At 52.3% G+C, this 71,646-nt stretch overlaps 1 protein-coding gene across 1 annotated transcript; it reads right to left on the bottom strand.

The window, feature by feature from the left end:
* Positions 1 to 29,950: 29,950 nt before the first annotated feature.
* LOC147119639 (uncharacterized) lies at positions 29,951 to 64,428 on the bottom strand. Its single transcript, XM_085985182.1, has 7 exons — positions 64,237 to 64,428; positions 61,091 to 61,154; positions 50,416 to 50,564; positions 48,235 to 48,386; positions 41,597 to 41,661; positions 36,123 to 36,376; positions 29,951 to 34,731 (listed from the first exon to the last, which is right to left on the bottom strand). The coding sequence occupies exons 1-7, from the start codon at positions 64,237 to 64,239 to the stop codon at positions 34,546 to 34,548; spliced, it is 873 nt and encodes a 290-aa protein (XP_085841308.1). The 5' UTR covers positions 64,240 to 64,428; the 3' UTR covers positions 29,951 to 34,545.
* Positions 64,429 to 71,646: the final 7,218 nt, after the last annotated feature.

Raw genomic sequence — 71,646 nt, 5'->3', positions numbered from 1 at the left:
GCACCCTCAGGAACTGCACCCCAGTGAGAGTCAGCACCTGCAGGAACTGTACCCCAGTGAGAGTCAGCACCTTCAGGAACAGTACCCCAGTGAGAGTCAGCACCTTCAGGAACTGTAACCCAGTGAGAGTCAGCACTGTCAGGAACTGTACACCATTGAGAGTCAGCACCCTCAGGAACTGTACCCCAGTGAGAGTCAGCACCATCAGGAACAGTACCCCAGTGAGAGTCAGCACCTTCAGAAACAGTACCCCAGTGAGAGTCAGCACCCTCAGGAACTGTACCCCAGTGAGAGTCAGCACCCTCAGGAATTGTACCCCAGTGAGAGTCAGCACCTTCAGGAACTGTACCCCACTGAGAGTCAGCACCTTCAGGAACTGTGCCCCAGTGAGAGTCAGCACCTTCAGGAACTGTACCCCAGTGAGAGTCAGCACCTTCAGGAACTGTACCCCAGTGAGAGTCAGCACCTTCAGGAACAGTACCCCAGTGAGAGTCAGCACCCTCAGGAACTGTACCCCAGTGAGAGTCAGCACCTTCAGGAACTGTACCCCAGTGAGAGTCAGCACCTTCAGGAACAGGACCCCAGTGAGAGTCAGCACCATCAGGAACTGTACCCCAGTGAGAGTCAGCACCCTCAGGAACTGTACCCCAGTGAGAGTCAGCACCCAAAGGAACTGTATCCCAGTGAGAGTCAGCACCCTCAGGAACTGTACCCCAGTGAGAGTCAGCACCGTCAGGAACTGTATCCCAGTGAGAGTCAGCACCTTCAGGAACTGTACCCCAGTGAGAGTCAGCACCTTCAGGAACTGTACCCCAGTGAGAGTCTGCACCTTCAGGAACTGTACCCCAGTGAGAGTCAGCACCCTCAGGAACTGTATCCCAGTGAGAGTCAGCAACTTCAGGAACTGTACCCCAGTGAGAGTCAGCACCTTCAGGAACTGTACCCCAGTGAGAGTCAGCACCCTCAGGAACAGTACCCCAGTGAGAGTCAGCACCCTCAGGAACTGTACCCCAGTGAGAGTCAGCACCCTCAGGAACTGTACCCCAGTGAGAGTCAGCACCCTCAGGAACTGTACCCCAGTGAGAGTCAGCACCCTCAGGAACAGTACCCCAGTGAGAGTCAGCACCCTCAGGAACTGTACCCCAGTGAGAGTCAGCATCCTCAGGAACTGTACCTCAGTGAGAGTCAGCACCTTCAGGAACTGTACCCCAGTGAGAGTCAGCACCTTCAGGAACTGTACCCCAGTGAGAGTCAGCACCTTCAGGAACTGTACCCCAGTGAGAGTCAGCACCTTCAGGAACTGTACCCCAGTGAGAGTCAGCACCTTCAGGAACTGTACCCCAGTGAGAGTCAGCACCCTCAGGAACTGTACCCCAGTGAGAGTCAGCACCTTCAGGAAATGTACCCCAGTGAGAGTCAGCACCTTCAGGAACTGTACCCCAGTGAGAGTCAGCACCTTCAGGAACAGTACCCCAGTGAGAGTCAGCACCGTCAGGAACTGTACCCCAGTGAGAGTCGGCACCCTCAGGAACTGTACCCCAGTGAGAGTCAGCACCCTCAGGAACTGTACCCCAGTGAGAGTCAGCACCCTCAGGAACTGTACCCCAGTGAGAGTCAGCACCTTCAGGAACTGTACCCCAGTGAGAGTCAGCACCTTCAGGAACTGTACCCCAGTGAGAGTCAGCACCTTCAGGAACTGTACCCCAGTGAGAGTCAGCATCTTCAGGAACTGTACCCCAGTGAGAGTCAGCACCTTCAGGAACTGTACGCCAGTGAGAGTCAGCACCTTCAGGAATTGTACCCCAGCGAGAGTCAGCACCTTCAGGAACTGTACCCCAGTGAGAGTCAGCACCTTCAGGAACTGTACCCCAGTGAGAGTCAGCACCGTCAGGAACTGTACCCCAGTGAGAGTCAGCACCCTCAGGAACTGTACCCCAGTGAGAGTTAGCAGCTTCAGGAACTGTACCCCAGCGAAAGTCAGCAACTTCAGGAACTGTACCCCAGTGAGAGTCAGCACTTTCAGGAACTGTACCCCAGTGAGAGTCAGCACCCTCAGGAACAGTACCCCAGTGAGAGTCAGCACCCTCAGGAACTGTACCCCAGTGAGAGTCAGCACCCTCAGGAACTGTACCCCAGTGAGAGTCAGCACCCTCAGGAACTGTACCCCAGTGAGAGTCAGCACCCTCAGGAACAGTACCCCAGTGAGAGTCAGCACCCTCAGGAACTGTACCCCAGTGAGAGTCAGCACCCTCAGGAACTGTACCTCAGTGAGAGTCAGCACCTTCAGGAACTGTACCCCAGTGAGAGTCAGCACCTTCAGGAACTGTACCCCAGTGAGAGTCAGCACCTTCAGGAACTGTACCCCAGTGAGAGTCAGCACCTTCAGGAACTGTACCCCAGTGAGAGTCAGCACCTTCAGGAACTGTACCCCAGTGAGAGTCAGCACCTTCAGGAACAGTACCCCAGTGAGAGTCAGCACCCTCAGGAACTGTACCCCAGTGAGAGTCAGCACCTTCAGGAACTGTACCCCAGTGAGAGTCAGCACCGTCAGGAACTGTACCCCAGTGAGAGTCAGCACCTTCAGGAACAGGTCCCCAGTGAGAGTCAGCACCTTCAGGAACTGTACCCCAGTGAGCGTCAGCACCGTCAGGAATTGTACCCCAGTGACAGTCAGCACCTTCAGGAACTGTACCCCAGTGAGAGTCAGCACCTTCAGGAACTGTACCCCAGTGAGAGTCAGCACCTTCAGGAACTGTACCCCAGTGAGAGTCAGCACCTTCAGGATATGTACCCCAGTGAGAGTCAGCACCTTCAGGATCTGTACCCCAGTGAGAGTCAGCACCCTCAGGAACTGTACCCCAGTGAGAGTCAGCACCCTCAGGAACTGTACCCCAGTGAGAGTCAGCACCTTCAGGAACTGTACCCCAGTGAGAGTCAGCACCTTCAGGAACTGTACCCCAGTGAGAGTCAGCACCTTCAGGAACTGTACCCCAGTGAGAGTCAGCACCTTCAGGAACTGTACCCTAGTGAGAGTCAGCACCTTCAGGAACTGTACCCCAGTGAGATTCAGCACCTTCAGGAACTGTACCCCAGTGAGAGTCAGCACCGTCAGGAACTGTACCCCAGTGAGAGTCAGCACCCTCAGGAACTGTACCCCAGTGAGAGTCAGCAGCTTCAGGAAATGTACCCCAGCGAGAGTCAGCAACTTCAGGAATAGTACCCCAGTGAGAGTCAGCACCCTCGGGAACTGTACCCCAGTGAGAGTCAGCACCTTCAGGAAATGTACCCCAGTGAGAGTCAGCACCCTCAGGAACTGCACCCCAGTGAGAGTCAGCACCTGCAGGAACTGTACCCCAGTGAGAGTCAGCACCTTCAGGAACAGTACCCCAGTGAGAGTCAGCACCTTCAGGAACTGTAACCCAGTGAGAGTCAGCACCGTCAGGAACTGTACACCATTGAGAGTCAGCACCCTCAGGAACTGTACCCCAGTGAGAGTCAGCACCATCAGGAACAGTACCCCAGTGAGAGTCAGCACCTTCAGAAACAGTACCCCAGTGAGAGTCAGCACCCTCAGGAACTGTACCCCAGTGAGAGTCAGCACCCTCAGGAATTGTACCCCAGTGAGAGTCAGCACCTTCAGGAACTGTACCCCACTGAGAGTCAGCACCTTCAGGAACTGTGCCCCAGTGAGAGTCAGCACCTTCAGGAACTGTACCCCAGTGAGAGTCAGCACCTTCAGGAACTGTACCCCAGTGAGAGTCAGCACCTTCAGGAACAGTACCCCAGTGAGAGTCAGCACCCTCAGGAACTGTACCCCAGTGAGAGTCAGCACCTTCAGGAACTGTACCCCAGTGAGAGTCAGCACCTTCAGGAACAGTACCCCAGTGAGAGTCAGCACCATCAGGAACTGTACCCCAGTGAGAGTCAGCACCCTAAGGAACTGTACCCCAGTGAGAGTCAGCACCCAAAGGAACTGTATCCCAGTGAGAGTCAGCACCCTCAGGAACTGTACCCCAGTGAGAGTCAGCACCGTCAGGAACTGTATCCCAGTGAGAGTCAGCACCTTCAGGAACTGTACCCCAGTGAGAGTCAGCACCTTCAGGAACTGTACCCCAGTGAGAGTCAGCACCTTCAGGAACAGTACCCCAGTGAGAGATAGCACCCTCAGGAACTGTACCCCAGTGAGAGTCAGCACCTTCAGGAACTATACCCCAGTGAGAGTCAGCACATTCAGGAAATGTACCTCAGTGAGAGTCAGCACCTTCAGGAACAGTACCCCAGTGAGAGTCAGCACCCTCAGGAACTGTACCTCAGTGAGAGTCAGCACCTTCAGGAACTGTACCACAGTGAGAGTCAGCACCTTCAGGAACTGTACCCCAGTGAGAGTCAACACCTTCAGGAACAGTACCCCAGTGAGAGTCAGCACCCTCAGGAACTGTACCCCAGTGAGAGTCAGCACCTTCAGGAACTATACCCCAGTGAGAGTCAGCACCCTCAGGAACTGTACCCCAGTGAGAGTCAGCACCTTCAGGAACAGTACCCCAGTGAGAGTCAGCACCCTCAGGAACTGTACCCCAGTGAGAGTCAGCACCGTCAGGAACTGTATCCCAGTGAGAGTCAGCACCTTCAGGAACTGTACCCCAGTGAGAGTCAGCACCTTCAGGAACTGTACCCCAGTGAGAGTCTGCACCTTCAGGAACTGTACCCCAGTGAGAGTCAGCACCCTCAGGAACTGTACCCCAGTGACAGTCAGCACCTTCAGGAACAGTACCCCAGTGAGAGTCAGCACCCTCAGGAACTGTACCCCAGTGAGAGTCAGCACCGTCAGGAACTGTATCCCAGTGAGAGTCAGCACCTTCAGGAACTGTACCCCAGTGAGAGTCAGCACCTTCAGGAACTGTACCCCAGTGAGAGTCTGCACCTTCAGGAACTGTACCCCAGTGAGAGTCAGCACCCTCAGGAACTGTATCCCAGTGAGAGTCAGCAACTTCAGGAACTGTACCCCAGTGAGAGTCAGAACCTTCAGGAACTGTACCCCAGTGAGAGTCAGCACCCTCAGGAACAGTACCCCAGTGAGAGTCAGCACCCTCAGGAACTGTACCTCAGTGAGAGTCAGCACCCTCAGGAACTGTACCCCAGTGAGAGTCAGCACCCTCAGGAACTGTACCCCAGTGAGAGTCAGCACCCTCAGGAACAGTACCCCAGTGAGAGTCAGCACCCTCAGGAACTGTACCCCAGTGAGAGTCAGCATCCTCAGGAACTGTACCTCAGTGAGAGTCAGCACCTTCAGGAACTGTACCCCAGTGAGAGTCAGCACCTTCAGGAACTGTACCCCAGTGAGAGTCAGCACCTTCAGGAACTGTACCCCAGTGAGAGTCAGCACCTTCAGGAACTGTACCCCAGTGAGAGTCAGCACCTTCAGGAACTGTACCCCAGTGAGAGTCAGCACCCTCAGGAACTGTACCCCAGTGAGAGTCAGCACCTTCAGGAAATGTACCCCAGTGAGAGTCAGCACCTTCAGGAACTGTACCCCAGTGAGAGTCAGCACCTTCAGGAACAGTACCCCAGTGAGAGTCAGCACCGTCAGGAACTGTACCCCAGTGAGAGTCGGCACCCTCAGGAACTGTACCCCAGTGAGAGTCAGCACCCTCAGGAACTGTACCCCAGTGAGAGTCAGCACCCTCAGGAACTGTACCCCAGTGAGAGTCAGCACCTTCAGGAACTGTACCCCAGTGAGAGTCAGCACCTTCAGGAACTGTACCCCAGTGAGAGTCAGCACCTTCAGGAACTGTACCCCAGTGAGAGTCAGCATCTTCAGGAACTGTACCCCAGTGAGAGTCAGCACCTTCAGGAACTGTACGCCAGTGAGAGTCAGCACCTTCAGGAATTGTACCCCAGCGAGAGTCAGCACCTTCAGGAACTGTACCCCAGTGAGAGTCAGCACCTCCAGGAACTGTACCCCAGTGAGAGTCAGCACCGTCAGGAACTGTACCCCAGTGAGAGTCAGCACCCTCAGGAACTGTACCCCAGTGAGAGTTAGCAGCTTCAGGAACTGTACCCCAGCGAAAGTCAGCAACTTCAGGAACTGTACCCCAGTGAGAGTCAGCACCTTCAGGAACTGTACCCCAGTGAGAGTCAGCACCCTCAGGAACAGTACCCCAGTGAGAGTCAGCACCCTCAGGAACTGTACCCCAGTGAGAGTCAGCACCCTCAGGAACTGTACCCCAGTGAGAGTCAGCACCCTCAGGAACTGTACCCCAGTGAGAGTCAGCACCCTCAGGAACAGTACCCCAATGAGAGTCAGCACCCTCAGGAACTGTACCCCAGTGAGAGTCAGCACCCTCAGGAACTGTACCTCAGTGAGAGTCAGCACCTTCAGGAACTGTACCCCAGTGAGAGTCAGCACCTTCAGGAACTGTACCCCAGTGAGAGTCAGCACCTTCAGGAACTGTACCCCAGTGAGAGTCAGCACCTTCAGGAACTGTACCCCAGTGAGAGTCAGCACCTTCAGGAACTGTACCCCAGTGAGAGTCAGCACCTTCAGGAACAGTACCCAAGTGAGAGTCAGCACCCTCAGGAACTGTACCCCAGTGAGAGTCAGCACCTTCAGGAAATGTACCCCAGTGAGAGTCAGCACCTTCAGGAACTGTACCCCAGTGAGAGTCAGCACCTTCAGGAACAGTACCCCAGTGAGAGTCAGCTCCGTCAGGAACTGTACCCCAGTGAGAGTCGGCACCCTCAGGAACTGTACCCCAGTGAGAGTCAGCACCCTCAGGAACTGTACCCCAGTGAGAGTCAGCACCCTCAGGAACTGTACCCCAGTGAGAGTCAGCACCTTCAGGAACTGTACCCCAGTGACAGTCAGCACTTTCAGGAACTGTACCCCAGTGAGAGTCAGCACCTTCAGGAACTGTACCCCAGTGAGAGTCAGCACCTTCAGGAACTGTACCCCAGTGAGAGTCAGCACCTTCAGGAACTGTACCCCAGTGAGAGTCAGCACCGTCAGGAACTGTACCCCAGTGAGAGTCAGCACCTTCAGGAACAGGTCCCCAGTGAGAGTCAGCACCTTCAAGAACTGTACCCCAGTGAGCGTCAGCACCGTCAGGAATTGTACCCCAGTGACAGTCAGCACCTTCAGGAACTGTACCCCAGTGAGAGTCAGCACCTTCAGGAACTGTACCCCAGTGAGAGTCAGCACCTTCAGGAACTGTACCACAGTGAGAATCAGCACCTTCAGGAACTGTACCCCAGTGAGAGTCAGCACCTTCAGGAACTGTACCCCAGTGAGAGTCAGCACCTTCAGGAACTGTACCCCAGTGAGAGTCAGCACCTTCAGGATATGTACCCCAGTGAGAGTCAGCACCTTCAGGATCTGTACCCCAGTGAGAGTCAGCACCCTCAGGAACTGTACCCCAGTGAGAGTCAGCACCCTCAGGAACTGTACCCCAGTGAGAGTCAGCACCTTCAGGAACTGTACCCCAGTGAGAGTCAGCACCTTCAGGAACTGTACCCCAGTGAGAGTCAGCACCTTCAGGAACTGTACCCCAGTGAGAGTCAGCACCTTCAGGAACTGTACCCGAGTGAGAGTCAGCACCTTCAGGAACTGTACCCCAATGAGATTCAGCACCTTCAGGAACTGTACCCCAGTGAGAGTCAGCACCGTCAGGAACTGTACCCCAGTGAGAGTCAGCACCCTCAGGAACTGTACCCCAGTGAGAGTCAGCAGCTTCAGGAAATGTACCCCAGCGAGAGTCAGCACCCTCGGGAACAGTACCCCAGTGAGAGTCAGCACCCTCAGGAACTGTACCCCAGTGAGAGTCAGCACCTTCAGGAAATGTACCCCAGTGAGAGTCAGCACCCTCAGGAACTGCACCCCAGTGAGAGTCAGCACCTGCAGGAACTGTACCCCAGTGAGAGTCAGCACCTTCAGGAACAGTACCCCAGTGAGAGTCAGCACCTTCAGGAACTGTAACCCAGTGAGAGTCAGCACTGTCAGGAACTGTACACCATTGAGAGTCAGCACCCTCAGGAACTGTACCCCAGTGAGAGTCAGCACCATCAGGAACAGTACCCCAGTGAGAGTCAGCACCTTCAGAAACAGTACCCCAGTGAGAGTCAGCACCCTCAGGAACTGTACCCCAGTGAGAGTCAGCACCCTCAGGAATTGTACCCCAGTGAGAGTCAGCACCTTCAGGAACTGTACCCCACTGAGAGTCAGCACCTTCAGGAACTGTGCCCCAGTGAGAGTCAGCACCTTCAGGAACTGTACCCCAGTGAGAGTCAGCACCTTCAGGAACTGTACCCCAGTGAGAGTCAGCACCTTCAGGAACAGTACCCCAGTGAGAGTCAGCACCCTCAGGAACTGTACCCCAGTGAGAGTCAGCACCTTCAGGAACTGTACCCCAGTGAGAGTCAGCACCTTCAGGAACAGTACCCCAGTGAGAGTCAGCACCATCAGGAACTGTACCCCAGTGAGAGTCAGCACCCTCAGGAACTGTACCCCAGTGAGAGTCAGCACCCAAAGGAACTGTATCCCAGTGAGAGTCAGCACCCTCAGGAACTGTACCCCAGTGAGAGTCAGCACCGTCAGGAACTGTATCCCAGTGAGAGTCAGCACCTTCAGGAACTGTACCCCAGTGAGAGTCAGCACCTTCAGGAACTGTACCCCAGTGAGAGTCTGCACCTTCAGGAACTGTACCCCAGTGAGAGTCAGCACCCTCAGGAACTGTACCCCTGTGAGAGTCAGCACCTTCAGGAACTGTACCCCAGTGAGAGTCAGCACCTTCAGGAACTGTACCCCAGTGAGAGTCAGCACCTTCAGGAACTGTACCCCAGTGAGAGTCAGCACCTTCAGGTACAGTACCCCAGTGAGAGATAGCACCCTCAGGAACTGTACCCCAGTGAGAGTCAGCACCTTCAGGAACTATACCCCAGTGAGAGTCAGCACATTCAGGAAATGTACCTCAGTGAGAGTCAGCACCTTCAGGAACAGTACCCCAGTGAGAGTCAGCACCCTCAGGTACTGTACCTCAGTGAGAGTCAGCACCTTCAGGAACTGTACCACAGTGAGAGTCAGCACCTTCAGGAACTGTACCCCAGTGAGAGTCAACACCTTCAGGAACAGTACCCCAGTGAGAGTCAGCACCCTCAGGAACTGTACCCCAGTGAGAGTCAGCACCTTCAGGAACTATACCCCAGTGAGAGTCAGCACCCTCAGGAACTGTACCCCAGTGAGAGTCAGCACCTTCAGGAACAGTACCCCAGTGAGAGTCAGCACCCTCAGGAACTGTACCCCAGTGAGAGTCAGCACCGTCAGGAACTGTATCCCAGTGAGAGTCAGCACCTTCAGGAACTGTACCCCAGTGAGAGTCAGCACCTTCAGGAACTGTACCCCAGTGAGAGTCTGCATCTTCAGGAACTGTACCCCAGTGAGAGTCAGCACCCTCAGGAACTGTACCCCAGTGAGAGTCAGCACCTTCAGGAACAGTACCCCAGTGAGAGTCAGCACCCTCAGGAACTGTACCCCAGTGAGAGTCAGCACCGTCAGGAACTGTATCCCAGTGAGAGTCAGCACCTTCAGGAACTGTACCCCAGTGAGAGTCAGCACCTTCAGGAACTGTACCCCAGTGAGAGTCTGCATCTTCAGGAACTGTACCCCAGTGAGAGTCAGCACCCTCAGGAACTGTATCCCAGTGAGAGTCAGCAACTTCAGGAACTGTACCCCAGTGAGAGTCAGCACCTTCAGGAACTGTACCCCAGTGAGAGTCAGCACCCTCAGGAACAGTACCCCAGTGAGAGTCAGCACCCTCAGGAACTGTACCCCAGTGAGAGTCAGCACCCTCAGGAACTGTACCCCAGTGAGAGTCAGCACCTTCAGGAACTGTACCCCAGTGAGAGTCAGCACCTTCAGGAACTGTACCCCAGTGAGAGTCAGCACCTTCAGGAACTGTACCCCAGTGAGAGTCAGCATCTTCAGGAACTGTACCCCAGTGAGAGTCAGCACCTTCAGGAACTGTACGCCAGTGAGAGTCAGCACCTTCAGGAATTGTACCCCAGCGAGAGTCAGCACCTTCAGGAACTGTACCCCAGTGAGAGTCAGCACCTTCAGGAACTGTACCCCAGTGAGAGTCAGCACCGTCAGGAACTGTACCCCAGTGAGAGTCAGCACTGTCAGGAACTGTACCCCAGTGAGAGTCAGCACCCTCAGGAACTGTACCCCACTGAGAGTCAGCACCTTCAGGAACTGTACCCCAGTGAGAGTTAGCAGCTTCAGGAACTGTACCCCAGCGAAAGTCAGCAACTTCAGGACTGTACCCCAGTGAGAGTCAGCACCTTCAGGAACTGTACCCCAGTGAGAGTTAGCACCCTCAGGAACAGTACCCCAGTGAGAGTCAGCACCCTCAGGAACTGTACCCCAGTGAGAGTCAGCACCCTCAGGAACTGTACCCCAGTGAGAGTCAGCACCCTCAGGAACTGTACCCCAGTGAGAGTCAGCACCCTCAGGAACAGTACCCCAGTGAGAGTCAGCACCCTCAGGAACTGTACCCCAGTGAGAGTCAGCACCCTCAGGAACTGTACCTCAGTGAGAGTCAGCACCTTCAGGAACTGTACCCCAGTGAGAGTCAGCACCTTCAGGAACTGTACCCCAGTGAGAGTCAGCACCTTCAGGAACTGTACCCCAGTGAGAGTCAGCACCTTCAGGAACTGTACCCCAGTGAGAGTCAGCACCTTCAGGAACTGTACCCCAGTGAGAGTCAGCACCTTCAGGAACAGTACCCCAGTGAGAGTCAGCACCCTCAGGAACTGTACCCCAGTGAGAGTCAGCACCTTCAGGAAATGTACCCCAGTGAGAGTCAGCACCTTCAGGAACTGTACCCCAGTGAGAGTCAGCACCTTCAGGAACAGTACCCCAGTGAGAGTCAGCTCCGTCAGGAACTGTACCCCAGTGAGAGTCGGCACCCTCAGGAACTGCACCCCAGTGAGAGTCAGCACCCTCAGGAACTGTACCCCAGTGAGAGTCAGCACCCTCAGGAACTGTACCCCAGTGAGAGTCAGCACCTTCAGGAACTGTACCCCAGTGACAGTCAGCACTTTCAGGAACTGTACCCCAGTGAGAGTCAGCACCTTCAGGAACTGTACCCCAGTGAGAGTCAGCACCTTCAGGAACTGTACCCCAGTGAGAGTCAGCACCTTCAGGAACTGTACCCCAGTGAGAGTCAGCACCGTCAGGAACTGTACCCCAGTGAGAGTCAGCACCTTCAGGAACAGGTCCCCAGTGAGAGTCAGCACCTTCAGGAACTGTACCCCAGTGAGCGTCAGCACCGTCAGGAATTGTACCCCAGTGACAGTCAGCACCTTCAGGAACTGTACCCCAGTGAGAGTCAGCACCTTCAGGAACTGTACCCCAGTGAGAGTCAGCACCTTCAGGAACTGTACCCCAGTGAGAGTCAGCACCTTCAGGAACTGTACCCCAGTGAGAGTCAGCACCTTCAGGATATGTACCCCAGTGAGAGTCAGCACCTTCAGGATCTGTACCCCAGTGAGAGTCAGCACCCTCAGGAACTGTACCCCAGTGAGAGTCAGCACCCTCAGGAACAGTACCCCAGTGAGAGTCAGCACCTTCAGGAACTGTACCCCAGTGAGAGTCAGCACCCTCAGGAACTGTACCCCAGTGAGAGTCAGCACCTTCAGCAACTGTACCCCAGTGAGAGTCAGCACCTTCAGGAACTGTACCCCAGTGAGAGTCAGCACCTTCAGGAACTGTACCCCAGTGAGAGTCAGCACCCTCAGGAACTGTACCCCAGTGAGAGTCAGCACCTTCAGGAACTGTACCCCAGTGAGAGTCAGCACCCTCAGGAACTGTACCCCAGTGAGAGTCAGCACCTTCAGGAACTGTACCCCAGTGAGAGTCAGCACCTTCAGGAACTGTACCCCAGTGAGAGTCAGCACCTTCAGGAACTGTACCCCAGTGAGAGTCAGCACCTTCAGGAACTGTACCCTAGCGAGAGTCAGCACCTTCAGGAACTGTACCCCAGTGAGATTCAGCACCTTCAGGAACTGTACCCCAGTGAGAGTCAGCACCGTCAGGAACTGTACCCCAGTGAGAGTCAGCACCCTCAGGAACTGTACCCCAGTGAGAGTCAGCAGCTTCAGGAAATGTACCCCAGCGAGAGTCAGCAACTTCAGGAACAGTACCCCAGTGAGAGTCAGCACCCTCGGGAACAGTACCCCAGTGAGAGTCAGCACCCTCAGGAACTGTACCCCAGTGAGAGTCAGCACCTTCAGGAAATGTACCCCAGTGAGAGTCAGCACCCTCAGGAACTGCACCCCAGTGAGAGTCAGCACCTGCAGGAACTGTACCCCAGTGAGAGTCAGCACCTTCCGGAACAGTACCCCAGTGAGAGTCAGCACCTTCAGGAACTGTAACCCAGTGAGAGTCAGCACTGTCAGGAACTGTACACCATTGAGAGTCAGCACCCTCAGGAACTGTACCCCAGTGAGAGTCAGCACCATCAGGAACAGTACCCCAGTGAGAGTCAGCACCTTCAGAAACAGTACCCCAGTGAGAGTCAGCACCCTCAGGAACTGTACCCCAGTGAGAGTCAGCACCCTCAGGAATTGTACCCCAGTGAGAGTCAGCACCTTCAGGAACTGTACCCCACTGAGAGTCAGCACCTTCAGGAACTGTGCCCCAGTGAGAGTCAGCACCTTCAGGAACTGTACCCCAGTGAGAGTCAGCACCTTCAGGAACTGTACCCCAGTGAGAGTCAGCACCTTCAGGAACAGTACCCCAGTGAGAGTCAGCACCCTCAGGAACTGTACCCCAGTGAGAGTCAGCACCTTCAGGAACTGTACCCCAGTGAGAGTCAGCACCTTCAGGAACAGTACCCCAGTGAGAGTCAGCACCATCAGGAACTGTACCCCAGTGAGAGTCAGCACCCTCAGGAACTGTACCCCAGTGAGAGTCAGCACCCAAAGGAACTGTATCCCAGTGAGAGTCAGCACCCTCAGGAACTGTACCCCAGTGAGAGTCAGCACCGTCAGGAACTGTATCCCAGTGAGAGTCAGCACCTTCAGGAACTGTACCCCAGTGAGAGTCAGCACCTTCAGGAACTGTACCCCAGTGAGAGTCTGCACCTTCAGGAACTGTACCCCAGTGAGAGTCAGCACCCTCAGGAACTGTACCCCAGTGAGAGTCAGCACCTTCAGGAACTGTACCCCAGTGAGAGTCAGCACCTTCAGGAACTGTACCCCAGTGAGAGTCAGCACCTTCAGGAACTGTACCCCAGTGAGAGTCAGCACCTTCAGGAACAGTACCCCAGTGAGAGATAGCACCCTCAGGAACTGTACCCCAGTGAGAGTCAGCGCCTTCAGGAACTATACCCCAGTGAGAGTCAGCACATTCAGGAAATGTACCTCAGTGAGAGTCAGCACCTTCAGGAACAGTACCCCAGTGAGAGTCAGCACCCTCAGGAACTGTACCTCAGTGAGAATCAGCACCTTCAGGAACTGTACCACAGTGAGAGTCAGCACCTTCAGGAACTGTACCCCAGTGAGAGTCAACACCTTCAGGAACAGTACCCCAGTGAGAGTCAGCACCCTCAGGAACTGTACCCCAGTGAGAGTCAGCACCTTCAGGAACTATACCCCAGTGAGAGTCAGCACCCTCAGGAACTGTACCCCAGTGAGAGTCAGCACCTTCAGGAACAGTACCCCAGTGAGAGTCAGCACCCTCAGGAACTGTACCCCAGTGAGAGTCAGCACCGTCAGGAACTGTATCCCAGTGAGAGTCAGCACCTTCAGGAACTGTACCCCAGTGAGAGTCAGCACCTTCAGGAACTGTACCCCAGTGAGAGTCTGCACCTTCAGGAACTGTACCCCAGTGAGAGTCAGCACCCTCAGGAACTGTACCCCAGTGAGAGTCAGCACCTTCAGGAACAGTACCCCAGTGAGAGTCAGCACCCTCAGGAACTGTACCCCAGTGAGAGTCAGCACCGTCAGGAACTGTATCCCAGTGAGAGTCAGCACCTTCAGGAACTGTACCCCAGTGAGAGTCAGCACCTTCAGGAACTGTACCCCAGTGAGAGTCTGCACCTTCAGGAACTGTACCCCAGTGAGAGTCAGCACCCTCAGGAACTGTATCCCAGTGAGAGTCAGCAACTTCAGGAACTGTACCCCAGTGAGAGTCAGCACCTTCAGGAACTGTACCCCAGTGAGAGTCAGCACCTTCAGGAACTGTACCCCAGTGAGAGTCAGCACCTTCAGGATATGTACCCCAGTGAGAGTCAGCACCTTCAGGATCTGTACCCCAGTGAGAGTCAGCACCCTCAGGAACTGTACCCCAGTGAGAGTCAGCACCTTCAGGAACTGTACCCCAGTGAGAGTCAGCACCCTCAGGATCTGTACCCCAGTGAGAGTCAGCACCCTCAGGAACTGTACCCCAGTGAGAGTCAGCACCTTCAGGAACTGTACCCCAGTGAGAGTCAGCACCTTCAGGAACTGTACCCCAGTGAGAGTCAGCACCTTCAGGAACTGTACCCCAGTGAGAGTCAGCACCTTCAGGAACTGTACCCTAGTGAGAGTCAGCACCTTCAGGAACTGTACCCCAGTGAGATTCAGCACCTTCAGGAACTGTACCCCAGTGAGAGTCAGCACCGTCAGGAACTGTACCCCAGTGAGAGTCAGCACCCTCAGGAACTGTACCCCAGTGAGAGTCAGCAGCTTCAGGAAATGTACCCCAGCGAGAGTCAGCAACTTCAGGAACAGTACCCCAGTGAGAGTCAGCACCCTCGGGAACAGTACCCCAGTGAGAGTCAGCACCCTCAGGAACTGTACCCCAGTGAGAGTCAGCACCTTCAGGAAATGTACCCCAGTGAGAGTCAGCACCCTCAGGAACTGTACCCCAGTGAGAGTCAGCACCCTCAGGAACTGTAACCCAGTGAGAGTCAGCACTGTCAGGAATTGTACACCATTGAGAGTCAGCACCCTCAGGAACTGTACCCCAGTGAGAGTCAGCACCATCAGGAACAGTACCCCAGTGAGAGTCAGCACCTTCAGGAACTGTAACCCAGTGAGAGTCAGCACTGTCAGGAACTGTACACCATTGAGAGTCAGCACCCTCAGGAACTGTACCCCAGTGAGAGTCAGCACCATCAGGAACAGTACCCCAGTGAGAGTCAGCACCTTCAGAAACAGTACCCCAGTGAGAGTCAGCACCCTCAGGAACTGTACCCCAGTGAGAGTCAGCACCCTCAGGAATTGTACCCCAGTGAGAGTCAGCACCTTCAGGAACTGTAACCCAGTGAGAGTCAGCACCTTCAGGAACTGTGCCCCAGTGAGAGTCAGCACCTTCAGGAACTGTACCCCAGTGAGAGTCAGCACCTTCAGGAACTGTGCCCCAGTGAGAGTCAGCACCCTCAGGAACTGTACCCCAGTGAGAGTCAGCACCCTCAGGAATTGTACCCCAGTGAGAGTCAGCACCTTCAGGAACTGTAACCCAGTGAGAGTCAGCACCTTCAGGAACTGTGCCCCAGTGAGAGTCAGCACCCTCAGGAATTGTACCCCAGTGAGAGTCAGCACCTTCAGGAACTGTACCCCACTGAGAGTCAGCACCTTCAGGAACTGTGCCCCAGTGAGAGTCAGCACCTTCAGGAACTGTACCCCAGTGAGAGTCAGCACCTTCAGGAACTGTACCCCAGTGAGAGTCAGCACCTTCAGGAACAGTACCCCAGTGAGAGTCAGCACCCTCAGGAACTGTACGCCAGTGAGAGTCAGCACCTTCAGGAACTGTACCCCAGTGAGAGTCAGCACCTTCAGGAACAGTACCCCAGTGAGAGTCAGCACCATCAGGAACTGTACCCCAGTGAGAGTCAGCACCCTCAGGAACTGTACCCCAGTGAGAGTCAGCACCCAAAGGAACTGTATCCCAGTGAGAGTCAGCACCCTCAGGAACTGTACCCCAGTGAGAGTCAGCACCGTCAGGAACTGTATCCCAGTGAGAGTCAGCACCTTCAGGAACTGTACCCCAGTGAGAGTCAGCACCTTCAGGAACTGTACCCCAGTGAGAGTCTGCACCTTCAGGAACTGTACCCCAGTGAGAGTCAGCACCCTCAGGAACTGTACCCCAGTGAGAGTCAGCACCTTCAGGAACTGTACCCCAGTGAGAGTCAGCACCTTCAGGAACTGTACCCCAGTGAGAGTCAGCACCTTCAGGAACTGTACCCCAGTGAGAGTCAGCACCTTCAGGAACAGTACCCCAGTGAGAGATAGCACCCTCAGGAACAGTACCCCAGTGAGAGTCAGCACCCTCAGGAACTGTACCTCAGTGAGAGTCAGCACCTTCAGGAACTGTACCACAGTGAGAGTCAGCACCTTCAGGAACTGTACCCCAGTGAGAGTCAACACCTTCAGGAACAGTACCCCAGTGAGAGTCAGCACCCTCAGGAACTGTACCCCAGTGAGAGTCAGCACCTTCAGGAACTATACCCCAGTGAGAGTCAGCACCCTCAGGAACTGTACCCCAGTGAGAGTCAGCACCTTCAGGAACAGTACCCCAGTGAGAGTCAGCACCCTCAGGAACTGTACCCCAGTGAGAGTCAGCACCGTCAGGAACTGTATCCCAGTGAGAGTCAGCACCTTCAGGAACTGTACCCCAGTGAGAGTCAGCACCTTCAGGAACTGTACCCCAGTGAGAGTCTGCACCTTCAGGAACTGTACCCCAGTGAGAGTCAGCACCCTCAGGAACTGTACCCCAGTGAGAGTCAGCACCTTCAGGAACAGTACCCCAGTGAGAGTCAGCACCCTCAGGAACTGTACCCCAGTGAGAGTCAGCACCGTCAGGAACTGTATCCCAGTGAGAGTCAGCACCTTCAGGAACTGTACCCCAGTGAGAGTCAGCACCTTCAGGAACTGTACCCCAGTGAGAGTCTGCACCTTCAGGAACTGTACCCCAGTGAGAGTCAGCACCCTCAGGAACTGTATCCCAGTGAGAGTCAGCAACTTCAGGAACTGTACCCCAGTGAGAGTCAGCACCTTCAGGAACTGTACCCCAGTGAGAGTCAGCACCCTCAGGAACAGTACCCCAGTGAGAGTCAGCACCCTCAGGAACTGTACCCCAGTGAGAGTCAGCACCCTCAGGAACTGTACCCCAGTGAGAGTCAGCACCCTCAGGAACTGTACCCCAGTGAGAGTCAGCACCCTCAGGAACAGTACCCCAGTGAGAGTCAGCACCCTCAGGAACTGTACCCCAGTGAGAGTCAGCATCCTCAGGAACTGTACCTCAGTGAGAGTCAGCACCTTCAGGAACTGTACCCCAGTGAGAGTCAGCACCTTCAGGAACTGTACCCCAGTGAGAGTCAGCACCTTCAGGAACTGTACCCCAGTGAGAGTCAGCACCTTCAGGAACTGTACCCCAGTGAGAGTCAGCACCTTCAGGAACTGTACCCCAGTGAGAGTCAGCACCCTCAGGAACTGTACCCCAGTGAGAGTCAGCACCTTCAGGAAATGTACCCCAGTGAGAGTCAGCACCTTCAGGAACTGTACCCCAGTGAGAGTCAGCACCTTCAGGAACAGTACCCCAGTGAGAGTCAGCACCGTCAGGAACTGTACCCCAGTGAGAGTCGGCACCCTCAGGAACTGTACCCCAGTGAGAGTCAGCACCCTCAGGAACTGTACCCCAGTGAGAGTCAGCACCCTCAGGAACTGTACCCCAGTGAGAGTCAGCACCTTCAGGAACTGTACCCCAGTGACAGTCAGCACTTTCAGGAACTGTACCCCAGTGAGAGTCAGCACCTTCAGGAACTGTACCCCAGTGAGAGTCAGCACCTTCAGGAACTGTACCCCAGTGAGAGTCAGCACCTTCAGGAACTGTACCCCAGTGAGAGTCAGCACCGTCAGGAACTGTACCCCAGTGAGAGTCACCACCTTCAGGAACAGGTCCCCAGTTAGAGTCAGCACCTTCAGGAACTGTACCCCAGTGAGCGTCAGTACCATCAGGAATTGTACCCCAGTGACAGTCAGCACCGTCAGGAACTGTACCCCAGTGAGAGTCAGCACCTTCAGGAACAGGTCCCCAGTGAGAGTCAGCACCTTCAGGAACTGTACCCCAGTGAGCGTCAGCACCGTCAGGAATTGTACCCCAGTGACAGTCAGCACCTTCAGGAACTGTACCCCAGTGAGAGTCAGCACCTTCAGGAACTGTACCCCAGTGAGAGTCAGCACCTTCAGGAACTGTACCACAGTGAGAGTCAGCACCTTCAGGAACTGTACCCCAGTGAGAGTCAGCACCTTCAGGAACTGTACCCCAGTGAGAGTCAGCACCTTCAGGAACTGTACCCCAGTGAGAGTCAGCACCTTCAGGATATGTACCCCAGTGAGAGTCAGCACCTTCAGGATCTGTACCCCAGTGAGAGTCAGCACCCTCAGGAACTGTACCCCAGTGAGAGTCAGCACCCTCAGGAACTGTACCCCAGTGAGAGTCAGCACCTTCAGGAACTGTACCCCAGTGAGAGTCAGCACCTTCAGGAACTGTACCCCAGTGAGAGTCAGCACCTTCAGGAACTGTACCCCAGTGAGAGTCAGCACCTTCAGGAACTGTACCCTAGTGAGAGTCAGCACCTTCAGGAACTGTACCCCAGTGAGATTCAGCACCTTCAGGAACTGTACCCCAGTGAGAGTCAGCACCGTCAGGAACTGTACCCCAGTGAGAGTCAGCACCCTCAGGAACTGTACCCCAGTGAGAGTCAGCAGCTTCAGGAAATGTACCCCAGCGAGAGTCAACAACTTCAGGAACAGTACCCCAGTGAGAGTCAGCACCCTCGGGAACAGTACCCCAGTGAGAGTCAGCACCCTCAGGAACTGTACCCCAGTGAGAGTCAGCACCTTCAGGAAATGTATCCCAGTGAGAGTCAGCACCCTCAGGAACTGCACCCCAGTGAGAGTCAGCACCTGCAGGAACTGTACCCCAGTGAGAGTCAGCACCTTCAGGAACAGTACCCCAGTGAGAGTCAGCACCTTCAGGAACTGTAACCCAGTGAGAGTCAGCACTGTCAGGAACTGTACACCATTGAGAGTCAGCACCCTCAGGAACTGTACCCCAGTGAGAGTCAGCACCATCAGGAACAGTACCCCAGTGAGAGTCAGCACCTTCAGAAACAGTACCCCAGTGAGAGTCAGCACCCTCAGGAACTGTACCCCAGTGAGAGTCAGCACCCTCAGGAATTGTACCCCAGTGAGAGTCAGCACCTTCAGGAACTGTACCCCACTGAGAGTCAGCACCTTCAGGAACTGTGCCCCAGTGAGAGTCAGCACCTTCAGGAACTGTACCCCAGTGAGAGTCAGCACCTTCAGGAACTGTACCCCAGTGAGAGTCAGCACCTTCAGGAACAGTACCCCAGTGAGAGTCAGCACCTTCAGGAACTGTACCCCAGTGAGAGTCTGCACCTTCAGGAACTGTACCCCAGTGAGAGTCAGCACCTTCAGGAACTGTACCCCAGTGAGAGTCAGCACCCTCAGGAACAGTACCCCAGTGAGAGTCAGCACCATCAGGAACTGTACCCCAGTGAGAGTCAGCACCCTCAGGAACTGTACCCCAGTGAGAGTCAGCACCCAAAGGAACTGTATCCCAGTGAGAGTCAGCACCCTCAGGAACTGTACCCCAGTGAGAGTCAGCACCGTCAGGAACTGTATCCCAGTGAGAGTTAGCACCTTCAGGAACTGTACCCCAGTGAGAGTCAGCACCTTCAGGAACTGTACCCCAGTGAGAGTCTGCACCTTCAGGAACTGTACCCCAGTGAGAGTCAGCACCCTCAGGAACTGTACCCCAGTGAGAGTCAGCACCTTCAGGAACTGTACCCCAGTGAGAGTCAGCACCTTCAGGAACTGTACCCCAGTGAGAGTCAGCACCTTCAGGAACTGTACCCCAGTGAGAGTCAGCACCTTCAGGAACAGTACCCCAGTGAGAGATAGCACCCTCAGGAACTGTACCCCAGTGAGAGTCAGCACCTTCAGGAACTATACCCCAGTGAGAGTCAGCACATTCAGGAAATGTACCTCAGTGAGAGTCAGCACCTTCAGGAACAGTACCCCAGTGAGAGTCAGCACCCTCAGGAACTGTACCTCAGTGAGAGTCAGCACCCTCAGGAACTGTACCCCAGTGAGAGTCAGCACCCTCAGGAACTGTACCCCAGTGAGAGTCAGCACCGTCAGGAATTGTACCCCAGTGAGAGTCAGCACCTTCAGGAACTGTACCCCAGTGAGAGTCAGCACCTTCAGGAACTGTACCCCAGTGAGAGTCAGCACCTTCAGGAACTGTACCACAGTGAGAGTCAGCACCGTCAGGAACTGTACCCCAGTGAGAGTCACCACCTTCAGGAACAGGTCCCCAGTGAGAGTCAGCACCTTCAGGAACTGTACCCCAGTGAGCGTCAGTACCATCAGGAATTGTACCCCAGTGACAGTCAGCACCGTCAGGAACTGTACCCCAGTGAGAGTCAGCACCTTCAGGAACAGGTCCCCAGTGAGAGTCAGCACCTTCAGGAACTGTACCCCAGTGAGCGTCAGCACCGTCAGGAATTGTACCCCAGTGACAGTCAGCACCTTCAGGAACTGTACCCCAGTGAGAGTCAGCACCTTCAGGAACTGTACCCCAGTGAGAGTCAGCACCTTCAGGAACTGTACCACAGTGAGAGTCAGCACCTTCAGGAACTGTACCCCAGTGAGAGTCAGCACCTTCAGCAACTGTACCCCAGTGAGAGTCAGCACCTTCAGGAACTGTACCCCAGTGAGAGTCAGCACCTTCAGGATATGTACCCCAGTGAGAGTCAGCACCCTCAGGAACTGTACCCCAGTGAGAGTCAGCACCTTCAGGAACTGTACCCCAGTGAGAGTCAGCACCTTCAGGAACTGTACCCCAGTGAGAGTCAGCACCTTCAGGAACTGTACCCCAGTGAGAGTCAGCACCTTCAGGAACTGTACCCTAGTGAGAGTCAGCACCTTCAGGAACTGTACCCCAGTGAGATTCAGCACCTTCAGGAACTGTACCCCAGTGAGAGTCAGCACCGTCAGGAACTGTACCCCAGTGAGAGTCAGCACCCTCAGGAACTGTACCCCAGTGAGAGTCAGCAGCTTCAGGAAATGTACCCCAGCGAGAGTCAACAACTTCAGGAACAGTACCCCAGTGAGAGTCAGCACCCTCGGGAACAGTACCCCAGTGAGAGTCAGCACCCTCAGGAACTGTACCCCAGTGAGAGTCAGCACCTTCAGGAAATGTATCCCAGTGAGAGTCAGCACCCTCAGGAACTGCACCCCAGTGAGAGTCAGCACCTGCAGGAACTGTACCCCAGTGAGAGTCAGCACCTTCAGGAACAGTACCCCAGTGAGAGTCAGCACCTTCAGGAACTGTAACCCAGTGAGAGTCAGCACTGTCAGGAACTGTACACCATTGAGAGTCAGCACCCTCAGGAACTGTACCCCAGTGAGAGTCAGCACCATCAGGAACAGTACCCCAGTGAGAGTCAGCACCTTCAGAAACAGTACCCCAGTGAGAGTCAGCACCCTCAGGAACTGTACCCCAGTGAGAGTCAGCACCCTCAGGAATTGTACCCCAGTGAGAGTCAGCACCTTCAGGAACTGTACCCCACTGAGAGTCAGCACCTTCAGGAACTGTGCCCCAGTGAGAGTCAGCACCTTCAGGAACTGTACCCCAGTGAGAGTCAGCACCTTCAGGAACTGTACCCCAGTGAGAGTCAGCACCCTCAGGAACTGTACCCCAGTGAGAGTCAGCACCTTCAGGAAATGTACCCCAGTGAGAGTCAGCACCTTCAGGAACTGTACCCCAGTGAGAGTCAGCACCTTCAGGAACAGTACCCCAGTGAGAGTCAGCACCGTCAGGAACTGTACCCCAGTGAGAGTCGGCACCCTCAGGAACTGTACCCCAGTGAGAGTCAGCACCCTCAGGAACTGTACCCCAGTGAGAGTCAGCACCCTCAGGAACTGTACCCCAGTGAGAGTCAGCACCTTCAGGAACTGTACCCCAGTGACAGTCAGCACTTTCAGGAACTGTACCCCAGTGAGAGTCAGCACCTTCAGGAACTGTACCCCAGTGAGAGTCAGCACCTTCAGGAACTGTACCCCAGTGAGAGTCAGCACCTTCAGGAACTGTACCCCAGTGAGAGTCAGCACCGTCAGGAACTGTACCCCAGTGAGAGTCACCACCTTCAGGAACAGGTCCCCAGTTAGAGTCAGCACCTTCAGGAACTGTACCCCAGTGAGCGTCAGTACCATCAGGAATTGTACCCCAGTGACAGTCAGCACCGTCAGGAACTGTACCCCAGTGAGAGTCAGCACCTTCAGGAACAGGTCCCCAGTGAGAGTCAGCACCTTCAGGAACTGTACCCCAGTGAGCGTCAGCACCGTCAGGAATTGTACCCCAGTGACAGTCAGCACCTTCAGGAACTGTACCCCAGTGAGAGTCAGCACCTTCAGGAACTGTACCCCAGTGAGAGTCAGCACCTTCAGGAACTGTACCACAGTGAGAGTCAGCACCTTCAGGAACTGTACCCCAGTGAGAGTCAGCACCTTCAGGAACTGTACCCCAGTGAGAGTCAGCACCTTCAGGAACTGTACCCCAGTGAGAGTCAGCACCTTCAGGATATGTACCCCAGTGAGAGTCAGCACCTTCAGGATCTGTACCCCAGTGAGAGTCAGCACCCTCAGGAACTGTACCCCAGTGAGAGTCAGCACCCTCAGGAACTGTACCCCAGTGAGAGTCAGCACCTTCAGGAACTGTACCCCAGTGAGAGTCAGCACCTTCAGGAACTGTACCCCAGTGAGAGTCAGCACCTTCAGGAACTGTACCCCAGTGAGAGTCAGCACCTTCAGGAACTGTACCCTAGTGAGAGTCAGCACCTTCAGGAACTGTACCCCAGTGAGATTCAGCACCTTCAGGAACTGTACCCCAGTGAGAGTCAGCACCGTCAGGAACTGTACCCCAGTGAGAGTCAGCACCCTCAGGAACTGTACCCCAGTGAGAGTCAGCAGCTTCAGGAAATGTACCCCAGCGAGAGTCAACAACTTCAGGAACAGTACCCCAGTGAGAGTCAGCACCCTCGGGAACAGTACCCCAGTGAGAGTCAGCACCCTCAGGAACTGTACCCCAGTGAGAGTCAGCACCTTCAGGAAATGTATCCCAGTGAGAGTCAGCACCCTCAGGAACTGCACCCCAGTGAGAGTCAGCACCTGCAGGAACTGTACCCCAGTGAGAGTCAGCACCTTCAGGAACAGTACCCCAGTGAGAGTCAGCACCTTCAGGAACTGTAACCCAGTGAGAGTCAGCACTGTCAGGAACTGTACACCATTGAGAGTCAGCACCCTCAGGAACTGTACCCCAGTGAGAGTCAGCACCATCAGGAACAGTACCCCAGTGAGAGTCAGCACCTTCAGAAACAGTACCCCAGTGAGAGTCAGCACCCTCAGGAACTGTACCCCAGTGAGAGTCAGCACCCTCAGGAATTGTACCCCAGTGAGAGTCAGCACCTTCAGGAACTGTACCCCACTGAGAGTCAGCACCTTCAGGAACTGTGCCCCAGTGAGAGTCAGCACCTTCAGGAACTGTACCCCAGTGAGAGTCAGCACCTTCAGGAACTGTACCCCAGTGAGAGTCAGCACCTTCAGGAACAGTACCCCAGTGAGAGTCAGCACCTTCAGGAACTGTACCCCAGTGAGAGTCTGCACCTTCAGGAACTGTACCCCAGTGAGAGTCAGCACCTTCAGGAACTGTACCCCAGTGAGAGTCAGCACCCTCAGGAACAGTACCCCAGTGAGAGTCAGCACCATCAGGAACTGTACCCCAGTGAGAGTCAGCACCCTCAGGAACTGTACCCCAGTGAGAGTCAGCACCCAAAGGAACTGTATCCCAGTGAGAGTCAGCACCCTCAGGAACTGTACCCCAGTGAGAGTCAGCACCGTCAGGAACTGTATCCCAGTGAGAGTTAGCACCTTCAGGAACTGTACCCCAGTGAGAGTCAGCACCTTCAGGAACTGTACCCCAGTGAGAGTCTGCACCTTCAGGAACTGTACCCCAGTGAGAGTCAGCACCCTCAGGAACTGTACCCCAGTGAGAGTCAGCACCTTCAGGAACTGTACCCCAGTGAGAGTCAGCACCTTCAGGAACTGTACCCCAGTGAGAGTCAGCACCTTCAGGAACTGTACCCCAGTGAGAGTCAGCACCTTCAGGAACAGTACCCCAGTGAGAGATAGCACCCTCAGGAACTGTACCCCAGTGAGAGTCAGCACCTTCAGGAACTATACCCCAGTGAGAGTCAGCACATTCAGGAAATGTACCTCAGTGAGAGTCAGCACCTTCAGGAACAGTACCCCAGTGAGAGTCAGCACCCTCAGGAACTGTACCTCAGTGAGAGTCAGCACCCTCAGGAACTGTACCCCAGTGAGAGTCAGCACCCTCAGGAACTGTACCCCAGTGAGAGTCAGCACCGTCAGGAATTGTACCCCAGTGAGAGTCAGCACCTTCAGGAACTGTACCCCAGTGAGAGTCAGCACCTTCAGGAACTGTACCCCAGTGAGAGTCAGCACCTTCAGGAACTGTACCACAGTGAGAGTCAGCACCGTCAGGAACTGTACCCCAGTGAGAGTCACCACCTTCAGGAACAGGTCCCCAGTGAGAGTCAGCACCTTCAGGAACTGTACCCCAGTGAGCGTCAGTACCATCAGGAATTGTACCCCAGTGACAGTCAGCACCGTCAGGAACTGTACCCCAGTGAGAGTCAGCACCTTCAGGAACAGGTCCCCAGTGAGAGTCAGCACCTTCAGGAACTGTACCCCAGTGAGCGTCAGCACCGTCAGGAATTGTACCCCAGTGACAGTCAGCACCTTCAGGAACTGTACCCCAGTGAGAGTCAGCACCTTCAGGAACTGTACCCCAGTGAGAGTCAGCACCTTCAGGAACTGTACCACAGTGAGAGTCAGCACCTTCAGGAACTGTACCCCAGTGAGAGTCAGCACCTTCAGCAACTGTACCCCAGTGAGAGTCAGCACCTTCAGGAACTGTACCCCAGTGAGAGTCAGCACCTTCAGGATATGTACCCCAGTGAGAGTCAGCACCCTCAGGAACTGTACCCCAGTGAGAGTCAGCACCTTCAGGAACTGTACCCCAGTGAGAGTCAGCACCTTCAGGAACTGTACCCCAGTGAGAGTCAGCACCTTCAGGAACTGTACCCCAGTGAGAGTCAGCACCTTCAGGAACTGTACCCTAGTGAGAGTCAGCACCTTCAGGAACTGTACCCCAGTGAGATTCAGCACCTTCAGGAACTGTACCCCAGTGAGAGTCAGCACCGTCAGGAACTGTACCCCAGTGAGAGTCAGCACCCTCAGGAACTGTACCCCAGTGAGAGTCAGCAGCTTCAGGAAATGTACCCCAGCGAGAGTCAACAACTTCAGGAACAGTACCCCAGTGAGAGTCAGCACCCTCGGGAACAGTACCCCAGTGAGAGTCAGCACCCTCAGGAACTGTACCCCAGTGAGAGTCAGCACCTTCAGGAAATGTATCCCAGTGAGAGTCAGCACCCTCAGGAACTGCACCCCAGTGAGAGTCAGCACCTGCAGGAACTGTACCCCAGTGAGAGTCAGCACCTTCAGGAACAGTACCCCAGTGAGAGTCAGCACCTTCAGGAACTGTAACCCAGTGAGAGTCAGCACTGTCAGGAACTGTACACCATTGAGAGTCAGCACCCTCAGGAACTGTACCCCAGTGAGAGTCAGCACCATCAGGAACAGTACCCCAGTGAGAGTCAGCACCTTCAGAAACAGTACCCCAGTGAGAGTCAGCACCCTCAGGAACTGTACCCCAGTGAGAGTCAGCACCCTCAGGAATTGTACCCCAGTGAGAGTCAGCACCTTCAGGAACTGTACCCCACTGAGAGTCAGCACCTTCAGGAACTGTGCCCCAGTGAGAGTCAGCACCTTCAGGAACTGTACCCCAGTGAGAGTCAGCACCTTCAGGAACTGTACCCCAGTGAGAGTCAGCACCTTCAGGAACAGTACCCCAGTGAGAGTCAGCACCTTCAGGAACTGTACCCCAGTGAGAGTCTGCACCTTCAGGAACTGTACCCCAGTGAGAGTCAGCACCTTCAGGAACTGTACCCCAGTGAGAGTCAGCACCCTCAGGAACAGTACCCCAGTGAGAGTCAGCACCATCAGGAACTGTACCCCAGTGAGAGTCAGCACCCTCAGGAACTGTACCCCAGTGAGAGTCAGCACCCAAAGGAACTGTATCCCAGTGAGAGTCAGCACCCTCAGGAACTGTACCCCAGTGAGAGTCAGCACCGTCAGGAACTGTATCCCAGTGAGAGTCAGCACCTTCAGGAACTGTACCCCAGTGAGAGTCAGCACCTTCAGGAACTGTACCCCAGTGAGAGTCTGCACCTTCAGGAACTGTACCCCAGTGAGAGTCAGCACCCTCAGGAACTGTACCCCAGTGAGAGTCAGCACCTTCAGGAACTGTACCCCAGTGAGAGTCAGCACCTTCAGGAACTGTACCCCAGTGAGAGTCAGCACCTTCAGGAACTGTACCCCAGTGAGAGTCAGCACCTTCAGGAACAGTACCCCAGTGAGAGATAGCACCCTCAGGAACTGTACCCCAGTGAGAGTCAGCACCTTCAGGAACTATACCCCAGTGAGAGTCAGCACATTCAGGAAATGTACCTCAGTGAGAGTCAGCACCTTCAGGAACAGTACCCCAGTGAGAGTCAGCACCCTCAGGAACTGTACCTCAGTGAGAGTCAGCACCCTCAGGAACTGTACCCCAGTGAGAGTCAGCACCCTCAGGAACTGTACCCCAGTGAGAGTCAGCACCGTCAGGAATTGTACCCCAGTGAGAGTCAGCACCTTCAGGAACTGTACCCCAGTGAGAGTCAGCACCTTCAGGAACTGTACCCCAGTGAGAGTCAGCACCTTCAGGAACTGTACCACAGTGAGAGTCAGCACCTTCAGGAACTGTACCCCAGTGAGAGTCAGCACCTTCAGGAACTATACCCCAGTGAGAGTCAGCACATTCAGGAAATGTACCTCAGTGAGAGTCAGCACCTTCAGGAACAGTACCCCAGTGAGAGTGAGCACCTTCAGGAACTGTACCCCAGTGAGAGTCAGCACCGTCAGGAACTGTATCCCAGTGAGAGTCAGCACCTTCAGGAACTGTACCCCAGTGAGAGTCAGCACCGTCAGGAACTGTATCCCAGTGAGAGTCAGCACCTTCAGGAACTGTACCCCAGTGAGAGTCAGCACCGTCAGGAACTGTATCCCAGTGAGAGTCAGCACCTTCAGGAACTGTACCCCAGTGAGAGTCAGTACCTTCAGGAACTGTACCCCAGTGAGAGTCTGCACCTTCAGGAACTGTACCCCAGTGAGAGTCAGCACCCTCAGGAACTGTACCCCAGTGAGAGTCAGCACCTTCAGGAACAGTACCCCAGTGAGAGTCAGCACCCTCAGGAACTGTACCCCAGTGAGAGTCAGCACCGTCAGGAACTGTATCCCAGTGAGAGTCAGCACCTTCAGGAACTGTACCCCAGTGAGAGTCAGCACCTTCAGGAACTGTACCCCAGTGAGAGTCTGCACCTTCAGGAACTGTACCCCAGTGAGAGTCAGCACCCTCAGGAACAGTATCCCAGTGAGAGTCAGCAACTTCAGGAACTGTACCCCAGTGAGAGTCAGCACCTTCAGGAACTGTACCCCAGTGAGAGTCAGCACCCTCAGGAACAGTACCCCAGTGAGAGTCAGCACCCTCAGGAACTGTACCCCAGTGAGAGTCAGCACCCTCAGGAACTGTACCCCAGTGAGAGTCAGCACCCTCAGGAACTGTACCCCAGTGAGAGTCAGCACCCTCAGGAACAGTACCCCAGTGAGAGTCAGCACCCTCAGGAACTGTACCCCAGTGAGAGTCAGCATCCTCAGGAACTGTACCTCAGTGAGAGTCAGCACCTTCAGGAACTGTACCCCAGTGAGAGTCAGCACCTTCAGGAACTGTACCCCAGTGAGAGTCAGCACCTTCAGGAACTGTACCCCAGTGAGAGTCAGCACCTTCAGGAACTGTACCCCAGTGAGAGTCAGCACCTTCAGGAACTGTACCCCAGTGAGAGTCAGCACCTTCAGGAACAGTACCCCAGTGAGAGTCAGCACCCTCAGGAACTGTACCCCAGTGAGAGTCAGCACCTTCAGGAAATGTACTTCAGTGAGAGTCAGCACCTTCAGGAACTGTACCCCAGTGAGAGTCAGCACCTTCAGGAACAGTACCCCAGTGAGAGTCAGCACCGTTAGGAACTGTACCCCAGTGAGAGTCGGCACCCTCAGGAACTGTACCCCAGTGAGAGTCAGCACCCTCAGGAACTGTACCCCAGTGAGAGTCAGCACCCTCAGGAACTGTACCCCAGTGAGAGTCAGCACCTTCAGAAACTGTACCCCAGTGACAGTCAGCACTTTCAGGAACTGTACCCCAGTGAGAGTCAGCACCTTCAGGAACTGTACCCCAGTGAGAGTCAGCACCTTCAGGAACTGTACCCCAGTGAGAGTCAGCACCTTCAGGAACTGTACCCCAGTGAGAGTCAGCACCGTCAGGAACTGTACCCCAGTGAGAGTCAGCACCTTCAGGAACAGGTCCCCAGTGAGAGTCAGCACCTTCAGGAACTGTACCCCAGTGAGCGTCAGCACCGTCAGGAATTGTACCCCAGTGACAGTCAGCACCTTCAGGAACTGTACTCCAGTGAGAGTCAGCACCTTCAGGAACTGTACCCCAGTGAGAGTCAGCACCTTCAGGAACTGTACCACAGTGAGAGTCAGCACCTTCAGGAACTGTACCCCAGTGAGAGTCAGCACCTTCAGGAACTGTACCCCAGTGAGAGTCAGCACCTTCAGGAACTGTACCCCAGTGAGAGTCAGCACCTTCAGGATATGTACCCCAGTGAGAGTCAGCACCTTCAGGATCTGTACCCCAGTGAGAGTCAGCACCCTCAGGAACTGTACCCCAGTGAGAGTCAGCACCCTCAGGAACTGTACCCCAGTGAGAGTCAGCACCTTCAGGGACTGTACCCCAGTGAGAGTCAGCACCTTCAGGAATGTACCCCAGTGAGAGTCAGCACCTTCAGGAACTGTACCCCAGTGAGAGTCAGCACCTTCAGGAACTGTACCCCAGTGAGAGTCAGCACCTTCAGGAACTGTACCCCAGTGAGAGTCAGCACCTTCAGGAACTGTACCCCAGTGAGAGTCAGCACCCTCAGGAACTGTACCCCAGTGAGAGTCAGCACCCTCAGGAACTGTACCCCAGTGAGAGTCAGCACCTTCAGGAACTGTACCCCAGTGAGAGTCAGCACCTTCAGGAACTGTACCCCAGTGAGAGTCAACACCTTCAGGAACTGTACCCCAGTGAGAGTCAGCACCTTCAGGAACTGTACCCCAGTGAGAGTCAGCACCTTCAGGAACTGTACCCCAGTGAGAGTCAGCACCTTCAGGAACTGTACCCCAGTGAGAGTCAGCACCTTCAGGAACTCTACCCCAGTGAGAGTCAGCACCGTCAGCAACTGTACCCCAGTGAGAGTCAGCACCTTCAGGAACTGTACCCCAGTGAGAGTCAGCACCTTCAGGAACTGTACCCCAGTGAGAGTCAGCACCTTCAGGAACTGTACCCCAGTGAGAGTCAGCACCTTCAGGAACTGCACCCCAGTGAGAGTCAGCACCTTCAGGAACTGTACCCCAGTGAGAGTCAGCACCTTCAGGAACTGTACCCCAGTGAGAGTCAGCACCTTCAGGAACTGTACCCCAGTGAGAGTCAGCACCTTCAGGAACTGTACCCCAGTGAGCATCAGCACCTTCAGGAACTGTACCCCAGCGAGAATCAAAGGTTTCTTGATGAAACATGGGATGTGCAGGATGAAAAGCTCAGTAAACAACACTGATTTCATACCTTTATTTCAACACGTGTGAAGGTTTAGCAGAGAATTGCAGCAGGTATTATTTGGGGTTTAAGACCCCTCAAATATTCCACTAAGGATTACAGATTTCACTAACTAGACAGATTCTGAGCATTTGGAAAGCATTGCCCTTCAAACACTCCCAGGGCAGGTACAGCACGGGTTAAATACAGAGTAAAGCTCCCTCTGCAGTATCCCATCAAACACTCCCAGGGCAGGTACAGCAAGTGTTAGATACAGAGTAAACCTCTCTCTACACTGTCCCATCAAACACTCCCAAGGCAGGTACAGCAAGTGTTAGATACAGAGTAAAGCTCCCTCTACACTGTCCCATCAAACACTCCCAGGGCAGGTACAGCATGGGTTAGATTCAGAGTAAAGCTCCCTCTACACTGTCCCATCAAACACTCCCAGGGCAGCGACAGCACGGCTTAGATACAGAGTAAAGCTCCCTCTAAACTTTTCCATCAAACACTCCCGGGGCAGGTACAGCACAGGTTAGATACAGAGTAAAGCTCCCTCCACACTTTCCCATCAAACACTCGCAGGGCAGGTACAGCATGGGTTAGATACAGAGTAACGCTCCCTCTACACTGTCCCATCAAACACTCCCAGGGCAGGTACAGCAATGGGTTAGATACAGAGTAATGCTCCGTCTACACTGCCCCATCAAACACTCCCAGGGCAGGTACAGCACGGGGTTAGATAGAATAAATCTCCCTCTACATTGTCCCATCAAGCACTCCGAGGGCAGCTGCAGCACAGGGTTAGATTCGGAGTAAAGCTCCCTCTACACTGTCCCATCAAACACACCCAGGGCAGGTACAGCACGGGTTAGATACAAAGGAAAGCTCTCTCTACACTGTCCCATCAAACACTCCCAGGGCAGGTACAGCACGGGTTAGATACAGAGCAAAGCTCCCTCTACACTGTCCCATCAAACACTCCCGGGGCAGGTACAGCACGGGTTAGATACAGAGCAAAGCTCCCTCTACACTGTCCCATCAAGCACTCCGAGGGCAGATACAGCCCGGGTTAGATACAGAGTAAAGCTCCCTCTACCCTGTCCCATCAAACACTCCAGGGCCGGTACAGGACGGGTTAGATACAGAGTAAAGCTCCCTCTACACTGTCCCATCAAACACTCCCAGGGCAGGTACAGCATGGGTTAGATACAGAGTAAAGCTCCCTCTACACTGTCCCATCAAACACTCCCAGGGCAGGTACAGCATGGGTTAGATACAGAGTAAAGCTCCCTCTACCCTGTCCAATCAAACACTCCAGGGCCGGTACAGGACGGGTTAGATACAGAGTAAAGCTCCCTCTACACTGTCCCATCAAACACTCCCAGGGCAGGTACAGCATGGGTTAGATACAGAGTAAATCTCCCTCTACACTGTCCCATCAAACACTCCCAGGGCAGGTACAGCACGAGTTAGATGCAGAGTAAAGCTCCCTCTACACTGTCCCATCAACAGCTCCCAGGGCATATACAGCATGGGTTAGATACAGAGTAAATCTCCCTCTACACTGTCCCATCAAACACTCCGAGGGCAGATACAGCACGAGTTAGATACAGAGTAAAGCTCCCTCGACACTGTCCCATCACACACCCGCGGGGCACGTACAGCATGAGTTAGATACAGAGTAAAGCTCCCTCTACACTGTCGCATCAAACACACCCAGGGCAGGTACAGCATGGGTTAGATACAGAGTAAAGCTCCCTCTACACTGTCCCATCAAACACTCCCAGGGCAGGTACAACAAGGGTTAGATACAGAGTAAAGCTCCCTCTACACTGTCGCATCAAACACACCCAGGGCAGGTACAGCATGGGTTAGATACAGAGTAAAGCTCCCTCTACACTGTCCCATCAAACACTCCCAGGGCAGGTACAGCACAGGTTAGATACAGAGTAAAGCTCCCTCTACACTGTCCCATCAAACACTCCCGGGGCAGGTACAGCATGGGTTAGATACAGAGTAAAGCTCCCTCTACACTGTCCCATCAAACACTCCCAGGGCAGGTACAGCATGGGTTAGATACAGAGTAAAGCTCCCTCTACACTGTCCCATCAAACACTCCCAGGGCAGGTACAGCATGGGTTAGATACAGAGTAAAGCTCCCTCTGCACTGTCCCATCAAACACTCCCAGGGCAGGTACAGCACAGGTTAGATACAGAGTAATGCTCCCTCTACACTGTCCCATCAAACACTCCCAGGGCAGGTACAGCACGGGTTAGATACAGAGTAAAGCTCCCTCTACACTGTCCCATCAAACACTCCCAGGGCAGGTACAGCACGGGTTAGATACTGAGTAAAGCTCCCTCTACACTGTCCCATCAAACACTCCCAGGGCAGGTACAGCACAGGTTAGATACAGAGTAAAGCTCCCTCTACACTGTCCCATCAAACACCCCCAGGGCAGGTACAGCATGGGTTAGATACAGAGTAAAGCTCCCTCTACACTGTCCCATCAAACACTCCCAGGGCAGGTACAGCACGGGTTAGATACAGAGTAAAGCTCCCTCTACACTGTCCCATCAAACACTCCCAGGGCTGGTACAGCACGGGTTAGATACTGAGTAAAGCTCCCTCTACACTGTCCCATCAAACACTCCCAGGGCAGGTACAGCATGGGTTAGATACAGAGTAAAGCTCCCTCTACACTGTCCCATCAAACACTCCCAGGGCAGGTACAGCACGGGTTAGATACAGAGTAAAGCTCGCTCTACACTGTCCCCATCAAACACTCCCAGGGCAGGTACAGCACGGGTTAGATACTAAGTAAAGCTCCCTCTACACTGTCCCATCAAACAATCCCAGGGCAGGTACAGCACGGGTTAGATACAGAGTAAAGCTCCCTCTACACTGTCCCATCAAACACTCCCAGGGCAGGTACAGCACGGGTTAGATACAGAGTAAAGCTCCCTCTACACTGTCCCATCAAACACTCCCGGGGCAGGTACAGCATGGGTTAGATACAGAGTAAAGCTCCCTCTACACTGTCCCATCAAGCACTCCCAGGGCAGGTACAGCATGGGTTAGATACAGAGTAAAGCTCCCTCTACACTGTCCCATCAAACACTCCCAGGGCAGGTACAGCATGGGTTAGATACAGAGTAAAGCTCCCTCTACACTGTCCCATCAAACACTCCCAGGGCAGGTACAGCACAGGTTAGATACAGAGTAATGCTCCCTCTACACTGTCCCATCAAACACTCCCAGGGCAGGTACAGCACGGGTTAGATACAGAGTAAAGCTCCCTCTACACTGTCCCATGAAACACTCCCAGGGCAGGTACAGCACGGGTTAGATACTGAGTAAAGCTCCCTCTACACTGTCCCATCAAACACTCCCAGGGCAGGTACAGCATGGGTTAGATACAGAGTAAAGCTCCCTCTACACTGTCCCATCAAACACTCCCAGGGCAGGTACAGCACGGGTTAGATACAGAGTAAAGCTCGCTCTACACTGTCCCCATCAAACACTCCCAGGGCAGGTACAGCATGGGTTAGATACTAAGTAAAGCTCCCTCTACACTGTCCCATCAAACAATCCCAGGGCAGGTACAGCACGGGTTAGATACAGAGTAAAGCTCCCTCTACACTGTCCCATCAAACACTCCCAGGGCAGGTACAGCACGGGTTAGATACTAAGTAAAGCTCCCACTACACTGTCCCATCAAACACTCCCAGGGCAGGTACAGCACGGGTTAGATACTAAGTAAAGCTCCCTCTACACTGTCCCATCAAACACTCCCGGGGCAGGTACAGCACGGGGTTATATACAGAGTAAAGCTCCCTCTACACTGTCCCGTCAAACACTCCCAGGGCAGGTACAGCATGGGTTAGATACAGAGTAAAGCTCCCTCTATACTGTCCCATCAAACACTCCCAGGGCAGGTACAGCACGGGTTAGATACAGAGTAAAGCTCCCTCTACACTGTCCCATCAAACACTCCCAGGGCAGGTACAGCACGGGGTTATATACAGAGTAAAGCTCCCTCTACACTGTCCCGTCAAACACTTCCAGGGCAGGTACAGCATGGGTTAGATACAGAGTAAAGCTCCCTCTACACTGTCCCATCAAACACTCCCAGGGCAGGTACAGCACGGGTTAGATACAGAGTAAAGCTCCCTCTACACTGTCCCATCAAACACTCCCAGGGCAGGTACAGCACGGGGTTATATACAGAGTAAAGCTCCCTCTACACTGTCCCATCAAACACTCCCAGGGCAGGTACAGCATGGGTTAGATACAGAGTAAAGCTCCCTCTACACTGTCCCATCAAACAGTCCCAGGGCTGCTACAGCACGGGTTAGATACAGAGTAAAGCTCCCTCTACACTGTCCCATCAAACACTCCCAGGGCAGGTACAGCACGGGTTAGATACAGAGTAAAGCTCCCTCCACACTGTCCCATCAAACACTCCCAGGGCAGGTACAGCACGGGTTAGATACAGAGTAAAGCTCCCTCTACACTGTCCCATCAAACACTCCCAGGGCAGGTACAGCACGGGTTAGATACAGAGTAAAGCCGAATATCACGTGTTGCTGCGTAGCATGTTCTCTGCCTAATTAGAAGGCAGCTTTTCGATCTGCTTGACACGCGCTAAGCAGGCTGCCTCCTGGATGGCCCATTGCTCCTGGGTCAGATCTCTGGGATCCTCATACAGGACCTTGTTGTAGAGCTGATTGATCCGTATTTCTTCGAACTGCATCTTCACCTGTTTACATCTTGAGGAAAAGCTTTCCCAATTCTGTCGGAAACAGAGCAAAGGTGAGCAGAGACAACAGCGGGGCTTCTCGCACCCCTCCCCCCACTCCCCATTACACAGGGAAGCCCCAGCGTGGGAACATCAGTATGAGTTGGGGTAACACGAGGACAATCCCACCAGAGAGGGAGTTACACCTGCAGAATCCCATCAGAGGGGGAATAACACCTGGACAATCCCATCAGAGGGGTAGTAACACCTGGACAATCCCATCAAAGAGGTAGTTACATTTGGACAATCCCATCAGAAAGAGGGAGTTACACCTGGACAATCCCATCAGAGAGGGAGTTACACCTGGAGAATCCCATCAAAGAGGGAGTTACACCTGGACAATCCCCTCAGAGAGGGAGTAACACCTGGACATTCCCATCAGAGAGGGTGTAACACTGGAAAATCGCATCAAAGAGGGAGTTACACCTGGACAATTCCATCAGTGGGCGAGTAACGCCTGGAGAATCCCATCAGAGAGGTAGTTACACCTGGAGAATCCCATCAGAGAGGGAGTTACACCTGGAGAATCCCATCAGAGAGGGAGTTACACCTGCAGAATCCCATCAGAGAGCGGGAGTTACATCTGGACAATCCCATCAGAGAGGGAGTAACACCTGGGCAATCCCATCAGAGAGGGAGTTACATCTGGTCTATCCCATCAGAGGGGGGGTAACACCTTGACAATCCCACCTTAGAGGGAGTTACATCTGGACAATCCCATCAAAGAGGCAGTTAGATCTGGTCTATCCCATCAGAGGGGGAATAACACGATGAAGGAGTGGCCGATATATTTCCAAGTCAGGATGGTGTGTGACTTGGAGGGGAACTTGGAGGAGGTGGTGTTCCCATGCGCCTGCTGCCCTCGTCCTTCTAGGTGGAAGAGGTCGCGGGTTTGGGAGCTGCTGCCGAAGAATCCTTGGCAAGTTGCTGCAGTGCATCTTGTAGACGGTACACACTGCAGCCACGGGGCGCCGGTGGTGGAGGGAGTGAATGTTTAAGGTGGTGGATGGGGTGCCAATCAAGGGGGCTGCTTTGTCCTGGATGGTGTCGAGCTTCGAGTGTTGTTGGAGCTGCACTCATCCAGGCAAGTGGAGAGTATTCCATCACACTCCTGACTTGTGCCTTGTAGTCATGTCTGCAAGGTACTAATTATGGATATGACCCCAGGCCCCAAAGGGTTCAGAGGTCAGTATCTGACCCATTGGCCCTTTCCAGAGACGGGAGACCTTCATCCCCTCTGTCTTGACCACCCCTGTCCCAGAGATTTGAGAGGTCAGTGTCTGACCCACTGCTCTCTCCCATCGGAGAGAGAGGAAACATCTCCTTCGTTCCCTATGGTGCAGCTCCCTAACTCCATGTCCGATATAAGCAGTCAAAGTTCCTACCTCCTCAGCCTTCTTGACGTTTTTCAATAAGCCGGGGTCCTGGCTATTCAAAAGAATCAGGACCTTTCTCCATTCTTGCTTTCGCTCCTGAAGTTTGGATCCAACTTTGTCCAGGAAACGGATGATTTCCTGGAGCACTGCCCCAGCCTGGCCCAGATACTGGGAAATCGATTTCAGATTGGTGAAGAGGTCAGGGTTTTGTTCCAGGTGGAAATCGAGCATATGGTTCGGTTCTAAACTCCAGCCAGCCACAACTAATGCAAGGAGAGAGAGGAGAGTGGTGTAAGGCACAAGGCACAAGACTATAATCAATAGCCACTTGTGTTAAAGCACTCCAACCTTCTAATAACCTTCCTCCTGAAAACATTAGGAACAGGAGGCCATTCGGCCCGTCGGACTTGCTCCGCCATTCAATTAGACTGCGGCTGATCTGTACCTCGACTCCATTTCCCCACCTTTGAGCCACAGCCCTCGATAGCCTGTGGTCAGGATTTGGAACACACTGCCTGACAGGGGGTTGGATACAGATTCAATAGCAGCCTTCAAAAGGGAATTGGATAAATACTCGAAGGCGAAACAATTGCAGTGATATGGGGGAAAGAGCGGAGGGGTGGGACTGACTGGATTGCTCCTGGAATGAGCTGGCACAGCCTCGATGGGCCGAATGGCCTCCTCCTGTGCTGTACCGTTCTATGGGTCTGTAGCCTTACCCAACAAAAAATCTATCCACCTCGGTCCTGAAAGCTTCCAGTGACTCCCCCAGCATCCACAGCCTTTTGCGGGGAGAGAGTTCCTGATTTCCACTAACCCTTTGAGTTAAGAACTTCCTGACATCACCCCTGCACGGCCTGGCTCCAATTTTATGGATTATGTCCCCCTTGTTCTGGACTCCCCCCACCAGAGGAAATAGGTTTTTTTCTATTCATTTATGGGATGTGGGTGTCGCTGGCAAGGCCAGCATTTATTGCCCATCCCTAGTTGCCCTTGAGAAGGTGGTGGTGAGCCGCCTTCTTGAACCGCTGCAGTCCGTGTGGTGAAGGTACTCCCACAGTGCTGTTAGGGAGGGAGTTCCAGGATTTTGACCCAGCGACGATGAAGGATCGGCGATATATTTCTAAGTCAGGATGGTGTGTGACTTGGAGGGGAACTTGGAAGTGGTGGTGTTCCCATGCGCCTGCTGCCCTTGACCTTCTAGGTGAAAGAGGTCGCGGGTTTGGGAGGTGCTGCCGAAGAAGCCTTGGCGAGTTGCTGCAGTGCATCTTGTAGATGGTACACACTGCAGCCACGGTGCGCCGGTGGTGGAGGGAGTGAATGTTTAAGGTGGTGGATGGGGTGCCAATCAAGTGGGCTGCTTTGTCCTGGATGGTGTCGAGCTTCTTGAGTGTTGTTGGAGCGGCACTCATCCAGGCAAGTGGAGAGTATTCCATCACACTCCTTACTTGTGCCTTGTAGATGTTGGAAAGACTTTGGGAAGTCAGGAGGTGAGACACTCGCTGCAGAATACCTAGCCTCTGACCTGCTCTTGTAGCCACAGTATTTATGTGGCTGGCCCAGTTAAGTTTCTGGTCAATGGTGACCCCTCAGGATGTTGATGGTGGGGGATTCGGTGATGGTAATGCCATTGAATGTCAAGGGGCGGTGGTTAGACTCTCGCTTGTTGGAGATAGTCATTGCCTGGCACTTGTGTGGCGCGAATGTTACCTGTATCCGTTGTTGCTCCGTATCTACCCCTACCGATCCTTTTAACATTTTAAACATCTCGATTAGCTCATCCCTCAATCTTTTATACTCGAGGGACTACAAACCTAGTTCATGCAACCTTTTCCCCATAATTTAACCCTCTAATTTGTAGGCATCATTCTGGTGAATCCACTCCAAGGGCCAATACATCCTTCCTGAGGAGCGGTGTCCAGAACAGAACGCAGTGCTCCAGATGGGGTCTCGCCAGAGCTCTGTACAACAGAAGCACAACTTCCAGCCCTTTGTATTCCAGTCCCCTCGAGAAAAAGTCCAACATCCCATTAGCCTTTTCCATTGCTTTCTGTACCTGCCCACTGGTTTTAGTGATTTATACACTTGGACTCCCAGCCCATCAGAGGATCAGAGGGACCTTGGTGTGCATGTACATAGATCCCTGAAGGCAGCAGGACAGGTAGATAAGGTGGTTAAAAAGGCATATGGGATACTTGCCTTCATTAGCCGAGGCATAGAATATAAGAGCAGGGAGGTTATGATGGAGCTGTACAAAATGCTGGTTAGGCCACAGCTGGAATACTGTGTGCAGTTCTGGTCGCCACACTATAGGAGGGATGTGATTGCATTGGCGAGGGTGCAGAGGAGATTCACCAGGATGTTACCTGGGCTGGAGCGCTTCAGCTATGAAGAGGGACTGGACAGGCTGGGGTTGTTTTCCTTAGAGCAGAGAAGGCCGAGGGGGGACCTGATTGAGGTATACAAAATTATGAGGGGCATAGATAGGGTAGATAGAAAGGAACTTTTCCCCTTAGTAGAGGGGTCAATAACAAGGGGGCATAGATTCAAGATAAGGGGCAGGAGGTTTAGAGGGGATTTGAGGAAAAACTTTTTCACCCAGAGGGTGGTTGGAATCTGGAACTCTCTGCCTGAAAGGGTGGTAGAGGCAGGAACCCTCACAACATTCAAGAAGCATTTAGATGAGCACTTGAAATGCCATTGCATACAAGGCTACGGACAAAGCGCTGGAAAATGGGATTAGAATAGACAGAGCTTGATGGCCGGCGCAGGCACGATGGGCCGAAGGGCCTCTATCCAGTTCCTAACTTCACGCCATTTAGAAAACACCCTGATCTACCTTTCTTGGGTTCAAAGTGGATGACCACGAACTTGCCCACATTGAACTCCATTTGCCAGTTTTGCCCACTCACTTAATCGGTCTATGCCCCTTTTTTTAAACCTGCTGATCCCATCTGAACTACTTCCTGGGCCTCCTAACTTAATGTCTTCTGCAAACTTGGATATACCACTCTCTATTTCTTCATCCAAGTCACTGATAAATATGGCAGACGGCACAAAGCTGGGTGGGCGTGTGTGCTGTGAGGAGGATGCCGAGAAACTCCAGGATGATTTGGACAGGTTGGGTGATTGGGCAGATGCATGGCAGATGCAGTATAATGTGGATAAATGCGAGGTTATCCACTTCGGTGGCAAAAACAGGAAGACAGATTATTATCTGAACGGCAATAGATTGGGAAAAGGGGAAGTGCAACGAGACCTGGGTGTCCTTGTGCACCAGTCGCTGAAGGTAAGCATGCAGGTGCAGCAGGCGGTTAAGAAGGCAAATGGTATGTTGGCCTTCATAGCGAGAAGATTCGAGTACAGGAGCAAGGATGTCTAGCGGCAGTTGTACAGGGCCTTGGTGAGACCACACCTTGAGTATTGTGTGCAATTTTGGTCGCCTTATCTGAGGAAGGATGTTCTTACCATGGAGGGAGTGCAGCGAAGATTCACCAGACTGATACCTGGGATGGCAGGAATGACGTATGAGGAGAGATTGGGTCGATTAGGCTTATATTCGCTAGAGTTTAGAAGAATGAGAGTGGATCTCATTGAAGCTTATAAAATTCTAACAGGACTGGACAGACTGGATGCAGGAAGGATGCTCCCGATGGCGGGGGAGTCCAGAACCACGGGTCACAGTCTAAGGATAAGGGGTAAGCCATTTAGGAGAGAGATGAGGAGGAATTTCTTCACCCAGAGAGTGGTGAACCTGTGGAATTCTCTACCACGCAAGGCAGAGGAGGCCAGTTCATTAAATATATTCAAGAAGGAGTTGGATATATTTCTTAAAGCTAAAGGGATCAAGGGGTATGGGGAGAAAGCAGGGACCGGGTACTGAACTTGGATGATCAGCCATGATCTCATTAAATGGCGGAACAGGATCGAGGGCCGAATGGCCTACTCCTGCTCCTATCTTCTATGTTCCTATGAAAAGCCGAGGCCTCACTGCAGATGCCTGATGGGACATCACTTGCCAATCTGAAGTACGTACCCTTTATTCCCCACTGTCCGTCTCCCAACCAATTTCCAACTCTACCTCCAATTCTGTGCTTTCTCTCTCGTGTTTACTAATAAACTCTTGTGCGGTACCTTATCGAATGCCTTCTGGAAGTCCATATAGATAACACCCATCGACACTCCCTGATCTACCTGATTAGTGACCTAGATCAGGCAGACATGACTTCCCCTGAACAAAGCCATGTTGGCTCTCTCTGATCAGCTTGTATTTGTTCAAATGCTCACCCATTCTATCCCACAAGACAGATCGATAAGGCCTGTAGTTACCGGATTTCTTGCTCGGTTAACTGCCCCACTGAAATGGCCACTCGGTTTGTATCAAACCCCATTAAAAAAAAGTACAATCCTTCACCTCACAGACTGCAGCGGTTCAAGAAGGCGGCTCACCACCCACCACCTTCTCGAGGGCAACTAATGGACGGGCAATAAATGCCGGCCTTGCCAGCGATGCCCACATCCTGTGAATAAATTTTCTTTTTTTTAAAAGGTAGCTAGGAAGTGGCAGACACAGTTGAATGGAAGGTAGCATAGTGGTTATGTTACTGGACTAGTAATCCGCGAGACATGAATTCAAATCCCACCACTGTAGCCAGGGAATTTAAATTCAGTTAATTAAATAAATCTGGAATGAAAAAGCTAGGGTCAGTAATGAAACTACCGGATTGTCATTAAAAAAAAAAAAACATTTGGTTCACGAATGTCCTTTAGGGAAGGAAATCTGCCGTCCTTATCCGGTCTGGCCTATAGGTGACTCCAGACCCACAGCAATGTGGTTGACTCTTAACTGCTCTCTGAAATGGCAGCTCGCCACCACCCTCTCAAGGGCAACTAGGGATGGGCAATAAAGGCTGGCCTTGCCAGCGACACCCACATCCCATAAACGAATAAAAAAAAAAGTGAGGTTGGCCATTTTGGAGTGAAAAGAACACTGGCAGGATCTGTCTGAGAGTGAAGGTGCCCAGGCGGGGGGGTGACCGAATTTAAAATCAAGGTGGTGACACTGAATGTGTATAAGACGTTGGTTGGGACTAGTGCGTGGAATTCTGCTACCCCCTTACCTTGATTATCAACAACAACCTCTTGTATAGCACGTTTAACATAGTAAAACATCCCAAGGCGCTGCACAGGAGCGTTCTCAAACAAAATTTGGCATCGAGAAACATAGAAAAATAGGAGCAGGAGAAGGCCATTCGGCCCTTCGAGCCTGCTCCGCCATTCAATATGATCATGGCTGATCCTCTATCTCAATACCATATTCCCGCTCTCTCCCCATACCACTTGATGCCTTTTGTGTCCAGAAATCTATCTATCTCCTTCTTAAATACATTCAGTGACTTGGCCTCCACAGCCTTCTGTGGTAGAGAATTCCACAGGTTCACCACCCTCTGAGAAATAAAACTTCAAATCATTCTCCAACATACCAGAATTTTTAATTCGAACTACTTCTTTCCACTCAGCCTGATGCTTCACATCCAACGTCGACCATCTAAAAAGTGAGAGAGAAATCAGAGAAAGACTTCTATACACATACACAGTGAATGAGAGAAACCCCATCGCATACAGTAAGTAAACCCCCCCGCGATGGGGCACCCCAAGCGGAGAGACCCGGCGATGGGGCACCCCAAGCGGAGAGACCCGGCGATGGGGCACCCCAATCGGACAGTCCCGGCGATGGGGCACCCCAATCGGACAGTCCCAGCGATGGGACACCCCAATCTGAGAGACCCGGCGATGGGACACCCCAATCAGAGAGACCCAATGATGGGAGACCCCAATCAGACAGTCCAGGGGATGGGAGACACAAATCGGAGAGACCTGGCAATGGGAGACCCCAATCGGAGAGTTCCGGCGATGGGAAACCCCAAACGGACAGTCCCGGCGATGGGACACCCCAATGGAGAGGCCCAGCGATGGGACACCCCAATCAGAGAGTCCCGGCGATGGGACACCCCAATCGACCATCTGAAAAGTGAGAGAGAAATCAGAGAAAGGCTTCTATACACATACACAGTGAATGAGAGAAACCCCATCGCATACAGTAAGCAAACCCCGTGATGGGACACCTTAATCGGAGAGACCCGGCGATGGGACGTCTCAATCGGACAGTCCTGGCGATGGGACACCTCAATCGGAGAGACCTGGCGATGGGACACCCCAATCGGAGCGACCCGGCGATGGGACTCCCCAATCGGACAGTCCCGGCGATGGGACACACCAATCGGACAGTACCGACAATGGGACACACCAATCGGAGAGACCCGGCAATGGGGGACCCCAAACGGACTGACCCAGTGATGGGAGACCCCAATCGGACAGTCCCAGCGATGGGCCACCCCAATCTGAGAGACCTGGTGATGGGACACCCCAATCGGACAGTCCCGGCGATGGGACCAACAATCAGACAGTCCCGGCGATGGGACAACCCAATCGGAGAGACCCGGCGATGGGGGACACCAATCTGACAGACCCGGTGACGGGACACACCAATCGGACAGTCCCGGCGATGGGACACCCCAATCGGACAGTCCCGGCGATGGGACACCCCAATCGGACAGTCCCGGCGATGGGACACCCCAATCGGACAGTCCCGGCGATGGGACACCCCAATCGGACAGTCCTGGCGATGGGACACCCCAATCGGACAGTCCCGGTGATGGGAGACCCCAATCGGACAGTCCCGGCAATGGGACACCCCAATCGGAGAGACCTGGCGATGGTAGACCCCAATCGGAGATACCCGGTGATGGGACACCCCAATCGGACAGTCCGGCGATGGGACACCCCAATTGGAGAGACCCGGCGATGGACACCCCAATCAGAGAGACCCGATGATGGGTGACCCCAATCAGACAGTCCAGGCGATGGGAGACCCAAATTGGAGAGACCTGGCAATGGGAGACCCCAATCGGAGAGTTCCGGCGATGGGAAACCCCAAACGGACAGTCCCGGCGATGGGACACCCCAGTGGAGAGACCCAGCAATGGGACACCCCAATCAGAGAGCCCCGGCGATGGGACACCCCAATCGGACAGCCCCGGCGATGGGACACCCCAATCGAAAAGTCCAGGCGATGGGACACCCCAATCGGAGAGACCCAGCGATGGGACACCCCAATCGCACAGTCCCGGCGATGGGACACACCAATCAGAGAGACCCGGCGATGGGACACCCCAATCGAGCAGTCCCGGCGATGGGACACACCAATCGGAGAGACCCGGCAATGGTACACCCCAATCGGACAGTCCCGGCAATGGGACACCCCAATCAGAGAGACCCGGCGATGGGGGACCCCAATCGGAGAGACCCGGCGATGGTACACCCCAATCGGACAGTCCCGGCAATGGGACACCCCAATCAGAGAGACCCGGCGATGGGACACCCCAAACGGAGAGACCCGGCGATGGGACACCCCAATTGGAGAGGCACGGCGATGGGACACCCCAATCGGAGAGACACGGCGATGGGACACCCCAATCAGAAAGACCCGTCGATGGGACACCCCAATCAGAGAGACCCGGCGATGGGACACCCCAATCGGACAGTCCCGGCGATGAGACACCCCAATCAGAAAGACCCGTCGATGGGACACCCCAATCAGAGAGACCCGGCGATGGGAGACCCAAATTGGAGAGTCCCGGCGATGGGACACCCCAATCGGAGAGACCCGGCGATGGGACACCCCAATCGAAAAGTCCAGGCGATGGGACCAACAATCAGACAGTCTCGGCGATGGGACACCCCAATCAGACAGTCCCGGCAATGGGACAACCCAATCGGTGAGACCCGGTGATGGGGGACCCCAATCGGACAGACCCAGCGATGGGAGAAACCCAATCGGACAGTCCCAGCGATGGGACACCCCAATCGGACAGTCTCGACGATGGGAGACCCCAAACGGACAGTCCAGGCGATGGGAGACCCAAATCGGAGAGACCTGGCAATGGGACACCCCAATGTAGAGGCCCGGCGATGGGACACCCCAATCGGAAAGTCCCGGCGATGGGAGAAACCCAATCGGAGAGACCCGATGATGGAAGACCCCAATCAGACAGTCCAGGCGATGGGAGACCCCAATCAGACAGTCCAGGCGATGGGAGACCCAAATCGGAGAGACCTGGCAATGGGACACACCAATGCAGAGGCCCGGTGATGGGACGCCCCAATCGGAGAGTCCCGGCGATGGGACACCCCAATTGGACAGCCCCGGCGATGGGACACCCCAATCGAAAAGTCCAGGCGATGGGACACCCCAATCGGAGAGACCCAGCGATGGGACACCCCAATCGAAAAGTCCGGGCAATGGGACACCCCAATCAGAGAGACCCGGCGATGGGACACCCCAATCAGAGGGACCCGGCGATGGGACACCCCAATCAGAGGGACCCGGCGATGGGACACCCCAATCAGACAGTCCCAGCGATGGGACACCCCAATCAGAGGGACCCGGCGATGGGACACCCCAATCGGGCAGTCCCGGCGATGGGACACCCCAATCGGACAGTCCCGGCGATGGGACACCCCAATCGGAGAGATCTGGCGATGGGCCACCCCAATCGAAGAGACCCGGCGATGGGACACCCCAATCGGGCAGTCCCGGCGATGGGACACCCCAATCGGGCAGTCCCGGCGATGGGACACCCCAATCGGACAGTCCCGGCGATGGGACACACCAATCAGACAGACCCAGCGATGGGACACAACAATCGGAGAGATCTGGCGATGGGCCACCCCAATCGGAGAGACCCGGCGATGGGACAATCAAATCGGAGAGACTCGGCAATGGGAGACCCCAATCGGAGAGACCCGGCAATGGTACACCCCAATCAGAGAGATTTGGAGATAGGAGACCCAAATCGGAGAGACCCGGCGATGGGACACCCAAATCGGAAAGACCCGGCGATGGGACACCACAATCGGAGAGACCCGGCGATGGGACACCCCAATCGGAGAGACCCGGCGATGGGACACCCCAATCGGAGAGACCCGATGATGGGATACCCCAATCAGACAGTCCAGGCGATGGGAGACCCAAATCGGAGAGACCTGGAATGGGAGACCCCAATCGGAGAGTCCCGGTGATGGGAGACCCCAAATGGACAGTCCTGGATATGGGACACACCAATGGAGAGGCCCGGCGATGGGACACCCCAATCAGACAGCCCCGGCGATGGGACACCCCAATCGAAAAGTCCAGGCAATGGGACACCCCAATCGGAGAGACTCAGCGATGGGACACCCCAATCGGACAGTCAATTCAATTCAATTCAATTCAAATCACTTTATTGGCATGATAAGGTACATCTTATGTTGCCAAAGCATCGAAAAACATTTATGGTTGAGCACATAAACGCAGATCTATTCATACAGTGTATAAACAGATATATCCCTGAGTGTATAAATATACATTCGTATAATTTGTATATACTCTTTTCTTAGGTTTACTGGTTGTCCCTCTGTTTATGGCAAGCTGTAACATAGTGTGCCGCCAGTGTTACACAGTTTCTCTCTTCCCCTAGTAGGTATGGGAGTTTTTGGTCGTCATTCAAATTTCTGAATTCAGGGCATATTTGTGTGAATTTTTGGTAGAAATTCTCCCTGATGCCCTGATATTTTCCACAAGCTGTGAGGAAGTGCATCTCTGTCTCCACCACTCCCTGACTGCAGTGAGAGCATATCCTGTCCTCTCTTGGCAGCCGGGTCTGTCTGTGTCTGCCTTTTTCGATCGCCAGGCTATGTTCACTAAGTCTGTACCTTGTCAAGGTTTTTCTCAGTTTGCTATCCTTTACCATGGTCAGGTATTCAGCCATGTTGTATTGTCTGTTTAGGGCCAAGTAGCAATTGAGTTTGTTTTGGGTTTTTGTTGTTTCTGCCCAATATGACAGGTATTTTTCCTTTTGCTTAGTGACAATTGTGTTGGGTCGAATTCTCTGTGCTACGATGTCACTGTCCTGGGGCTGGTTAATTTTAGTAGTGTTAGTGGTTGCTTCACTGAGTCCCAGGACTAGTTGACTGAGGGTATTCTTCTTTATGGTCCTCTCTTGGCATTTCAAGGCTTCGTAATGATAGCAGTGGGGGTTGCTCATTTTTAGGTGTTTCCAAAATTTGGTGGCTCTTTTTTGGATAGTGATTATTAATGGATATTGGCCTAGTTCTGCCCTGCATGCATTGTTTACGGTTTTCCTTTGAGTCCGGAGGATACTTTTACAGAATTCTGCATGTAGGATCTCAATTGGGTGTTTGTCCCATTTTGCAAATTCTTGTTGTGTTAGCGGTCCCCACACCTCACTGCCATAGAGTGCAATTGGTTCAATTACTGATTTGAAAATTTTGAGCCAAATGCTAATTGGGATTTCTATTTGGATTGATCTTTTAATGGCATAGAAAGCCCTTCTAGCTTTCTCTTTCAGTTCATTCACAGCCAGATGAAAATTTCCCGTAGAGCTGATTTTTATGCCCAAGTATGTGTAGTTAGTGGTTTGTTCGATTTTAGTTGTTCCTAGTGTGAAATTTATTCTGGGTCCCTGATGTCTGGATCTTTGCTGGAACACAAGGACTTTGGTTTTTTGGGGGTTTATTGTCAGGGCCCAAGTCTGACAGAATGACTGCAGCAGATCCAGGTTCTGCTGTAGACCCTCCTTAGTTGGTGACAGCAGAACCAGGTCGTCTGCATAGAGGAGGAATTTAACCTTGGATTCATATAGGGTGAGGCCGGGTGCTGTAGATTGTTCAAGTAGTTTTGCCAATTCATTTATGTAAATATTAAAGAGTGTCGGTGAGATTGGCGAGCCCTGCGTCACACCACGCCCCTGTGGGAAGTATTTTGTTTGTTTGTCTCCAATTTTAACTGCACATTTATTGTTTGTATACATTGATTTAATTACATCATATGTTTTTCCCCCTACACCACTTTCAATACGTTTCAAGAATAGACCATCGTGCCAGATGGAATCGAAAGCCTTCTGGAAATCTATAAAGCAGGCAAAAATTTTGCTTTTGTTTTGATGAACATGTTTGTCAATTAGGGTCTGTAGGGTGAAGATATGACCTGATGTTCTATAGTTTCAGAGAGGCCCGGCGATGGGACACACCAATCGGAGAGATCTGGCGATGGGACACCCCAATCAGACAGACCCGGCGATGGGACACCCCAATCGGAGAGACCCGGCGATGGGGGACCCCAAACGGACTGACCCGGTGATGGGAGACCCCAATCGGAGAGTCCCAGCGATGGGACACCCCAATCGGAGAGACCCGGCGATGGGACAACCCAATCAGAGAGTCCCGGTGATGGGACACCCCAATCGGACAGTCCCGGCAATGGGACACACCAATCGGAGAGACCCGGTGATGAGAGACGCCTAATCGGACCGTCCCGGCGATGGGGCACCCCAATCGGACAGTCCAGGCGATGGGAGACTCAAATCGGAGAGACCTGGCAATGGGAGACCCCAATCGGAGAGTCCCGGCGATGGGAGACCTCAATCGGAGAGACCCGGCAATGGGACACCACAATCGGAGAGATTCGGCGATGAGAGACCCAAATCGGAGAGACTCGGCGATGGGAGACCCCAATCGGACAGTCCCGGCGATGGGACACCCCAATCGGACAGTCCCGGCGATGGGACACCCCAATCGGACAGTCCCGGCGATGGGACACCCCAATCGGAGAGACCCGGCGATGGGACACCCCAATCGGAGAGACCCGGTGATGGGACACCCCAATCGGAGAGACCCGGCGATGGGACACCCCAATCGGAGAGACCCGGCGATGGGACACCCCAATCGGAGAGACCCGGTGATGGGACACCCCAATCGGAGAGTCCCGGCGATGGGACACCCCAATTGGAGAGTCCCGGCGATGGGACACCCCAATCGGACAGTCCCGGCGATGGGACACCCCAATTGGAGAGTCCCTGTAATGGGACACCCCGATCGGACAGTCCCTGTAATGGGACACCCCGATCGGACAGTCCCGGCGATGGGACACCCCAATCGGACAGTCCCGGCGATGGGACACCCCAATCGGACAGACCTCGTCATTCCGTGCTACCGCATTTACCTCTTCTTTATCTTATCCCCTTCCTCCACCAGCTTCTCGATCCACTCTGATATCTCCTTGGCTACGGCGCTTGAGATCGCTGTGTTTTTGGCAGTGATGGCATTTAGCAGCGAGCTGAACATCGAATCCATGTTCTCATAGGTGCTGTGTATCTTTTATGAGATAACAGTTAGAATCTGTGAACAGCCTCCTCCTGAGGCCCCCACCATTGCTGTTGCCAATCTTCAGCAATTCGATTCACTCCACGCGCGATCATAAGAATATAAGAAATGGGAGCAGGAGAAGGCCTATACCCAACCATCTTCAGCTGCTTCATCAACCCCTCCATCATAAGGGTCAGAAGTGGGGGTATTCACTGATGATTGCATTGTGTTCAGTTCCATTCGCAACCTCTCAGATAATGAAGCAGTCCGTGCCCACATGCAGCTAAATATTCAGGTTTGGGCTGATAAGTGGTGAGTGACATTTGCACCACACAAGTGCCAGGCAAGGGTTAGATACAGAGTAAAGCTCCCTCTACACTGTAGAGGGAGTGTAACCACCTTCCCTTGACATTCAAAGGCAGAATAAAGGGTTGCCCTTTTAGAACTGAGATGAGGAGGAATTTCTTCTCTCAGAGGGTCGTAAATCTGTGGAATTCTCTGCCCCAGAGAGCTGTGGAGGCTGGGTCATTAAATACATTTAAGGTGGAGATAGAGAGATTTTTGCAAGATAAGGGAGTGAATGGTTATGGGGAGCGGGCGGGGAAGTGGCTTTGAGCCCAAGATCAGCCATGATCTTATTGAATGGTGGAGCAGGCTCGAGGGGCCAAGTGGCCTATTCCTGCTCCTATTTCTTATGTTCTTATTACCATCGCCCACCATCAACATCCTGGGGGTCACCATTGACCAGAAACTTAACTGGACCAGCCACAGAAATACTGTGGCAAAGAGAGCAGGTCAGAGGCTGGGTATTCTGCGGCGAGTGTCTCACCTCCAGACTCCCCAAAGCCTTTCCACCATCTACAAGGCACAAGTAAGGAGTGTGATGGAATAACTCTCCACTTGCCTGGATGAGCGCAGCTCCAACAACACTCAAGAAGCTCGACACCATCCAGGACAAAGCAACCCGCTTGATTGGCACCCCATCCACCAACTTTAGCCATTCACCCCCTCCACCATCAGCGTACCGTGGCTGCAGTGTGTACCATCTACAAGATGCACTGCAGCAACTCGCCAAGGCTTCTTCGGCAGCACCTCCCAAACCTGCGACCACTTCCACCTAGAAGGACAAGGGCAGCGGGTGCATGGGAACACCACCACCTCCAAGTTCCCCTCCAAGTCACACACCATCCTGACCTGGAAATATATCGCCGATCCTTCATCGTCGCTGGGACTAAAATACTGCAACTCGCCGAGTCTATTCAAGGCTGAAATCGATAGATTTTTGGACTCTGGGGGAATCAAGCGATATGGAGATGGGGCTGGAAAGTGGAGTTGAGGTCGCTGATCAGCCATGATCTCATTGAATGGCGGAGCAGGTTCGAGGGCCGAATGGCCTACTGCTGCTCCTATTTCTTATGTTCTTAACTGCCTACATAACAGAACTATAATAATAATAATAATAATAATCAACTTTATTGTCATTGTTAGTGCACAAGTGCAGTACAACAAAATGTAGGCTTGCGGCTCCCGAGAGTGTACGTTTAGATTAAGACATTTAAACATTCAACATTCATTTGGCTTGTAATACATTAACATAAACATAATAAAGTGCATTGGCAGATGTGCAGGCTTTAGAGTTTATTTGTGGAGTTCAGTAGGATGACAGCCCTGGGAAAGAAGCTGTTCCTAAATCTGGTCGTTCGGGTGCGAATGCATCTGTAGCGTCTCCCAGATGGCAGGAGGGCGAACAGACTGTGGCTGGGGTGGGTAGGGTCTTTGATGATGGTCCGTGACCTCCGTAAACAGCGTTTCTGGTATATGTGCTCTATGGTCGGTAGCCGGGAGCACTGTGGGAGCACCTTCACCACATGGACTGCAGTGGATCAAGAAGGAGGCTCATCACCATTTTCTCAGGGCAATTAGTGGACAGGCAATAAACGCTGGCCTTGCCAGCGATGCCCACATCCCGTGAAATATTTTTTCCAAAGTTACGAGCCCCAAAATTGCAGTGCCGCCGGCCCCCTTGCTGGAAACATACCTGCCATAGCATGGAGCATGAGGCGTTCATCAGGACCTGATTGTTCTTCACAATGGAAGTAAAGTCGTCTGTGGAATTTAAGGCCTTCAGCACATGAAGATGAGCTGCCTGGAAAAGCAACGGCATTTTCTCAGCCGGGCCCAGGAATTCTGTTCAAGGGAAAATGGAGATTAACTTTAAATTTGTCAAATGCGAGAGGGAGGGAGGGAGACAAAGGCAGGGAGAGAAAGTCAGAGACAGCGAGAGGGAGACAGAGAGAGTAAGAGAGAGAGAGAAGCAGCACGAAGGGGAAGCTGGGCTAGAGAGAGAGAGAGACAGACAGGGTAGAGAGACAGAAAGAAAGACAGAGACAGAGACAAAGAGAGGGAGACAGAGAGAGATAAAGAGAAAACACAGAGAGAGATTCTGGTATATCTCCTCTGCACCCTCTCAAGGGTCTTCACATCCTTCCTAAAGTGTGGTGACCAGAACTGGACGCAATATTCCAGTTGTGGCCTAACCAGCGCTTTATAAAGGTTCAGCATAACTTCTCTACTTTTGTACTCAATACCTCTATTTATGAAGCCCAAGATCACATATGCTTTGTTAACCACTCTCTCAATATGTCCTGCCACCTTCAGGGACCTATGCACATTAACTCCCAGGTCCCTCTGTCCCTGCACACTCTTTAAAACTGTGCCATTAAGTGTATATTGCCTCTCCCTGTTCCTTCTGCCAAAATGCATCACCTCACACTTCTCTGTATTAAACTCCATCTGCCACTAGTCTGCCCATTCTGCTAACCTTTCTATGTCCTGTTGCAGTCGATTGGTGTCATCCTCACTGTTTGCCACACCCCCAAGTTTAGTATCATCGGCAAATGTAGAAAAGTGAAGCAAGTGTCAGTAGGGGGACATTTAGGGAACAGTGCTCATAGTATCATGAGGTTTAGATTAGTTATGGAAAAGGACAGGGAACAACCTAGAGTAAAAATACTTAATTGGAGGAAGGCAAATTTCAGTGGGTTGAGAATGGATCTGGCCCGGGTAAATTGGAATCAAAGATTGGCAGGCAAAACTGTAGTCGAACAATGGGCTGCCTTTAAAGAGGAGATGGTTCGGGTACAATCGAGGTACATTCCCACGAGGGGGAAAGGTAGGGCAACTAAAGCCAGAGCTCCCTGGATGACGAAAGAGATAGAGAGTAAGATAAAGCAGAAAAAGGGGGCGTATGACAGATGTCAGGTTAACAATACAAGTGAGAGCCAGGCTGAATATAGAAAGATCAGAGGGAAAGTGAAAAAGGAAATAAGGGGCAAAGAGAGAGCATGAGAATAGATTGGCAGCTAACATAAAAAGGAATCCAAAAGTCTTCTATAGGCATATAAATAATAAACGGGTAGTAAAAGGAAGGGCCGGGGCCAATTAGGGACCAAAAAGGAGACCTACACATGGAGGCAGAGGGCATGGCTGAGGTACTAAATGAGTACTTTGCATCTGTCTTCACCAAGTCATAGTGAAAGAGGGGGTAGTTGAGATACTGGATGGGATAAAAATTGATAAAGAGGAGGTACTAGAAAGGCTGTCTGTATTTAGTGATAAGTCACCAGGACCGGATGGGATGCCTCCTAGGATGCTGAGGGAAGTAAAAATGGAAATTGCGGAGGTACTGGCCATAATCTTCCAATCCTCCTTAGAAACGGGGGTGGTGCCATGGGGCCGGAGGATTGCAAATGTTACACCCTTGTTCAAAAAAGGGTGTAAAGATAAACCCAGCAACTACAGGCCAGTCAGTTTAACCTCGGTAGTGGGGAAGCTTTTAGAAACGATAATCCGGGACAAAATTAACAGTCACTTGGACAAGTGTGGATTAATTAAAGACAAATCGTGTTTAACTAACTTAATTAGAGCAGGACCTCAAAGGTTGTAATCTCTGGATTACTTCCGGTGGCACGTGCTAGTGAGTATAGGAATAGGAGGATAGAGCAGGTGAATGCATGGCTAAAGAGTTGGTGCAGGAGGGAGGGCTTTAGTTTCCTGGATCACTGGGCCTGCTTCTGGGGAAGGTGGGACTTGTACAAATCGGATGGGTTGCACCTGAACCAGAACGGGATAAATATCCTTGCAGGGAGGTTTGCTAGCACTGTTCGGGGGGGTTTAAACTAACTTGGCAGGGGGATGGGATACAGGGTGGAGCTATAATAGGGGGTGATGTACAGCCAAATATAGAGGAAAAAATAAGTCAGACTGGAAGGCAGAGCAAATATGTAACGGGACAAGGGAGTAGGGCAAGGCTAAATGGCATTTATTTTAATGCAAGGAGTCTTACGAATAAGGTGGATGAACTGAAGTTGTTGATGAACACATGGGAGTATGATATTGTTGCTATCACGGAGACATGGTTGAGGGAGGGGCAAGACTGGCAGCTCAATATTCCGGGGTATAGAATCTTCAGGCGAGACAGAGGGGGGGTGGGGGGTGGTAAAAGAGGAGGGGGTGTCGCAATATTAATTAGGGAGACAATTACTGCAGTAAGGAGGGATGATATATTAACAGGTTCCTCTAATGAGGCCATATGGGTTGAACTTAAAAACAAAAAGGGGGCAAGCACTTTGCTGGGAGTGTACTATAGGCCCCCAAACAGCCAGGGGGAGATGGAGGAACAGATATGTAGGCAAATCTCAGAGAAGTGTGCAAATAATAGGGTAATTATAGTGGAGGATTTCAACTTCCCCAATATTAATTGGGATAGTCAGAGTGTGAAAGGCTTAGAGGGTGCAGAATTCTTAAAGTGCATCCAGGAGAGCTTTTTGAGCCAGCATGTAGGAAGTCCTACAAGAGAGGGGGCGGGGGACCTAATTCTAGGGAATGTAGCCGGGCAAGTGGTAGAAGTGTTAGTAGGTGAGCACTTTGGTGACAGTGACCATAATTCGGTGAGATTTAAAGGTGGTCATGGAAAAGGACAAGGATGGACCGGAAATAAAGGTTCTAAATTGGGGGAAGGCCGATTTTAATATGATAAGGCAGGATCTGGCCAATGTGGACTGGGATCAGCTACTTGAAGGAAAATCCACATCGGAGCAATGGGAGTCTTTCAGAAAGGAAATTGAGAGAGTACAATGGCAACATGTTCCCGTAAAGGTCAAGGGTGGGACCAACAAGCCCAGGGAACCTTGGCTGTCAAGGGATGTACGAGAATGGATTAGGAAAAAAAGGGGGGCTTTTGGCAGATACAAAGGACTAAAGACAGAGGAAGCCCTAGAGGAGTATAAAAAGTGCAGGGGGATATTAAAAAAGAAATTAGGAGAGCGAGGAGGGGCCATGAAATAACACTGGCGAGCAAAATAAAGGAAAATCCTAAGGTGTTTTATAAGTATATTAAGGGCAAGAGGATAACTAGGGAAAGAGTAGGGCCCATTAGGGACCAAAGTGGCAAGCTGTGTGTAGAGCCAGAGGATGTAGGTGGGGTTTTAAATGAATTTTTTGCATCTGTGTTCACTATGGAGACGGACGATGTGGACATAGAAATCGGGCAGGAGGACTGTGATATACTTGAACATATTAGCATCGAGAGGGAGGAGGTACTAGCGGTTTTAGCAGGCTTAAAAGTGGATAAATCCCCAGACCCGGACGAGATGTATCCCAGGCTACTATGTGAGGCAAAGGAGGAGATTGCAGGGGCTCTGACACAAATTTTCAGAACCTCTCTGGCCACAGGGGATGTGCCAGAGGACTGGAGAACAGCTAACGTAGTACCATTATTCAAGAAGGGTAGTAGGGATAAACCAGGGAATTACAGGCCAGTGAGCCTAACATCAGTGGTAGGGAAATTATTGGAAAAAATTCTGAGGGACAGAATTAGTCTCCACTTGGAGAGGCAAGGATTAATTAGGGATAACCAGCATGGCTTTGTCAAGGGAAGATCATGTCTGACCAATTTGATTGAATTTTTCGAGGGGGTGACTAGGTGTGTGGATGAGGGTAGTGCAGTGGATGTGGTTTACATGGATTTCAGTAAGGCTTTTGATAAAGTCCCGCATAGGAGACTGGTCAGGAAGGTAAGAGCCCATGGGATCCAGGGTGCCTTGGCACATTGGATCCAAAACTGGCTTAGTGGCAGAAGGCAGAGGGTGATGGTGGAAGGTTGTTTTTGTGACTGGAAGCCTGTGTCCAGTGGGGTACCGCAGGGATCGGTGCTGGGTCCCTTGCTGTTTGTGGTCTACATTAATGATTTGGATGTGAATGTAAAAGGTATGATCAGTAAGTTTGCAGATGACACGAAAATTGGTGGGGTGGTAAATAACGAGGAGGGAAGCCTCAGGCTACAGGACGATATAGATGGGCGGAACAGTGGCAAATGGAATTTAACCCTGAAAAGTGTGAGGTGATGCATTTTGGACGGACTAACAAGGCAAGGGAATACACAATGAATGGTAAGACCCTAGGAAAGACAGAGGATCAGAGGGACCTTGGTGTGCATGTACATAGATCCCTGAGGGCAGCAGAACAGGTGGATAAGGTGGTTAAAAAGGCATATGGGATACTTGCCTTCATTAGCCGAGGCATAGAATATAAGAGCAGGGAGGTTATGATAGAGCTGTACAAAACGCTGGTAAGGCCACAGCTGGAGTACTGTGTGCAGTTCTGGTCGCCACACTATAGGAGGGATGTGATTGCATTGGAGAGGGTGCAGAGGAGATTCACCAGGATGTAACCTGGGCTGGAGCGCTTCAGCTATGAAGAGAGACTGGACAGGCTGGGGTTGTTTTCCTTGGAGCAGAGAAGGCTGAGGGGGGGACCTGATTGAGGTGTACAAAATTATGAGGGGCATAGATAGGGGAGATAGAAAGGAACTTTTCCCCTTAGTAGAGGGGTCAATAACAAGGGTGCATAGATTCAAGATAAGGGGCAGGAGGTTTAGAGGGGATTTGAGGAAAAACTTTTTCACCCAGAGGGTGGTTGGAATCTGGAACTCACTGCCTGAAAGGGTGGTAGAGGCAGGAACTCTCACAACATTCAAGGAGCATTTAGATGAGCACTTGAAATGCCATAGCATACAAGGCTATGGACCAAATGCTGGAAAATGGGATTAGACAGGGCTTGATGGCCGGCGCGGACACGATGGGCCGAAGGGCCTCTTTCTGTGCTGTATAACTCTATGACTCTAATTGAGTTTTTTGATGAGCTAACAGAGAGGGTTGATGAGGGTAATGTGGTGTACATGGATTTCCAAAAGGCATTTGATAAAGTGCCACATAATAGTCTTGCCAGCAAAGTTGAAGCCCATGGAATAAAAGGGACAGTGGCAGCATGGATACGAAATTGGCTAAGTGACAGGAAACAGAGAGCAGTGGTGAACGGTTGTTTATCAGACTGGAGGAAGGTGTTCCCCAGGGGTCGGTACTAGGACCACTGCTTTTCTTGATATATATTAATGACTTGGACTTGGTTGTACAGGGCACAGTTTCAAAATTTGCAGATGACACAAAACGTGGAAGTATAGTGAACAGTGAAGAGGATAGTGATAGACTTCAAAAGGACATTGACAGGCTGGTAGAATGGGCGGACGCATTGCAGATGAAGTTTAACACAGAAAAGTGTGAAGTGATACATTTTGGTAGGAAGAACGAGGAGAGGAAATATAAACTAAAGGGTACAATTCTAAAGTGGGTGCATGAACAGAGAGACCTGGGGGTATGTCATAGAGTCATAGAGTTTTACAGCACAGAAAGAGGCCCTTCGGCCCTTCGTGTCTGCGCCGCCCATCCATCCCTGTCCAGTCTAATCCCATTTTCCAGCATTTGGTCCATAGCCTTGCATGCAATGGCATTTCAAGTGCTCATCCAAATGCTTCTTGAATGTTGTGAGGGTTCCTGCCTCTACCACCCTTTCAGGCATTGAGTTCCACATTCCAACCACCCTCTGGGTGAAGAAGTTCCTCCTCAAATCCCCTCTAAATCTCCTGCCCCTTACCCTGAATCTATGCCCCCTTGTTATTGACCCCCCTACTAAGGGGAAAAGTTCCTCTTTATCTACCCTATCTATGCCCCTCATCATTTTGTACATCTCAATCAGGTCCCCCCCTCAGCCTCCTCTGCTCCAAGGAAAACAACCCCAGCCTGTCCAGCCTCTCTTCATAGCTGAGGCACTCCATCCCAGGTAACATCCTGGTGAATCTTCTCTGCACCCTCTCCAAAGCAATCACATCCTTCCGATAGTGAGGCGACCAGAACTGCACACAGTACTCCAGCTGTGGCCTCACCAGCGTTTTGTACAGCTCCATCATAACCTCCCTGCTCTTATATTCTATGCCTCGGCTAATGAAGGCAAGTATCCCATATGCCTTTTTAACCACCTTATCTACCTGTTCCGCTGCCTTCAGGGATCTATGTACATGTACACCAAGGTCCCTCTGACCCTCTGTACTTCCTAGGGTCCTACCACTCATTGTGTATTCCCTTGCCTTATTTGTCCGTCCAAAATGCATCACCTCGCACTTTTCAGGGTTAAATTCCATTTGCCACTTTTCCGCCCATCTGACCAACCCGTTTATATCGTCCTGTAGCCTGAGGCTTTCCTCCTCGCAATTTACCACCCCACCAATTTTCGTGTCATCTGCAAACTTACTGATCATACCTTTTACATTCTCATCCAAATCATTTATGTAGATCACAAACAACAAGGGACCCAGCACCGATCCCTGAGGTACCCCACTGGACACAGGCTTCCAGTCACAAAAGCAACCTTCGACCATCACCCTCTGCCTCCTGCCACTCAGCCAGTTTAGGATCCAACGCGCCAAGGCACCCTGGATCCCATGGGCTCTTACCTTCTTGACCAGTCTCCTATGCGGGACTTTGTCAAAAGCTTTACTGAAGTCCATGTAAACCATATCCACAGCATTTCCCTCATCCACCCCCCTAGTCACCCCTCGAAAAATTCAATCAGATTTGTCAGACATGATTTACCCTTGACAAAGCCATGCTGACTATCCCCGATTAATCCTTGCCTCTCCAAGTGGAGACTAATTTTGTCCCTCAGAATTTTTTCCAATAATTTCCCTACCACAGATGTTAGGCTCACTGGCCTGTAATTCCCTGGTTTATCCCTGCTACCCTTCTTGAATAATGGTACTACATTAGCTGTTCTCCAGTCCTCTGGTACATCCCCTGTGGCCAGAGAGGTTCTGAAAATTTGTGTCAGAGCCCCTGCAATCTCCTCCTTTGCCTCCCACAGCAGCCTGGGATACATCTACATACATGTGTGCACAAATCGCTGAAGGTGGCAGGGCAGGTTGAGAAATCGGTTAAAAAAACATACAGGATCCTGGGCTTCATAAATAGAGGCTATGGGGTCGATTTTAGTGGAGCCATCAGGCGGGGTTTCAGGCGTGTGGGGGGGCGGGTGGAAATCCCAAAATCGGGGGTCCCGACAGCATCCCGCCCAAAACCCCGCTCCACACAACTTTCAGAGGCAGCGGGTACCCGCCCCGCAATGGGGCCCGCCGAAACCAGGCAGGAAGGGATTAGTGCCAATTAACTGCCTGTTAACAAGTAGGGGTTTTGTGTGGGATTCCCGACGGCTCCAAACCACGCCAGGTTAGAGCAGGCGGGCCGTCGGGCTGAAGGAGTTGGAGGGGTCGCGATGTCAGTGTTCAGGTGAGTGATGGGTGCATGAGTGCAAAGGTAAGTGTGTTTGGTGTGTCTAAAGTGTGTAAAGAATTTTTACTTACCTGTACTTACCTTAACAGCCTTTCTTCCTGTAGCCGTCGGGAGCCCATCACTCAGCCGGGACTTAAAGCTGAATGGCTGCGATCTGTGAAAAGTGACAGCCTTCAGCTTTGAGTGCTGCTGAGAGTTCTAACTGAGTCTGTGCAGAAGGACTCATGTTAGAGCTCAGACTGTCAGTGTTTCACAGCTTCAAACAGCTGTCAAACACTGATATTTCATCTGTCAAGAACTCTTGACAGATGAAATTGCAGTCTGTGATGTCACCTGTTGCCCCTTAATTGGCCTGCTGAGCCCGCTGAGCGGGCTCAACAAGGGAAAATCACACGGATTGGCCGGACGTCGAAGTAGGCCGGTCTAAAACCCAAAAGTTGTAGTCCCGCCTTCTTCCCGACAGCTTCAGGAAAATCGACCCCTTAGAGTCCAAAAGCAAGGAAGTTATGATGAACCTTTATAAAACACTGGTTCGGCCTCAACTGGAGTATTGTGTCAATGTAATGAAATCTGTTTGTCTTGCCTGTATTCGTTTTGCACTCATGGATATTACCCTCCCCCACACGGTGTATAGTTTCACTTCCTCTTTCCTGACTAACCTGGAAGGTTCCAGGTCTTGGCTCTTGGCTCCGCCCCTGACTTCTTTTACTTAAAGATCTCAGGATCTGTATGACTCATTCCTGTGAGTCAGTCGGTGTGTTGAGATGTTAGCTCTGATCTTAGTGATTAAAAGCCAACTTGTTAAAGTCTATGGCCTAGAAATTCACTAGCCTTAGCGCCGCTTTTGAGGCGCTAGAGGGACTAGCGCCAGAGTTATGGCCAGTTGAAAAATTCCCTGGGGCCCTAAAGCGGCGTTGCACCGGTAGCACTGCGCCGGCACCGATGACGTCATCGGTGTGCGCAGCGTCCCGGTTGCCATGCCGACGGGCCCCAGCGCCGAAATTCACTTGCGGCCGCCTCGCCCGTGGCAGCCGCAACTAAGACTCTGGCAACAGAGTCCAACGTGTGTTTGCGCCGGCGCATTAAAGGCCCCGCGGCGGCCGGCCGCTTTCCCGCCGGCCGCCTGCCCGCAGCTCCCTCCCCGGACTTCTCCCCCCCCACCCCCCCGGAACAGATGCAAGCCCGGCACTTGTCCGAGGTGCCGGGCTCATTTTTAAACAGATTTGCGCGGGCCGCGGCCGGGTGCAGGCAGCTCCTCCTTAACGGAAGGAGGAGGCCTGCACTTCCCCAGCCTGCCGCACTGCATCGGGTGCCGCAGCGCCGGAATTGCGGCGCTAAACGGCAGCTAGCGCCCTTTTCCAGGCGCTAAGACCCTTCAGTAGCGCCGGCAGCCGTTTGGGCGCGGCGCTACTGAATTTTTGGCACGCGCAGGGGGACTTAGCGCCGGCACTAACTTCCGGCGCTAAAGCCCTGGCTAAGCCAAAACCCAATTTCTAGGCCTATAACTTCTAGTTTTGTGGTTATTGAAGGCACATCAGTCCAATTCTGGGCACCGCACTTTAGGAAGGATGTGAAGGCCTTAGAGAGGGTGCAGAAAAGATTTACAAGAATGATTCCAGGAATGAGGGACTTCAGTTACGTGGATAGACTCGAGAAGCTAGGGTGGTTCTCCTTGGAGCAGAGAAGGTTGAGATGAGATTTGATCGAGATGTTCAAAATCATGAGGGGTCTAGACAGAGCAGATAGAGAGAAACTGTTCCCATTGGCGGAAGGGTCGAGAACCAGAGGACACAGATTTAAGGTGATTGACAGAAGAACCAAAGGCGACATGAGGAAAAACTTTTTTACGCAGTGAGTGGTTAGGATCTGGAATGTTCTGCCTGAAAGGGTGGTGGAGGCAGATTCAATCACAGCTTTCAAAAGGGAGTTGGATAAGTACCTGAAGGAAAGAAATTTGCAGGGTTACAGGGAAAGGACAGGGGAGTGGGACTAGCTGAAGTGGTCTTGCAGAGAGCCGGCACAAGCTCAACGGGCTGAATGGCCTCCTTCTGTGCTGTAACCATTCTACGATTCGATTCTGACTCAGAGGCGAGAGTGCGACCCACTGAGCCATGGCGGAGAGTTGGAGACAGAGAGAGCGCACCAAAGGGAGGCTGGGAGAGAGAGACAGACGGGGGGAGAGTCAGAGAGAAAGACAGACAGAGAGAGAAAGAGAGAGACAAAGACAGAGGCTGGGAGAGCGAGAGAGCACAGGAGCAGGGAGGCTGAGAGAGGGAGAGGGAAACAGACACATAGACAGGGAGAGAGAAACACAGACAGAGGCAGAGAAAGAGCGAGAGGGAAACACAGAAAATAGGAGCTGGAGTAGGCCATTCGGCCCCTCGAGCCTGCTCCGCCATTCAATGAGATCATGGCTGATCATCCAAATTCAGTACCCTGTCCCTGCCTTCTCCCCATATCCCTTGATCCCTTTAGCTTTAAGAAATATATCCAACTCCTTCTTGAATATATTTAATGAATTGGCCTCCACCGCCCTCTGTGGTAGAGAATTCCACAGGTTCACCACTCTCTGGGTGAAGAAATTCCTCCTCATCTCTGTCCTAAATGGCTTACCCCTTATCCTTAAACTGTGACCCCTGGTTCTGGACTCCCCCGCCATCGGGAACATCCTTCCTGTATCTAGTCTGTCTAGTCCTGTTAGAATTTTATAAGTTTCAATGAGATCCCCGCTCATTCGTGAGGAGGATCCCATGACCCCCTCTACCCGGTGTGGTACTGAGCCCCACACAGAGCAGGAGGATCCCATGACCCCACACCGGGTAGAGTGAGGAAAAGAGAAAGGGGAAGGGGAAAAGCGAGGCAGGGACAGAGAGAGACAGGAGGTGAACTGGGAGCAAAAGGGGACAGAAGCAGGTATCTGAAAGTGAGGGAAATAGGATTCTAGCCTCTCAGAGCAGCTCCCGGTCCGACTGAGCGTCCCTCACACGCAGGGAAGCATCCTGACCGAAAGACAGCGACTCGCTAAGTACCACTTACCGTCTGAGTTAAACATGACGCTCGCTGGCGGTTCTCGGCCGTGTAGGGTGAGGTCCGGGTAACACTGCGGGAAACAGGCACAGGTTCAAACGTGGATCACAATGACAAGACTCTTGCCTGTTCTTCCTCTATCTTTTTCTCTCTGTCTCTCTCTCGCTCTCTGTGCATATCTCTCTCAATTTTTTCAAATTCAAATTCAAATCGCTTTATTGGCATGATAAGGTACATCTTATGTTGCCAAAGCATCAAAATACATTTATGGTTGAACACATAAACGCAGTTCTATTCATACATTGTATAAACAGGTATATCCCTGAGTGTATAAATATACATTCGCATTTGTTTACTGGTTGTCCCTCTGTTCATGGCAAGCTGTAACATAGTGTGCCGCCAGTGTTACACAGCTTCTCTCCTCTCCCAGTAGGTATGGGAGTTTTTGGTTGTCATTCAGATTTCTGAATTCAGGGCATATTTGTGAGAATTTTTGGTAGAAATTCTCTCTGATGCCCTGATATTTTTCACAGGCTGTGAGGAAGTGCATCTCTGTCTCCACTACTCCCTGACTGCAGTGAGAGCATATCCTGTCTTCTCTTGGCAGCCTGGTCTGCCTTTTTCGATCGCTAGGCTATGTTAGCTAAGTCTGTACCTTGTCAAGGTTCTTCTCAGTTTGTTATCCTTTACCATGGTCAGGTAATCAGCTATGTTGTATTGTCTGTTTAGGGCCAAGTAGCAATTGAGTTTGCTTTGGGTTTTTGTTGTTTCTGCCCAATATGTGAGATATTTTTCCTTTTGCTTAGCGACGATTGTGTTGGGTCGAATTCTTTGTGTTACCCTGTCACTGTCCTGGGGCTGGTTATTGTTAGTATTGTTAGTAGTTACTTCGCTGAGTCCCAGGACTAGTTGACTGAGGGTATTCTTCTTTATGGTCAGCTCTTGGCATTTCAGGGCGTCGTAGTGATAGCATTGGGGGTTGCTCATTTGAAGGTGATTCCAAAATTTGGTGGCTCTTTTTTGGATAGTGATTATTAATGGATATTGGCCTAGTTCCGCCCTGCATGCATTGTTTACTGTTTTCCTTTGAGTCCGGAGGATACTTTTACAGAATTCTGCATGTAGGATCTCAATTGGGTGCTTGTCCCATTTTGCAAATTCTTGTTGTGTTAGCGGTCCGCATACCTCACTGCCATAGAGTGCAATTGGTTCAATTACTGATTTGAAAATTTTGAGCCAAATGCTAATTGGGATTTCTATTTGGATTGATTTTTTGATGGCATAGAAAGCCCTTCTTGCTTTCTCTTTCAGTTCATTCACAGCCAGTTTGAAATTTCCCGTAGAACTGATTTTTAAGCCCAAGTATGTGTAGTTAGTGGTTTGTTCAATTTTGGTTGTTCCTAGTGTGAAATTTATTTTGGGTCCCTGATGTTTGGATCTTTGCTGAAACACAAGGACTTTGGTTTTTTGGGGATTTATTGTCAGGGCCCAAGTCTGGCAGTACGACTCTAGCAGGTCCAGGTTCTGCTGTAGACCCTCCTTAGTTGGTGACAGCAGAACCAGGTCGTCTGCATAGAGGAGGAATTTAACCTTGGATTCATATAGGGTGAGGCCGGGTGCTGTAGATTGTTCAAGTAGTTTTGCCAATTCATTTATGTAAATATTAAAGAGTGTCGGTGAGATTGGCGAGCCCTGCGTCACCCCCCGCCCCTGTGGAAAGTATTTTGTTTGTTTGTCTCCAATTTTAACTGCACATTTGTTGTTTGTATACATTGATTTAATTACATCATATGTTTTTCCTCCTACCCCGCTTTCGATAAGTTTCAGGAATAAACCGTCATGCCAGATGGAGTCGAAAGCCTTCTGGAAATCTATAAAGCATGCGTAGATTTTGCTCGTTATTGTGAACGTGTTTGTCAATTAGGGTCTGTAGGGTGAAGATATGATCTGATGTTCTATAGTTTGGCAGGAATCCAATTTGGCTTTTACTCAAGACATTGTGCTCCTCAAGGAAGTTTATAAGTCTTTTGTTTATGATGCTACAGAATACTTTCCCCAGGTTACTGTTTACACAGATGCCTCGATAGTTGTTTGGGTCGGTTTTGTCCCCACTTTTGTATATGGGCATTATGAGTCCTTTGTTCCAGATATCAGGGAAATAACTGACACTCAGAACCAAGTTGAAGAGTTTTAGGATAGCCAGTTCAGTTTGTCGTCTGTGTGTTTAATCATCTCGTTTAGTATGCCGTCTGTCCCGCAAGCTTTTCCTGGTCGCAGGTCCTTGAGTTTTTCAAAAAGTTCTTTTTCTGTTATTATGGAGTCTAGCAGGTTTTTGTTATCTTTTATGGCCATTTCTAGCTTTTCCAGTTTTTTGCATATTTGGTGTTGCTCTGGCCTTAGTGTGTTTTTCTGGTATAATTTTTCAAAGTGGTTTACCCATGTGTCCCCATTTTGAATGGCCAATTCGTCGTGTTGTTTTTTGTGTAGTGTATTCAAGTTGTCCCAGAAACAATTGGAATCAATGGATTCCTCCATGGAGCTGAGTGTATTCTTAATATATTGCTCTTTTTTGGTTCTGAGTGTGTTTCTGTATTGTGTTAGTGTCTGACAATAAGTAAGGCGTAATTCCTCGTTTTCTGGATGTCTGTGTTTTTGGTTTGATATTTTTCTAAGTTTTTTCCTCATGTTATGGCAATCTGGGTCAAACCATTTTTCATAGTTTTTTGTTTTGGGTTTGTTCTTGCGAGCTTTCAAGTTTGCACTTGTTGCCAAATTATCAAAAATATTGTTTAGGTTATTTACTGCCCGGTTTACGCCTTCTTTATTGTGAGTGTATATGTTATCCAGAAAGGTGTCCAAGAGAGCTTGAGTTGATGCATTGCTAATTGTTTTCTGGTATTTTTCCGTGTCGTTTTTGGCCCATCTGTACGATTTTTTGGTGTTGTACAGTTTACTGGGTTGTGTTTCTATGTTGTTTGTTTCTGTCTTTTTGAGATACATAGTAATTTGACTGTGATCTGACAGTGTTGTTTGTGGTTTGACTGTGAATGCTCTGAAAGAGGATGGGTCCAAATCTGTAATCATATAGTCTACTGTGCTGCAGCCAAGAGGTGAGCAATAGGTCGATCTTCCTAGGAGGTCTCCTATGAACCTACCATTGACAATGTACAGACCCAGGTTTCGACAGAGCTGTAGTAGCTGTTTTCCGTTGTTATTTGTCTGCTTGTCGCAGTTATGCCTGTATGGAAGGGAAGGGATGTCAAAGTGGTTATTCCCGAATACGTAATTGTTTCCCTGATTATTGGTGAAGTCTAGTTCTTCGCCCGTTCTTGAATTGAGGTCCCCACAGATCAACACGTTCCCCTGGGCCTGGTATTGGATAATTTCTCTCCCGTCTATGCGTTTGTCTCTCTCTCTCTCTCTCTGTCTGTGCTCCTGTCTCACTCTGTCTGTCTGTGTGACTCTCTTTTCCCCTGACTCTCCCTGTCTCTGTCTTTCTGTCTATGTATCTCTTTCTTTCTCTCTCTCTCACACTGTGTTCAAAATTATGAGGAGGTTTCGATCGAGTAAATAAGGAGAATCCGTTTCCACTGGCAGGAGGGTCGGTAACCAGAGGACACAGATTTAAGGTGATTGGCAAATTAGAGGGGAATTGAGAAGTTTTTTTCCACACAGGGGGTTGTTAAGATCTGGAACGCGTGGCCTGAAAGGGCGGAGTAAGCAGATTCTATGGGAAATTTCAAAAGGCAATTGTACATGTACTGGAAGAGGACTAACTTGCAGAGTCATGGGGAAAAAGCCGGCGTGTGGGACTAAATTGAACAGCTCGTTCAAAGAGCCGGCACAGGCACGACGGGCCGAATGGCCTCCTTCCGTGCTCTAAGATTCTATGATTTCCGCTCCCCTTTCCCGCGGGGTATTTGACTATAGCAGACATCACCGCCGATCCTGTCTGCCAGTGAGGAGTCACTGGACAGCGACTGGGAGCAAGAAGCCCGGCTGGTTTTCCTTTTCAGACACTCTCTCTAGCCCAGAGGTCAATTGGAGCGACACCTTGACCCCTGCCGAGATCAGCTAACCTAGCAGAGACTGGGATGGGGCTTGGCATCCTCCTGCTCTGTGTGGGGCTCAGTACCACGCCGGGTGGGGGGAGATGGGATCCTCTTGTTCTGTGTGCGGCTCAGTACCACACCGGGTGGGGGGAGATGGGATCCTCCCGCTCTGTGTGGGGCTCAGTACCACACCGGGTGGGGGGAGATGGGATCCTCCTGTTCTGTGTGGGGCTCAGTACCACACCGGGTGGGGGGAGATGGGATCTTCCTGCTCTATGTGGGGCTCAGTACCACATCGGGTGGGGGGAGATGGGATCCTCTGTGGTAAACCACTTTTATCGTTCACTATCGTTACACTATGGTTATCACTGTTTATATCGTTACACTATGGTTATCACTGTTTACACTGTTGTATCACTACACAAGGTCACCTCTTGTCACGCTGTTATACCTGGGCTGACCACAGCTGACTCCGCCCATGGCTCCGCCTGCTTGCCCAGGTATAAAGGTGGTCGACTGGCTGGTATTCCTCCTTGTTGGATCCGATCACCCACGAGGGTGGGCTCTGTTATTTAGCCAATAAAAACCTATAGTTACTAACTTAACTCGTCGCTTTTCATGAACTGAATTGATAGGTATATCAATTTTATTGGCTAAATTTTGAAATGTCTACAACGGAGCAGCCAAGCGACCAGTCAGACGTACAGCCTCAGCCAAACGGCCATCTACAACAGCCCCAGCAGCCGGCCTGGCTACAAGCCCTCCGGCCGCCGTACCTGGATCTAAACCCACAGGCTGCGAATTCAGCCCTCGACTTCGAACACTGGCTGAGCTGCTTCGAAGCCTACCTGGGAGAATCCGGCGTGCCTCCGGCATCCAAACTAAGAGTTCTGACCGCTCAGGTGAGCCCTAAAGTATTTGCACTCATCCGGGACATTGCCACATACGAGGACGCCCTCAACCTGCTAAAAGAACAGTATCGGAGCCCTGTAAACTCAATGTACGCCAGGCATCTCCTAAGATTCCGCTCGCAACAGCCAGGAGAGTCGGTTGATGATTTCTTACGGGTGCTGCAAATACTCGGCAGGGACTGTGACTTTAAAGCCGTAACAGCTGCAGAACATACAGATGGAAACATCCGAGATGCCTTCGTGAAAGGCCTTCGGTCAGACTACTCACGGCAAAGACTGCTGGAATCAAAGGACCTCGACCTGAAAACAGCTGCTACCCTCGCTCGCTCCTTGGAAGTGGCCCATCGGGACCTCGAGGCGTACTCCAGGCACTGTGCTGCGCGACCCTGGGACTCGGGCCCGACCCCGGCTGCAATACCCCTCGCACCGCCGCCTCTGGGACCTACCACAGCGTCGGTGTGCCGGAACCGATCGGGACCGCCACCCCCGGTACCGGCTGCGACATCGGAGCCCCGCGATCGGGCCGCCGGCTGCTTCTTCTGTGGCCAGGCGAAACACCCGAGGGCACGCTGCCCTGCAAAAAATGCGACCGGCTCTGACTGCCACAAGAAAGGCCACTTCGCGAAGGCCTGCAGGGGGAAAGCCACAGACGCCAGCAGTGCCTCATGCGAGTTGTGGGGGCGGCCATCTTTCATCAAGGCCACAGATGCCAGTATCCCCTCGTGAGTCGTGGGGGCGGCCATCTTTGATCAAGGCCACCGACGCCGGCAGTGCCTCATGTGAGTTGTGGGGGCGGCCATCTTCTCCGCCATTTTATTCAACGTCGTGGGCGCCGCCATTTTGTTCACCACACTCGACCGCCACCTTGTCTCCAGACCCGACCACCGCCTCACCCGCAGACTACAGCAACTCGCTCAGCCATACACTAGCCTCCGTCACACTTGACCAAGCTCGCCCGCATCACCTGTCCAAGTCCATGATGGACATCAAAGTAAACGGCCACGCCACGACCTGCCTATTCGACAGCGGAAGCACGGAGAGTTTCATCCATCCAGACACGGTGAGCCACTACTCCCTCACTGTCCGGCCAACGCGCAACCGGATCTCGATGGCGTCGAGGTCCCATTCTACAGACATCAGCGGCTACTGTGTTGTGACCCTGTCAGTTAGGGGCACGGAGTATAAAAATGTTAAACTTCTCGTCCTGCCCCAACTCTGCGCTGCCGTCCTACTAGGGCTGGATTTCCAATCCCACCTTCAAAGTGTCACTTTGGCATACGGTGGACCCCTCCCCCCGCTCACAGTCGACAACCAGCAGCTTTTAAACCGCCCACCGCGTACCACCTGCGGCCTATCCACCCTCAAGGTCCCGCCCCCCTCCCTGTTCGCTAACCTCACCCGCGACTGTAAACCCGTCGCTACCAAGAGCAGGCGGTACAGCGCCGGGGACAGAGCTTTTATTAGCTCTGAGGTGCAGCATCTCCTGAAGGAGGGCATCATCGAGAGGAGCAACAGCCCCTGGCGTGCCCAGGTCGTAGTCGTTAAGACCGGCAATAAAAACCGCCTGGTCATCGACTACAGCCAAACCATAAACCGGTACACCCAGCTGGACGCATACCCCCTTCCCCGCATATCTGATATGGTCAATCAGATTGCACAGTACCGGGTATTCTCTACCATCGACCTTAAGTCGGCCTACCACCAACTCCCTATCCGCCCTGAGGACCGCCAGTATACCGCCTTCGAGGCGAATGGCCGCCTCTACCACTTCCTTAGGGTTCCCTTCGGCGTCACCAACGGGGTTTCGGTCTTCCAAAGGGAGATGGACCGGATGGTTGACCAGAACGGGCTGCACGCCACGTTCCCCTATCTAGATAACGTCACCATCTGCGGCCGCGACCGGCAGGACCATGATGTTAATCTGGAGAGATTCCTCCGTATGGCCCAATGGCTGAACCTCACCTACAATAAGGAGAAATGTGTGTTTAACACCTCGCGTCTTGCCATCCTCGGCTGCGTAGTAGAGAACGGAGTCATCGGCCCCGACCCCGAAAGAATGCGCCCCCTCATGGAGCTTCCCCTCCCCCACTGTCCAAAGGCGCTGAACAGAACCCTGGGGCTCTTCGCCTACTATGCCCAATGGGTGCCCAATTATGCGGACAAAGCCAGACCTCTCATGAAGTCCACCTCCTTCCCCCTGACGGCAGAAGCATGCGCAGCCTTCTCCCTCATAAAGGGAGACATTGCTAAGGCCACAATGCATGCGGTGGATGAGTCTATCCCTTTCCAAGTGGAGAGCGATGCATCCGACTTCGCCCTAGCTGCAACCCTTAACCAGGTGGGGAGACCTGTGGCCTTCTTCTCAGGGACCCTCCAGGGCCCTGAGATCCGACACTCTTCGGTCGAGAAGGATGCCCAGGCGATCGTGGAGGCAGTACGACGCTGGAGGCATTATCTGGCAGGCAAACGATTTACCCTCCTCACCGACCAGCGTTCGGTCGCTTTTATGTTTAATAACAAGCTGAGGGGCAAAATCAAGAACGACAAGATCTTGAGGTGGAGAATCTAGCTCTCCACCTATGATTATGATATCTTGTACCGGCCTGGTAAACTGAACGAACCCCCAGATGCTCTATCACGAAGTACATGCGCCAACGAGGGTGGGCTCTGTTATTTAGCCAATAAAAACCTATAGTTACTAACTTAACTCGTCGCTTTTCATGAACTGAATTGATAGGTATATCATCCTCCTGTTCTGTGTGGGGCTCAGTACCACGCCGGGTGGGGGGTGATGGGATTCTCCTGTTCTGTGTGGGGCTCAGTACCACACCGGGTGGGGGGATCTGGGATCCTCCTGCTCTATGTGGGGCTCAGTACCACACCGGGTGGGGGGAGCTGGGATCCTCCTGCTCTGTTTGGGGCTCAGTACCACACCGGGTGGGGGGAGATGGGATCCTCCTGCTCTGTGTGGGGCTCAGTACCACACCGGGTGGGGGGAGATGGGACCCTCCTGTTCTGTGTGGGGCTCAGTACCACACCGGGTGGGGGGAGATGGGATCCTCCTGCTCCGAGTGGGGCTCAGTACCACACCAGGTGGGGCGGGGGATCTGGGATCCTCCTGCTCTGTTTGGGGCTCAGTACCACACCGGGTGGGGGGAGATGGGATCCTCCTGTTCTGTGTGGGGCTCAGTACCACACCGGGTGGGACGGGGGATCTGGGATCCTCCTGCTCTGTTTGGGGCTCAGTACCACACCGGGTGGGGGGAGATGGGATCCTCCTGTTCTGTGTGGGGCTCAGTACCACACCGGGTGGGGGGAGATGGAATCCTCCTGCTCTGTGTGGGGCTCAGTACCACACCGGATGGGACGGGGGATCTGGGATCCTCCTGCTCCATGTGGGGCTCAGTACCACACCGGGTGGAGGGAGATGGGATCCTCCTGCTCTATGTGGGGCTCAGTACCACACCGGGTGGGGGGAGATGGGATCCTCCTGTTCTGTGTGGGGCTCAGTACCACACCGGATGGGACGGGGGATCTGGGATCCTCCTGCTCTGTGTGGGGCTCAGTACCACACCGGGTGGGGGGAGATGGGATCCTCCTGCTCTATGTGGGGCTCAGTACCACACCGGGTGGGGGGAGATGGGATCCTCCTGCTCTATGTGGGGCTCAGTACCACACCGGGTGGGGGGAGATAGAAACATAGAAACATAGAGATAGGAACAGGAGTAGGCCATTCGGCCCTTCGAGCCTGCTCCGCCATTCAATGAGATCATGGCTGATCTTCGTCTGAGATCATAGCTGATCTTACCAGTTCAGTACCCCGTCCCCGCCTTTTCTCCGTAACCCTTAATCCCCTTAGCCTTCAGAAATATATCCAATACTCTCTTGAAAATATTTATTGAATTAGCCTTCACAGCCCTCTGTGGCAGGGAATTCCACAGGCTCACCACTCTTTGAGTGAAGAAATTCTTCCTCATCTCTGTTTTAAATGATTTGCCCGCTATTTTTAGACTGTGGCCCCTGGTTCTGTGCTCCCCGGCCATTGGAAACATTCTCTCTGAATTCAGCCTGTCCAGGCCTGCCATAATTTTATATGTTTCGATGAGATCCCCTCTCAATCTTCTAAACTCCAGTGAGTACAAGCCCAAACTATTTAATCTCTCTTCGTAGGTCATTCCCGCCATTCCAGGTATCAGCCTGGTGAATCGCCGTTGCACTCTTTCCATGGCAAGAACATCCTTCCGCAGATGGGGCGACCAAAACTGTACACAATACTCCAGATGCGGTCTCACCAGCACCTTGTACAGCTGTAGTAAGGTATCCCTATTCCTATACTCGAACCCCCTTGATATGAAGGCCAACATACCATTTGCCTTCTTAATCGCCTGTTGCACCTGCATGCTCTCCTTCAGTGACTGGTGCACAAGAACACCCAGGTCCCTCTGCACTTCCCCATCTCCCAATCTATTGCCATTTAGATAATAATCTACCCTCCTGTTTTTACCCCCAAAGTGGATAACCTCGCATTTATCCACATTATCGTGCATCTGCCACGTATCCACCCATTCCCCCAACCTGTCCAAATCGCACTGTAGCCTCCTGACATCCTCATCAGAGCCCACCCCTCCTCCTAGTTTAGTGTCGTCAGCGAATTTGGAAATATTGCATCCAATTCCCTGATCCAGATCATTTATATATATTGTGAACAGCTGGGGTCCCAGGACAGATCCTTGCGGCACCCCGCTGGTCACTGCCTGCCACTCCGAAAACGAGCCGTTTATTCCAACTCTCTGTTTTCTATCCGCCAGCCAGTTCTCTATCCACGTTAATACTTTGCCCCCAATCCCATGAGCCTTAATTTTGCATGATAATCTTTTGTGTGGAACCTTATCGAAGGCTTTCTGGAAGTCAAGGTACACCACATCCACTGGCTCTCCCCCATCTATTTTACCAGTTACTTCCTCAAAAAATTCCAGCAGATTAGTCAAACACGATTTACCCTTTGTAAATCCATGTTGACTCTGTCCGATCCTTTCCCCATTTGTCAAGTGCTCCGCTATTTTATCCTTAATAATGGACTCTAGCATTTTGCCCACAACCGATGTAAGGCTTACTGGTCTATAATTCCCTGCTTTCTCTCTACCCCCCTTTTTAAATATTGGGGTAACATTAGCTACCCTCCAATCCACGGGTACTGTTCCCGAGTCAATGGAGTTCCGGAAGATGATCCTTAGAGCATCTGCTATCTCCAGGGCCACCTCCTTAAGTACCCTAGGATGTAGTTTATCAGGCCCCGGGGATTTGTCGGCCTTCAGTCCCCTCAACTTACCCAACACCATATCCCTAGAGATACTAATTTCTGTCAGCTCCTCCCTCTCATTAGTCCCTATGTTTGCCGATATTCCTGGGAGGTTATTTGTGTCCTCCTTTGTGAATACAGAACCAAAGTATGAGTTTAATTGGTCTGCCATTTCCTTATTCTCCATTATATATTCTCCCGAATCGGACTGCAAGGGACCGACTTGGGATTTTACCAGTCTTTTCCTCCTAATATACCGATAAAAGCTTTTGCAGTCTGTCTTTATGTTTGCTGCAAGTTTAC

Source organism: Somniosus microcephalus, chromosome 4 (genome assembly GCF_052327205.1).
Source record: "Somniosus microcephalus isolate GS21.2 chromosome 4, FLI_Smic_1.0, whole genome shotgun sequence".
Lineage (NCBI taxonomy): Eukaryota > Metazoa > Chordata > Chondrichthyes > Squaliformes > Somniosidae > Somniosus > Somniosus microcephalus.
Note: the sequence above shows the minus strand (reverse complement) of the source record. Positions and strands in the feature narration are given on the sequence as shown.

Coding starts and splice junctions, on each gene's coding strand:
- LOC147119639 (XM_085985182.1), bottom strand. Junction 50,565..61,090: donor CGTCATGTTTAACTCAGACG/GTAAGTGGTACT, acceptor TCCCTTGAACAG/AATTCCTGGGCCCGGCTGAG. Junction 36,377..41,596: donor AGTTCGAATTAAAAATTCTG/GTATGTTGGAGA, acceptor TCCTTGCATTAG/TTGTGGCTGGCTGGAGTTTA.